This window comes from Crocodylus porosus, unplaced genomic scaffold (assembly GCF_001723895.1).
Source record: "Crocodylus porosus isolate Cpor-Errol unplaced genomic scaffold, CroPor_comp1, whole genome shotgun sequence".
Taxonomy (NCBI): Eukaryota; Metazoa; Chordata; order Crocodylia; family Crocodylidae; genus Crocodylus; species Crocodylus porosus.
In genome coordinates, this window is record NW_017728913.1 from 27,168,092 (window position 1) to 27,237,209 (window position 69,118).

At 41.2% G+C, this 69,118-nt stretch overlaps 1 protein-coding gene across 1 annotated transcript; it reads right to left on the reverse strand.

The window, feature by feature from the left end:
* Nucleotides 1-1,559: 1,559 nt before the first annotated feature.
* Nucleotides 1,560-39,211, reverse strand: HPGD (hydroxyprostaglandin dehydrogenase 15-(NAD)). Its single transcript, XM_019534629.1, has 7 exons — nucleotides 39,014-39,211; nucleotides 38,579-38,702; nucleotides 35,411-35,517; nucleotides 14,428-14,524; nucleotides 5,301-5,377; nucleotides 3,354-3,517; nucleotides 1,560-2,490 (listed from the first exon to the last, which is right to left on the reverse strand). Exons 1-7 carry the CDS (start codon nucleotides 39,104-39,106, stop codon nucleotides 2,355-2,357), a joined length of 798 nt encoding a protein of 265 aa, XP_019390174.1. The 5' UTR covers nucleotides 39,107-39,211; the 3' UTR covers nucleotides 1,560-2,354.
* Between the last annotated feature and the right edge of the window lie 29,907 nt (nucleotides 39,212-69,118).

Genomic DNA, 69,118 nt, shown 5'->3' on the forward strand with positions numbered 1-69,118 from the left:
AAGTTTTCTCTGTATATATCTTATTCTGTTAATCTATAAGGTACAAATGTATCCTGCCTTCTGCCTTACTTGAGACTAACTTGACTGACTCCCTCTCTGTGCTCATGAACAGATGTATATTTGTAACTCTCCAAGTGCTGCAGCACTTTGAAGAATTGCAAAAATGTAATGCTAGAGGTGTGGAAAGACTCAAGCCCCCTATCTGGAGCACTACAAAGTCACCATGAAGGCATTCAGTAGCATGGTTTCCAGCCAGGAGGTGCAAAGGATGAATTTGCAGCCCTGCAGCACTGCTGGAAGAGAGTGGAGCATTGTAGGATGCTGGGGAACTGAGACCTCCCCAACACACACACACTTTGTAGTGCTATGGGATGTAATATGTAAAGATGTAATATGTAGCAGTATAAAATGTATTTTTTTTTGTTATATATATACAATATGTTTGTGTGTATATTGCAGCACTAAAGAGAAACTGCTGTTTCATACAGCAACATTTCTGTAGCACTCCTGCCATTTTTAAGGTGCTCTAGGTAGCATATGTGGTTGTCCACTTAAGTTATGCAGAGCTACATTCATAGATTCATAGATTGTAAGGCCAGAAGGGACCTCAGAACATCATTGGGTCCAGCCCCCTGCACCAAGCAGGAAAGATTACTGGGGGTCAGGTGACCCCAGCAAGGTGATTGTCTAGTCTCCTCTTGAAGATTTCCAGAGTAGGTGATACAACCCCTCTGGAGGAAGCTTATCCCTGACTGTGAGGAAGTTTTTCCTAATGTTGAGCCTGAATCCATCTTCCAGGAGTTTGTGGCCATTACTCCTGGTTTTCCCCTTGGGTGCCCTGGTGAACAGTTGTTCAGCGAGCCCCTGATGTACTCCCCTAGTGTATTGGTAAGCTGCTACAAGGTCCCCTCTCAGCCTTCTTTTCCTCAGGCTGAAGAGTCCCAGATCCCTCAGCCTTTCCTTGTATGCCTTGCCTTTTAAGACTCTGATCATAAGGGGACTATTCTTTGGATTCTCTCAAGCTTTTCCACATCCTTGTTAAAGTGCGGTGCCCAGAACTGGATGCAGTACTCCAGCTGTGGTCTCACCAATGCTGAGTAAAGCAGAAGAATCACCTCCTTGGTTTTGCTGGAGATGCATCGATTGATGCATGCCAGAGTATTATTTGCCCTACAGATGTAACAACTGTCCATGATCTCTGTTTTATTTACTTCTCTTTCACTTTCAGAGTGAAAGTAAAAGGTAGGTACTGGTACTACTATTAGGTAATCAGTGGGCTAGGGTATTATCTCATTTCCATTGTTTTTAACTCACCTATACTGTGATCATAAAATACTGTACTCACCACATGAAAAATTTCCCTTGATCAGGGACTTAGCAATTGATGAGAGCCATATGGGTATAAAAGAGGATTGGTTTGACCCAGTAAATTGAAGTTTTTTAAAATATATAAAACTGATTTTAAAAGTTATGAATTTCATTTGGAATGATATGAAAGCATATACTCAAGAATCATATTAAGATGTTTGCATGGCAGGTTTAAAAAAAACACAAACAACTGAGGTTTTAATTGAGGCTTTAATTAAGAATGGAGAGTAACATTATACAAATTAGAGATGACCTAAGAGAAAATTCAAATATTTCCAGCACTCTTTGGTAACAAAGTAAGAAAATATTCATTCATATATGTACAGATACTGTTTACATATATATAAAACAAAATGCCTTTTAGACTGTTTTATGTATAACTGGAATCCAAAGAGCAAAACCCATGTTGCTTTAAACCAAGTGCAATAACACGGGTGCATGGGGAAAACTCGAGCAAAATTTGTCCTCTTGAGACTTGTTGTTTGTTCAAACAAGGAAGAAAGCATTGCTTCCTTATGACTATATTTGTGTCCTATAGTAAAACAATCCCTGAAATTAAGTGTGCTGCTACAAAAACAGTGACAAAGTATGACAATAGCTACACATATATTACAATAAAGGAGAGTATACTGATTACCTCAAGCATCTCTAAATAAACTTAACATTCATGTGCAATATGCAGGTTGGAGATAATTACATACAAGTACAAATGGACAGAATTTGTCTCCCCATTACTGAATCAACAAAAATGTTTTATACAATGAGCTTATTTTATCAAAGACACAATAACCATCAGCAGCACTTTGAATCAAAGTAAGAGGTTAACATGTTACAATACAACATTTTCTCCTAATTGCATTATTATTTGCATGGGGGTGTTCAAATCATATCACTGGTTGGATATGAACTACATTCATATTTTTTCAAAGAAACAGTTTTAGTCTTTAAATCATATTTACATTAAAGCAAAGATCAGAGAATTAGATCTATTGTGTTGATGTAAGAGGAAGTGTGTTGTATTTTTGAAAATGAATCCCCTGGGAAACTGTAATCTTCATCACCTCTCCATTTAAAGTTTCATCTTCAATAAGCATTATCAGTCCCTTGGCAATTAGCGATGGGCTAAACGAAAAGAAATATAATGTTTTTTTCAGATCTGAAAACCCAACATGGCACAATATACTTTTACTAATTTCTAATAATATAAATATGTGGAAAAGCTATGTAAAATACCATATGTAAATTCAGCCAGAAAAAATCTGACAAATGAAATACACCATGTTATTGCTATTAACTGTTAATATTAATCTTGATTTATATGCTGATAATTTGAAATGGCTTTTTAACATTATAATGAATAACTAGCCTTGCATAAACGCTTGAAAACGAAACTCTGTTTTATTTGCACAGATCTATTTTCAACTGAAGCAAAAGCACAACGAATTTAATGATGGCTATGAAATTCCAATAACTTAGCCACCCAAACTTTGTAAATTATCCCTTACTTGGTTTAGTAACTGGTAAGTACTTGAATAGATTCTGTTACTATTTATTTTCTTATCAAAGTTATCTCTATTAAGTTAGGGTCAGAATCCTCTACTCCACTACCCTCCTAGATCTATTTTGCTGTTTTTTTCTGTACTTGTTTTGCAAACACGTTTCCACTGACATCAGTAACAGGATTGCAGTGCAAATTGCTGAGGAGAGTTTTGCCTTGTGTAATCTGCCTCCGGTAATTTAAACTTCGGTAGACATGACCTCTGAAAAAAGAGCAATTTGACTAATATAATAATACTGCCTTTTTTGTGTGGCTAGGTCTGATTTCTTCACTTTTGTTACTTTCTGTTATGTCTTGCTCATAGTTTGTACAGAAATACATCACAGGTGCTATTTAACTCTGCTTGCTGTGGTTCAGTTACCTGTGGTATTCTGTTTGGTTTCCTGTCCTTTAGAAGACAAAGCATGCTACCTGTAACTTTACTTACTCCATCACACCGTAGAATTTCATCATGTCTTTGATCTCATCTTTGTATGCATAATATTGTCCCATATTCTCTTCTTTATCAATTGACTGAAGAATTGGTGTGTTAACAAAACCTGGACAAATCGTATTTAGACGCACTCCATAATTTTTCATTTCAGCAGCCAGCTAAAAGAATAAGGCATGTTAGCTAGTTGTTGTTGACTTTTTGCAAACTTTTACCTTATAAAAGAAAGTAGTAAAACTGTGACTTGCTTAAAATCAACAAAACATAACAATATCACATTAGCTCTATATTATCAATGGTTAATACTGTAAACAGCATTGCATAAAAGGTCTTTAAGGGTGTTATACTATATGTTACTCCAGGTGTTATTTGTGTCCTTCATAATTCAAAAAAATAAAAATAGGAGAAAAATTGCATACACTGATTTCTTTTTACCTAATTTTGAGAAATTCTGCACTTAATAGGTGGTTGAAAGTTGTTAGTCTGAAGAAGGAATGTCCATTCAAGACACTGTGCTTATATCAGTACAGAAGTCTTGTGCCACGTACAGACATTCCTGAAATATGATCTACAATGACACAGCTTGCTTTAAGTGGCATGATTGTAGTTTGTATGCCAGTTATATTGACATTCACTGGTGCAGAGAGCCTAATCTAGGTAAGTCAGGATGGGGAGAGGGGTAGGCAAGATTGGCGGGGAGTGGGACTAGCAGGTCCTTAGTAGCCTTGGTGGAGTTCATAAGGATCTTTGTGAGGGTTGGCAGGATCAGGGGAGTTGGTGGTGGGGTCTAGGGAGAAGGGGTTGGCAAAACCTGTGCAGGGGCTGTTGGTGGGCCTGTGGTGGGGAGGTTTGTCTGTCTGGCAGAAAGGGGTTTGGATAGCCCTATCAGGGTAGGTGGAGAGGAAAGGAAAAACACATCCCTGGGGCTGGAGCAAGGCACTGGGTTTTTCTGTCCCTGGGGATGCACTGTGAATGTGTACACATGTTCCCAGGACCCAATTTACAGTCAGATGGCTCACTTTAAGCCATATGATCATAGATCCAGTCCCACATGTACACACAATCACCAGTGCTGGGAGTTAGGCCAGAAATCTGATCTACGTAAAGTCTAGGTGAGTCGGGGGAGTTAGTGGATCTGCAGAGGTGGAGGAAGCAGTTAGCAGGTCAGGCAAGAGGGGGCTGGTGAGGCCATGGGGAGGGCTGGTGGGTCTGAGGTGAAGGGGAAGAAGGTTTGTCCATTCTGTACACATGTTCAGATTAGATCAGGCACGGGTTAGACCGATATACATAGTTCACCTCTTAGGTGAACAAAAGTTAGATCAGGCTGGCCATTTTTTGCCAAAGGTAACCTTCCCAAGTGTCTGTACTTTTTGGCACTTAGCTTGCCCTGAACCCTCGTTAGGTTGATCGAAGTATAAGAGCCACACGTGAGTGAATTAAGTTAGATGAGGTACATAGTCTATGAAATCAATTGCACAATTTTCATATATTCAAATCACTCCTGGCACAGTTACCAGTTTTAAACTGTGGCACCTACTTGCTATATGAGTATTATTAACCCCTATTTACATATAGAGAAAAAAGAGACTGAGGTATTACAGGACTGATCTAGGAACAGAGGAAATAGAAGCCAGAGCTAGGATGAGAATTCAGGAGTTTCAGACTTCTACCACTGTCATTAAACTATTTGATTCCATCTTTCTCAAAGTATCCCTGTACACCCACTTTGCCCAAACCTGGTATTGATCACAATCCCACATATATGCCTCAGTTATCTTCTCTGGATTCCCTTTCCAAAAGGAGGAAGTCTCCTGCTATCACTTCAGAAGCTTTGTTTTGTTTTGAAGGAGAAATAATTTCACTGTTACGATTATAGAGAAGAAACATGAAAGTAAGCAGGCTTGCAAGGATCTGCTGTTGGTGTTTCTCAACACAAGTACTTACTGCCATTGACCGAGTGAATCCAATTATGCCATGCTTTGTAGCGCAGTACACTGGTTGGTGTGTAGCAGGCATGAGTCCTTCAACAAGGGAAAACAAGTAGGTTATACACTTTAACTATCTACATTATGTAGCTTTATTATAATATATAATCAAATTTGACAACCTAAACTAATTGAAATTTGCCAAGTCTAGTTGGAATTTTTAGGGAAAAAGGGAATAAAAAAACAGACAAAAAACCCAAGACAGGAATAAGGGAACACATGGGAAAAGGCATGATTTGAAGTCAGAAGAACTTTTATTGCTAGGAGCTGGGCCTGTAGGAGATGAATTAAACAAAAAAGTAAATGACTGGAGGAAAAAAAAGACAATGAAGGGAAAGATTTTCAGAGCAGGGATTCTATTGTTTCTTGTTAAGTTAATCTCCATATTCATGTACATGAGTATAGTACCCTGTTGTTATGTAATAAGTTCAATTATCAGTATTGAATACATTAACAGGGATTATGAAAATTGATTTTCTGAAGAAGAACATTTAGAACACGAGGGGCATCAGAGTCTCTTCCAGTTATTGTACGTGAGAATGCACCTAACTGTATCCCTGTAATACATCACTAAGAATGAGTGCCTAAATTGGCTCTCTGGTTTAGTGACAGAATTCTGCCTCAGATAAGCAGCTTTTTTCCCCTTAGGGCAAAAGTAAGATATGAGGAATGGTATGCTGCATCGGAATATGAAGCACAGCCAGATCATAAGTGTCTCTAAGCACTACAATTATTGCTTTATTATTAAAGTGCTTGGCAGCATGCTTACGACAGCACAAAAATACAGAGACAGACTTCATCTCTGCTCCAAACTCTTACGATTTATGTAGGCAAAACAACTCAGCATTGGTGTTCCATTGGAGGGCATTGTGAGAATATATTTAGTGATCCTGTTTCATAGTTTCGTAGTTGGTAGAGTCAGAAGGGACCTAGGCAGATTATCTAGTCTGACCACCTGCCATGGGCAGGAAAGGATGCTGGGGTCAAATGACACCAGCTAGGTGGCTGTCTAGCCTCCTTTTGAAGACCCCAAGGGTAGGGGCAAGCACCACTTCCCTTGAAAGGTGGCTCCAGCTCCTAGCTGCCCTGACAGTGAAGTAGTGCCTCCTAATATCTAGCCTGAATCGACTCTCAGTCAACTTATGGCTGTTGTTCCTTGTTACCCCTGGTAGTGCTGGGGGGAACAGGGACTCTCCCATTGCCTGCTGGTGCCCCTTGGCCAGTTTGTAGGCAGCCACCAGATCCCCTCTCAGCCTTCTTTTATGGAGGTTGAATAGGTTCAGGTCCCATAGCCTCTTCTCGTAGGGCCTGCTCTGATGCCCCCTAATCATGTGAGTGGCCCTCCTCTGGACCCTTTTGATGCTGCCCACATTCCTCCTGAAGTGCGGTGCCCAGAACTGGACACAGTACTCCAACTGTGGCATGACCAATGTTGCATAGAGGTCCTCCTTGGACCTGCTCATGATGCATTTGTGAATGCATGACAAAGTGCGGTTAGCCTTCCTGACTGCAGCCCAACGTTGGTGGCCCATGTTCATCTTGGAATCAATAATGATTCCAAGATCCTTCTCTCCCTCTGTGCTGATGAGAAGGGAGTTTCCCAGCCTGTAGGTATGCTGCTGGTTCTTCCTCCCCAGGTGCAACACCTTGCACTTGTCCGTATTGAAACCCATCCTATTCTCATCTGCCCACCCCTGTAACCTGTTGAGATCTAGTTGTAGCCTGTCCCTCTCTTCTAGCGTGCTCACTTCTCCCTTCATCTTAGAGTCATCTGCAAACTTGAACAGGGTGCTTTTCACTCCCTCATCCAAATCACTAAGGAAGATATTGAACAGTGCGGGCCCGAGGACCGAGCCCTGGGGAACCCCACTGTCTACATCTCTCCAGGTTGAAAATGACCCGTCCACCACCACTCTCTGGGTGTGGCCTTCCAGCCAATTTGCGACCCATCTGACTGTGTAGGTGTTGACACCACAGATGCCTAATTTTTTAATGAGGGTGGGGTAAGAGACAATGTCGAAGGCCTTCCTAAAGTCCAGGAAGACTACGTCCACTGTGACACCTGCGTCCAAGTCTTTTGTGACCTGGTCGCCTGGTCACACTGTTGAGACACCATTTCTTAAATGGGTGATTTAACAGTGATAGAAGAAGTACAAATTTTAAGGAACAATTTAAAGGAAACAGATTTATAGATTCATAGACATTAGGGGCTGAAAGGGACCTCATGAGATCATTGGGTCCAGCCTCCCCTCCGTAGCAGGAAGTCAGCTGGGATCAAATGACCCCAGCAAGAAATAAATCCAGCTGTTTTTTGAAGGAGTCCAGAGTAGGTGCTTGCACCACCTCCGGGGGGAGTCTGTTCCAGACCCTGGACACATGCATTGTAAAGAACGTCTTTGTTATCCCTTGGGGAGCTCTGGTGAACAGGTGTTCTCCCAGCTCCTGATGTACCCCTCTTATGAAGTGGTAGGCTGCCACCATGTCCCCCCGAGACTTCTCTTCTCCAGATTGAAGAGTCCCAAGTCCCTCAGCCTCTCCTCATACGGCCTTCCCTCCAGGCCTTGGATCATATGAGTGGCTCTCTTCCGGACTCTCTCAAGCTTCTCCACATCCTTCCTGAAGTGGGGGGCCCAATACTGGATGCAGTACTCCAGCTGTGGTCTCACCAGGGCTGAGTATAGCAGGAGGATGAGTTCCCTGGTTTTGCGTGAGATGCACAGAGAAGTGACTTTGTACATCAATCATAAAAGCAGCACTGACAAAGGCATGCAGGACCTAAACTAAGAAAACATAATAAAAACAAAAGTAAAAGAAGTGTATAAAGGGCCCAGTGGAGAGAAATTCTGAAGAGAGGCAGCAAAAAAAAAAGGACAGTAGAAATGCCTGCAGCGGAGAACTTTGAATTTTTCTATGGAAGATTAAATAAATGTGTTGCAGAAGGTATCTTTGTACGATACCTAGCACTGGCCTGTTACAATTTGCTGGAAAATAATTTGGCAGTGAAAAGGTTTTAAATTTGAATTTTAGATGTGAATTCTAGAAAGCAATCTAAGTAGATAATTTTAGTCATTAAATTTTATGTTCTTGGGTAGGGAGTGAGTGTGTAATAGGGAGTCAAAAATAGAGGGGACTCAGTAAGCAAACCATGAGCATAAGTTTTAACTGGATAGAGAGGGAGGAATTTTTTTTTTTTGAGAAATTGCAGGGAAAAGAACCAATGTGATTTGGCAACAACCTGGACAGAATGGGAAAATGAGGAAAAAGAATATGATGTTCAGGTTGAAATGCTGTGATATATACTGGTTAGAGGAGGGTTTGATTTATAGACTTGGAAGAAAGATTAGGAGATCAGGTTTTGACAGACTGAGAGCAGGAGAATCAAGATGAGATGACTGACACAGTATGAATCTATGTATTTCCATGTTTATGCTAGCAGCTTTAGTCAGAAGGGTGTTGGCGGGTACTGTAATTTCCAAGTAACACACAGTATTGTAAACTCCAGGTATAAATTATGTGACTAATAAGTAGCAAAGCACAGCTTGTCCTAAAATTAGAGATAAGATTTGGAGGTGATGTCATGAAACTTGAAGGCTTATATTAAAACCTGGATGTTCTTTAGCTCCTATAGAACTAGTCCAGTTTGAGTACAAGAAGTCTTATTTGTTTTTTCCTTTTATAATTCTAAGTGGTATAATCCCCAAAAGCAGTGACTCACTGAAGTGGAGAACACACATACAGTACCCAAATACTAACATGGGATTTCAGTAAGAATTAATTGGTGTCCAGGGCCTTATTTGTACCCTCTGTCCTGGAGGTAAGTTCCCTCAAAGGAAACAACTTCCTGAATGGACCCAGTTATAATTGTAATCCTGGTACAAAAAAAGCGACGTTTCAGCTTAAAGTATACCTTTGTCTTTGCTATTTAATGCTATATGTAGTGACAAAGCACTTTTATTAGCATTGCTCAGTTTAGGGAAATAAATAACATGTTACAATAATAGGTAGCTTTCTTTAATTTTTATTTAACTTCTTGTCCTACACTAATGGAATTGCATTTGAGGTTTGGGAAGTTGTTAAAATGGATGCCTTTACCCCTAGGGTTAGACAGCTTACTTTATGGACCTCCATCTGTCATCCCTGGCATCTTCTGGGAAAGAATCTCAGATCCTTCTGTCTTTATGACAGAAACTATGCAGTAATTTAAACTATGCAGTAATACTTAGATGTTTTTATCTTGAATTTTTATTCTTGATCTGTTGAGGAGTCAGCACTAGCACTAGCTGACTCTTCAATCCAATGGTAATGCACATGCAATAAGGAAAAGATGATCCTTGTGGGCTTACAATTGAAAAGACATAAGGTGTATTTGGAAACCCAGATTTTATTGGATTGTTCGGCATTTACTTGACATGAAAGATATATCAAGAAACACACTGAAGAAAAGCATGACTAAGGGTGGATCAAGTGTAATATGGCACAAAACCTCACCTAGATGTCCAAAGATGGTTCTGATAAGTGATTTCCTTTTATTCAATGCTTGAACAGGTAAAACAAATCAATCCAAATTTAAATATGTATTTTTGGTTTGTTTGTTTGGGGTTTTTTTTGCTGGGAAGAAGAAAAACCCTGAAAAAAAAATGCTATCTCGAACTAGCATTTGTTGAGGCCATCCCTTTACTTCCATCTATTGAAGAGGTCTGATGAAAACAGAAATTCCTAATAGGTACTGTAGGACACACATTACCTGAAGGGGATTTGAAAATGCCTGTCTTTCAGAAAAAAAATCTATTAGCATTTAGGTGGCTTTTCCACCCCACTTTTTCTTCTTCATGACTGCAGTTAGTCAGTCTAAGATAAAATGTAACTCCCTTTACTCATAATCTTAAAGTTGTTCTAATTCTATAATACAAGTATGTGGATGATCATGGCTTAGCATGTTGCTAAGGATAAGAGCCAAATTCTTTTGTTTGACATAGCTTATGTTGATTTAATGGGAGCTTTGAGCTCAGCAGAAGGCAGCACTTAGTAATACTAAGAATGTACTTTGATAGAGGTCTGTCACCACTCAATAGTAAAAGTAGCACAGAAAGCACACTGCTAGATACATATTTAAGTTGTTAATATATTCATTTTAGTGGGTATATATATAAGTTTATTTATCTTGACTATCATACACTGTCTTCTGTTTTGCTACATTTGTACAGATCATAAAATAGCTTATGTATAAATAAGATAAACCAAGGACTGTTAAACTGATGGAATTTATTTAGAAACACACTATTAACTGGTTCTGTAATTTCCTGGAAAAAAACGGCAGTATGGCTTTCCATCATTTGAATTTTTTTATATTTTATAAAACATACTTGGCAAAGCCTCTTGGCACAATATTGATGGTCAAAAATAATATTAATATGATGAATTGTTGTGAAATAAAGAATTAAACATTTCCAGAAAACAAAAGTGCCTCTTATCTCCCAAAGACAAAAAGCTGGGAAAGCAAAATGGCCCTGCCATATGTTCTGCAGGTCAAAATAACCCTTCTGACCACCAAAAAAAATCTAACTAGAGAAACAAATCCAAGAGATGATGACCTCATGGCATTGCCAGGGGCTGGATGTTATAAAAGAGTCCATCAAAGGCTCAGGTTTAAACATACCCCACTGTATTTTGTTCCCCACTGTGTAGATTATATTGTAAGGAGGTCTTGTTTCATCTAAATAGGCATCAACTTCACAGGACTTTCAGCTGCCAGTCTTCCAGGAAACTTTATGACAATAAACCCCAAATCCCAAATGCATATACTTTGGACTCTGTCTCTCCCAATGCTGTTTCCTCTGGTTTCCAATCAGCACATCTTCCTTTTACCTTTCTTCTCTGTCTGTAAGAGTTCTTTAAGTTGCAAATCTATTCTAATCCCATAATCATTTATACATCATTTTTGCTCTTGACATATGCTACCAATGCATGGCTGCAAAGTGAAGCAAGTGTGTAAGCAATTACAGATACCTGATTCATTATGCTTGTCTTATGAAATAGTATATGTATTGTCTTCGGGAGAAGCAATCTGCAGAAAAATCACTGCTTTGGAAAATGGTGTAACTTGATGGCATGCTTGAAATCAATTAGAGGCAAACTAATTTTAAAGCTGCATACCAGAAGTTTATAAAAACATTAAATACTGAGATCACAGTTCTATTTTACCTACTGGTTGACTAAAGTGCAGCTTGTAATGAACTCTACCTGATGAGAGTGTAGGAGTGATTCCATTACCTCCCCTGGGTAAAAAAGTGCCTGTGCTTTAGGAATAGGATCTGCATCTCTCTGGTGGGCAATCTACTGCTTTAAAGGGGTCTCCCTCTGTCTCTCTAGCCACACATAACATTTTCATAATGTATACAAACCAACTGATCACTGAGGTAAAATCAGTGGATAAACTTAGCATCGTGGTTATTTTCTATAGGTAGGCATATAATCAATTTCTGTTCAAATTACAAACGGCAAAACTATATAGCAATAGTTTCCAACATGAGGGTTTAAAATATCTTACTCTTTCAATTTAAATTTATTATAAAACATTGCTTAAAAAGCCTACAGCCACTGGCAAGCTGTCTTTTTATGGTGCTACTTCTGCAGTTGCACAGACAAAGCACCCATTATTTCAGAGATTTAGTGGTATTACTTCCTCTTGATATGAAAGCATAAATCTCATGAAAGTTTGCATAATTTTTAGAACTTTGAGAAGGCAGTATAATCTAAAATAATAAGGAGAGTGTTAGGAGTCAGGTGCTTTTAAATTCTAATCTCTTTTTTGCCAGCAACTTTGTGATATTTGAGTCAGTTTTGCAATCCCTGTCTGCCTCTATTTCCTGACTTACTCCTACCTCACAGAAGTGCTGTACAGAATAAAGGCTTGATGCTGTAATTGGCTGGCACCAGTCCAGCAAAATACTTAAGCGTGTGCTTAGCATGGCACATGGCAGTAGACCCAGGCACGCACTTTTCAGAATCAAGCTCCAGGGGACGATCCCTTGCTAACTCAAATCATTGGCATAACTCCAGCATGGTGAATTGAATCCTGATTATTCAATCAGGGTTTGAATACAGAGTGTTATACAAGTACTAAATATTTCTGGTTTTACTGCAAACAGGAGATAAGAACAACAGCTACATGTGGAGCTTGTCTAATGACAATTTCCAGGTGAATGAAAAAAAAGAAAATGAGAGAAAAAAGCTTAATGATCAACAGAAGCTAACTCTGTTGAGAAAAGAAAACATTCACCAGTGAACATCAAACAATAAATTAATGGGAGTTTTAAGTTTTACATATGAATTGGCTGCAGGCTTAGATTCTTTGATAGCAAAAGCAAACACAGAAGTTGGTGGGGGGGAACCTGTATCAGCTTCTACAATGTGGATTTTTGATGACATTGAGCACAATTGCTAAGCAAATGCTAGGCAAAAGCACACAAAACAAAGTATGCTTTGTTTTTTGAAAGAAAAAGGCATAACAATTAGAGCACAATGATCACATTTTTTAAAAAGTTGAAAGTAAATAAGTAACACATTAACCGATTCATTAAAAAGATACTTGTAGACTCTTCTTAAACCCAGATAGTAAAAGTAAGATTTAAAGAGTTAAGATCCTACAGGCCTGGTGTAGTTAAACTGTCACGTACTGTTGCATCAGCATACTGGAGCCTTTTGCCTTCCTTTTCTTCTTTTCCCAAGTACCAGTGTTTAACTGAAATTGTTTAATTTTTCACTAGTGCTGATGAGCCCTTGTGTTACAGGAGCAAGTTCCTTCCTTGTTGATGATTTTGAACTTAATCCAACACACATTGAATTCAGTGGAGAGAATCCTATTGACTTCAATAAGTCTTGGACCAGATTGCTTAACCAATATTGATTTAGGGCTACATGAAGGCAGTTAATAGGGGGGGAAAGATATATAGGGCATGTGTGTGTTTTGTAAAACTTGGTAACTTTAAACACAAAGAGACCCAGATTAATTATGTAATTAAAGATAACTCATTTCCTAACCTCACAGTTGCCCTGGTCTATAGTAGGAACCTGTGAAATTCAGGGTATCCAACAGGCATCTATCCAATCCATTCCACCCTGCTCCCCATCCTGAAGTCAGGACTGTATTGCCAATATGTCGTGTTTTTTTGTTACTATCATTATGATCATTCTTGTGTAGGAGCCGTAGTCATGTTTGTTGTGCTACATGCTGCAAAATCACAGAACAAAATGGCTCTACCAAAAAGATGACAATTGTAGTACAAAGCAAGATTATATTTTAATCCCAATCTGCTTTGAGTAATACGGAATAAGCTATAATCACTGTTGACAGGACTAACTCCTTCAAGTATTTTCCTAAACATTTGCTGAAGGATGAAGTCAAGAGGAACAATTCTCTACCACTTCTCACAGCTGCCACAATGTAGTGCACCCACAGAGGGGTTTCCACAGAGTTAGATGAAGGACTGAAGTGCTGCATTTGCTTTAGCTTCTTCCCCTTTTTGACCTTTTGCAGAGGATTATGTGGCACTTCCCAACCCCCTATATTTAGTGGCCAATGGCTTTTTCATCTATCAAAAATGTGACGATTTTTGCAAAATAACCTAGGATTAGTCCTTTGGGACTATACGTATTGAAGGACATTCTTTTTACGCACAACATCATTCAAATTTATTTTTGTTGTCTTTCCAAGATAAAGTGTTAGTAAAGAAGCATGACTAATTAAGAGTATTTAATTGTTATTCAATGTGTAACATTTATGAAATCTAAAGGGAAGTGTATCTGATTGCATGGTTACTCCATGCTTATTATTAGGGCATCTGAAACTAACTGTACAAGAAATTACCAAGCTCATAATTACATGGTCCAGTTCTGAGAAATTGTACATTTGAGATTTGGAGGTCCTTGCTATCCAAATAAATATTGTTACAGGTTTGAAGACTCCCCCCCCCCCCAAAAAAAAAAAAGGCTTTAAGAAAGAGAAAAAAGAATAAATAGTAATTATAGATTTATTTATTTTTAAAGTACCAAAAAAGAACAAATGTTTAGCTAGAAGAATCTCTTACCTGCCATAGATGATATATTAATAATTACACCTCCATCACCTCCATTTCCTTTTGTCATGTACTCCAGGCCAATGTACGTTCCTCTAATCACGGAAGTCTGATATATGAAATACAAAGAGGAAGAATTCTAAACATTTCCTTTCTTTGCTTTACTAATTTGGGAACTGAAGATTTTTTTTACTGTTGGTGTGCAAAGTAGTGAGGCTCTTCTGTTATTTATAATTTGAAGATACAATATACATGAAGAAACCCATATTGAACAGCATTAGTGCTGCTACTGAGATTATTAGTATCACGAGTTTTTTTTTCAGTAGTAAATAATCAATCTAAATAGCAAATACACTGAAGCAAATGCTTTATGAAGTACACAATATACAAGTAAGTACTTAATATGCTATACCACTTTTCGGCCTGAGGATGAAAACAATCAACAAATTAACCTTTTCTCTGGACTTAATCCTCATTATTAATATTGATTAAGCACTGATAATGCGTTTTGCCCTGTACAGCATATAAATAATTGAGTGAATCCTGAGAGGTCTTAAGCATCTGCAACTCCTATTGGCTTCAGTGGAAATAATTAGGTGGTGAAAGCTGGCTGTAATGGGGTCCTTGGGATAATGCCTTGGAAATCCAAAATGGGGGAACCCAAGCATGGGGGCTTCAGGGGCCCAATCCTGTGCAGCCCAAAAATGGGAATTCCAAGGGCATGCAGGATCAGGCCCCTGAAGCCCCAGGAGCAGCTGCTGGGGTGGCTGGAAGCACAGGCAGCTGCAGACTATCCACACTTTCCCTTCTTAAACCAGATGTCAGCTGCAAATTAGTGGCACAAAAATCATGCTACCTGTGTTATGGACACAAATATTGGTCATTTGTGGCATGACCAGGTGTTTGGGTATCTGTGTGCTTGGTCTTTGGGCTGCCATACAAATGTTTATGGCAGCACAAAGTCAAAGTCTCTTTATACCCTCAGTGATGTTCCTGGCTCAAGGAGTATGCAATTTCAAATCCTCATTCTTTACCTGTTAAAATGAAAGAAAGCATTGTCTTTTGCTTCAATACGAGTAACAATAGTCCCAGTAGACAGACACTGGGAGACCAAAAACAGCTTTAATATAAAACTTTAGAATGCATGAAGAAAAAATGAATAAAATGATGACAACAGTATAATAGGGAAGCAGTACTGATGTGCTTAGTTGCAGGACAAATGAGAGAATGTGTGTGCATTTGTGTTTTAACAGGAAGGTTTGAGGGAATACAACTGGCACACTCAAGCCTTGCATATTTTTCTTCACTAAGATTAATTCTTGCACCCCTCCAGCAGTCAGAACTCCCACAGAGTTCAGTGAGAGGTAATGTCATAAAGTAGTCATATGGTAGTATAGGATAAGGTCCAAACTGAAGAGCTGCCAATACTAAAATTTCACTAGTACTAAGTTTAGTAGCTACTTTCTTTCAATTAAGTGTTAGTAAAGTGTTGCCTTTTGCCTAGGTTTTGCCATAAGCATCCCACCTTTGGCTTTCTATTTTTTCTGAAATCTGTATGTCAGGTGATTTTTATAGTCTTAATTTAATTAGCTAGTGTGAAATCATACTGAAGTATGTTATTCTAGCCAGGGAAATGATTTCACTTCTTAAAAGAGAACCTTATATATATCATATAAGCAGCTAGCTCTGTTTGCAGAGGTTCCCATTCAAATGAAGAAATTTAAATGCCTAAGTGGCCAAGTCTTTCACACACATAACTCCTTCATGGAGAGTATTGAACAGGGAAGGCTTGCAGAACTGCCTGCAAATCAGGAGGATCAAAATCTTCCAAAGTAATAAAAATGTAAAAGTCAAAAATAGTCTTTCTGTGACTAAAGCCTTGTTGTAAGGAATGGCCAGTTAAAACAAAAAAAAGGCCCCTTAAAAAATCAGAACATGAAGTACTTTGTCCTACTGCAGTAATGTTATCTATACTGCAAATACCAAACTTGGAACATTTTTGGAAGCGAGATCTTTTTCTACATTTCATATTTCAGTTATAGATTATTTTAACAGCAGGTCTACTTGATTCATTTTCATGCAGAAATGATTAAATATTAACACATTCATGTTAAATAATTAAATCATGCATTTCAAGGAAATGTAGGTAACTGAAAACAAAGAATAGGCCCAATTCCAAATGGTCTAAATCACTGTTTGGTTCTGAACTCATAGCTCAATTATATCTTAAGAATGGGATGAATACAGACATCAGATTGGAAAGCCCCTAATCCCTGTATCCAGATATTCAAGACAAAAGTTCGGAAGTGTATGTTCCAAGGGTTAGGGTTTATTTCTACTTTAAATAAACACGTGTAGAACCTGGAAGGTCTACTGTCATCATTGTCCCCAAAAACAGTATATAACGGCTATTTGGACAATGGTATCAGTAAGTTGCATTTTAGGAAACTGATTTCCATACTCTAATATTGAAAAGACTTGACTGAAATGGTCTGTTGAATCCTCATAAGTAAAATGAAGGCCTTGTCTGCCCTCAACACCCTCTATGTATGGCCAAGGGGTGACTCCACAGGTAATTTGTAATCATATCCAATTCAATCTGGGAAAAGCAATTTTGTATACCACTGCAACAGCCAAAACACTATATAAACTTTCATTCACATCTGGAACAAGTGAAAACCCTCTTGCCTGCTTTTCTGTTAGGACCCAGCCTCGTGAAATACTCTTAACTTCAACTCTCACTGACATTTCTGAGAGTTGAAGATACTTGGTGCAAGAGTGAACAAAACTTGGAATTTACATATCACAAGGAATTTTGACATTTCAAAATTAGTTTTAATTTCAAATCATAACAAAAAAAAATGGTTCTGAAAGTGCTCATGAAATGGAGATTTAATAATTGGCGGTGCTGCTTTCACATCTTGCTTTAAAGACATGCTTATTCGGGAGATAAATATAAAAGGTGACTGGAGTTAAAAGGCTAATGGATCCATTGGTAGGGAATTTAGATGTTTGTGATTTGATAGTAAAAAGCCCATCATAAATCAAATTATAACTGCCTTTAGAGGTGGAGGTTCCTCTCTGTCCTAGAGAAGTTACTTGCTCACTGGACAGAAAGGGAATACCCTACTTGGCATCTTCGGAAGAAATAAATCAATAGAACAGGGAAATAAATTTGGGATCTCATAGCATCTGATGAAGCTTTCCCTCTTTCTCTATCCTTCCAATTCATGGAGATAACAGCTAGGGTACTACCAGGCCAAATCTTGACCACAAGGGCTTATCTTTACTGCAGAATTAGCATGAACTTTTACTTGGGCACTACCATTTCACTCAGATCTCAAACATATACTGGCAACTTTCACCCAAATATGGCAGGGCTTAAAAGCCCAGCTAGGTAGTGTTTTACAGAGGTTGAATCCAGAGTCTTCTTATACTTGGACAAACCAGTGAGATAACAGGTTAAAATACTCAAATGCTGATAGACCTGCAGCACTATCTTTCAATTCTCACTATATACCTGAAAGGAGAGAGAAGTTCTCTTCATGGTTTGCTAAGAAAGACTCAAAGTGTAGTTCAGCTTATTATACCATAAAGAACCATCAAATATGTCCCTAGAAAGCCTAGCAGCTCATTTATAAATTCAGGATTCTCAAATGTGGATAAAATCAAGAATGGGAATGTAGATTCTTATACCTGGGTACCAATCATCCAAGTTTAACTCCACAATAAATATATAACCTCTAAATGTGGTTCAGTAGAGAGAGGACTCACACAAAAGCACTCACATTAAAAAAAAAAGCAAACTATTTTCTCCTTTTTCTTATTCTGCCTACTTTTGCTAGTACATGACACTTCAGTCATAAGCGTCCATCTTTTGGTATAAGTGAGAAATATGTTGCCTGAATTTTGTAAAAAAAATCTTACCATAAAATATGTGCTAGAAAGCCAGACTGCCAAAAATAAGGGCATTCAATATAATACAATAAAACCTACCTTTCTGTTTTGGAATATCATGAAAATTGACATCTATGGAGCTATTCTCCAAACAGATGAGTATAAAATTTTACTTCAGTACAACTTTAGTGAACTGATGGAGGTCAAATGGGCAATGGTTCTGTGAGAGGGGGATGGTGGGAAATACTGCTTAGTTTGATAAATTCTTATGACATATTTCAAGAGAGAAAGTGGAGAAAGTAGATTCATGCTATTAAGTAAAGATAGTTCTTAAAATAATGTATCTATCATTATTTTTCTTATTCAATTTGAAATTCTGTAAAATTAATCCAATTTATAGATATGTTCTTTTAAAAAAGTATTCATGTGCATCAGCTAATTCATCATATGCAGCAGGAATACTTCCATACAAGATAGCACATTTTCCTTTAAGAAGTTATTTTTCCCTTTAAATCCATTTACAGTTGTTTAGCAGCCTGGATGTTCTAAATCTAAAAATGTCAAGAACAAAGAACAGGAAACACCACAAATTTAAAAATGAGCATTTACTAAATACTGATAAAGTGAAAATTATCATAGCTGAAATTATACTCAGTGGATGTGTCTACACATGACCAGTGCTCCCTCTAAGCTGTGTGTGTGCATGGCTGTACACAACAAAAAATCATGCAACACAACAATGGAGGACCCGCGTGCGCCTATCTGCCGGCTGCGGGGGGAAGGGAGAACAAATTGTGGGATGAACCAAAGTGGCACATGCTGAAAGGGAGAGGCGGGACCAATTTAGGAATGGACTGAAGCAATGCGTTCATGGACTGAAGCGGCATGCTCACAGACTGCTACACCTTAGAGGGAACATTGCACATGATGATACTTCGCCATAGCAATGCACTACAGAGATGCAGCACTGGTGGGCAAAAACTGTGATGCTGCAGCTATGTTGCCACAGCTACGCACTCCCTTGGTATACTGCATTGCTACAGTGACATAGGGCTAAAAATACTACGCACCGTGAAGATGGCGGAGTATGGGCTGTTACCGCACCGTCATTTAGTACAGTAACAACGGCACCATAGGGGCATGTGTAGACACAACCAATGCTAGCAAACCTAGCAGTGCTTGCAAATAATCCATGTTATCAAAACTTATACTGATTTTTGGTGCCTACCACGCCTAGCTACCAAACCCCACAATCACCACACCGCTAATATTTTCTTACTGAAATACAAATATTGAGCTATAGTGAACAATGAAGACGTCCACTATCATGCTGTGTTGTAGGTCTATGTATGGTCCCAATGAAAGCAACTGCATTCTTTCAACTGCCAATAAAATAGCATGATATTGTTCAGCATTGTTATCATCAAGAGCACAGGAAGTTTTCCTTACCTAATATTAACTTCTGCAATCCCTGTTACAGAGTTTGATCAGAATAGATCATGCATTCTAAAGAGCCATGCTAACAATAATAATAAACCCTGTAATACTTGATAGCACTTTGTTACTACTTTTCAGAGTAAATAATTATACATGGAGGCAAAACTCTTCAACACTGAAAACCCAAATCTATGCCATCTTTTTGACTAATGATCCTAATTAGCAAGCTGATTAGTCATTTATTTAAAAATGACAAACTCAGAGACAAAAGCTAAACACTCGGTCTTTTCTTGTAATCTTCTTGCTCTTTATGTTTAAACAGAAAATGTGCTGACACATTATGTTTCTACAAAAAATCTTAACACGTTTCTTTTACCTTCAATAATATCTACTCAGTGCTGTCCAGTGCTTACATATGATGATATATTTATCACTTCTTATTCCAATTTCCATACTATTTCTATATCATTATAAAATTGCTAGTGTGATTCCACAAAACAAATTAAATTACTTTTATTCAGAAAACAGGTAGATCTACAACACAATTCTGCTAATTCATTATATAATGCTTTTCTAATGACCCAGGATTCAACCCTATTATCCTCACTTTCCGGTGCAATAAACCCCCCACCTTTCTATATAGGTAAACTACATAGATATCCTGCATTTTGGTAATTTTGGAGATGATATTGGTACAAAGAGAACAAGGCATCATACACATGTTTGGAAGCAAACTTCATTTGAAATTTTACAAATGTGTTTAGGGTACTTCTACCCCTATGTTTATATTATATTAAGAGAAAAATTGATGTGGGCAAGTACATAAAGCAAGTCAGTGGGGAGCTGTAATGTGAACATAAGGTACTCGATGCTCATATTGTGTTTTTGTAGTTTGCTCACCATCCAAAAGACAATATTTCAAAATACTTTGTGAGCTATGCATAAGCTACATGAGCTATATATAATAATCTAATGTGTTTGTAAACTAAACATTGCTGGTAAAATCTTTGGGGAAAAAATATCACTCTGTATTGTCCAGGTGGGTGGAGCTGACGGATTCTATCCCTCTGCCAAGATTCCTTCAGAAATCCCCACTGTGATTTGTGGTTTTAAAAAGTGTTTTTTATTAACAAGGAGTCCAAGACATTGTTATTTGTTTAGTTTTCATAAGGAGAGAGAAAGCTTGCAACTTGAAATATCAGTTCATTGCAGCTTGCACTCATAGTTTTTTCTGAATGCTGGGCTACAAGTGGTGTGCCAAAACTTAGGCTGTTTAGCAGTAACCAAGAAAGAGCAGATCTATTAACCCTCCTATATTTTTCCTGGGTGTCTGAATTTCATAGGAAAATCAGGAAAGAATAATAATAAATGATAAAAATAGAATAAAGATGTATATAGTTAGTTTATTTAAAGGTCTCAATCTTTTGTTGTATGCTTTCAGAATAAAGTTTCGGTGGGTTCTGCAAAACTCATAGTCCTACTTTACTTGCCATGTATCCTTAAAGATAGTGGAAACAGTGCTACATCCTGATGAATTTAACTTGAAGATTTTATCACTGCAGAGTCAAATTGGCTTTTATTACATTAATAATCATGTACTGAGAGTCTGTAAACCAATAAAATCACTTTATGCATAAGCAGAGGTAAATCTGCATGTCATCTTCTTATGTGTTGGTTCAGAATGAAATATAAGTATTAGATACAGTGAGGAGTACTGGACAAGTTTTGGGGGCTGTGTTAGAAGAGAAACTAGCGGATTTGCAGACAAGTGGTAAATACAATAACAAAAATTGGAAAGCAAATGGTATAAGACTGAAGGAGCAACATATGTTTTGGCAAGAAAAGAGATAAAGAGTGAGAGTGTGATAGTTTTCAAATATTTGAAAGGCTTCCATAAAGAAAATGGAGTACCACCACTCTCTTTCCACAGCAGGCAAGACAGCTGCCAACAGATTAAAACTTCAGCAAAGCAGATTTAGATCAAATCTCAGGAAAAGCTGCCTATATCTAAGATCAGTAAGATAATGAAGCAACTGCTTAAGGAGCATGAATAATCTTCCTTACTGGAGGTTTTCAAGGAGAGGTTGGATGGGCATCTGTCTGGCATGGTTTATGGATAACTTAGCCAGCATTTATGCAGGGGATTGAAACAGATCATCCTTGAGGTCCCTTCCAAACCTGTAATTCTATATGATTATATTTAGACCTTGCAGAATGCTTTGTGCACACATGCTATTGACTTCAAGATGAGTGACACCTGTGACTACACCAGTAGTTTCCTCTCCAGGTGCCTGATCCTCTCTGTAGCATTGAAATAATGTGAAGGAATGTACTAGTGAGCCAATGACTTACAAGGTCTAGCAGAATGCTGGTTTGATTTCTGAAAGGGCTACTTAATTCTTTTCTAAAGATATTAAAAGATAAGGGTCCACTTTCAGAGTCTCACAGGCCCTGAGTAACAGCATGAGTAAAGTAATCAGCTTTCTCTGATACTGAGGTAAGGGGAAGAAATAATAAAGATCTACTAATTAATCTGATAGGAAATGGAAAATATGTGGCTGTGTCCTGTGGCTGTGTCCTTATTTGCCTTTATCTTGCCAGCATAATAGCATTATACTCGCTCAGAGAGTTTATAAGGGAGAAAGACACTTGTACTGCACTACAAAAACATGGATAAAGGACTGCTGGCACAGGGAAACTGATGTGTGACAGCTGAATATATATATCTGCCAAAATCTGCGTGGAAGTCTGGCCTTCTTTTGATGTAACCATCATTTTGAAATTTTCACATTTATCTTGATTGTGTGTGTCCTTGGATCTGGGAGTGTCACGATACATCAAAGGCAAACTAAATCATTTTCTGGAAAACCTAACACTTATCAATATTGTCTATAGAGCACGTGATTGACTAGAGGAACCTGTTTCTCTTGGACTTCAAGCAGGACCTGAATAGTGATTGCTAATGGGCCAAAGAAGACACATAACAGAGGGAAAAGAAAGTTTATTTAAGGACAAGATTTGCCTACCTCTCTCTTGTGCTCTCTTTTACATGTTCACAAGTGCCTGAGCATTTAGCTTGCCTGCCTACCTGAGCTGCCCGGGGGCCTGGTGCTTCCCCCTGTGGTTGTGGTGCCCCCTGGGACTGCCCAAGTTGGGTGCCTGTAGGCAGGTGCCACTGGGGGGTAGGGGGCGGACGAGTGCTGCTACCACACAGGTTCCAGGGGGGCTGGGGAGGGCGGGCAAGATCAGGCTCACTGCCTTTTTTGAGCGGAGTCTGCTTTCCTGGGCTGCTGTCAGGCTGCCTGCAGGGCTTCCTGCAGAGCTGCATGGAGCCCGATGCTGTGCTTCACGGCTGTAGGGGCAGTAAACTAAAACTCTTCAAGGGGTTTTAGTTTGCTGCACCCCAAGTCATTTAAAGCATATTACGCCAGTGAATTTCCTACAGCGGCTGGAATTAATGCACAATATGCCACTGAGACATGGAAACACTGACACCATTAAAGCGGTGCAAAAGCATTTAGCCGGCTTTAATGTGTCGTGCACACATGCCTCTCATTTCAGCTACACACAGCCGGAGATACTCATTCCCAGTCAATACTGGGAGCTAGTTTGTGGCCCCCAAAGACATGAATTACAGGGCTTTCTTACACATTGTACTTTGAGTTGTTCAAATGTTGACAGGTATTAGTGCTAGCTTGAATTTGGGGAAGTCATAAATTCAAGCCAGCAGGGTCCTTGAGGACTGAAAGGTAAGAATACTCCCTCCCCTCCAACCATTCCAGGCTGACCCGCTATCCCCAGGGGCTCTTCCCAGCCCTTGCCACTGCTGCCACTGGGCTGCCACTTTTCTCCAGTCTAAGCCCAGCTCAGAGAACGGTAGCGGCCATGGCAGCCAGGTAGATGGATTCTCCTTCCCTGCCTCCTCCCTTAGGACAGTGCCAGCAGCCAAAAGCTGGGGGAGGGATCTGGGGTGTTAAGGGGGGCAGGGAATAGTGGCCTCTATCTGAGGAGGCGGGGAGACAGCAGGCTGACGTGGGCTGGAGGGGGACAGAAGTGGGGGGGGCAGTGGGCCTGATCTGGGCTGGGAGGAGAGGGGGGTGGGGGATTGCAGCCTGAACAGAGGTGGGGGAGCAGTTGGCCTGATCCAAGCCAGTGGGGGAGGGTGAGTACATGCGGTGTTTACACTAATGTGTAGCCTAAAGTGCTCATTCACATGTTAGTGTAACATGAGCTGGGTAACACAGATTGGAGATAAACCTAGACTGGAGTGGTATAACTTTAAGCTTCCTAAAGGGTGCTTAAAACTAATTTCATGTGTTGATGTATGGACAATCCATGAGTTAAAAGCTCCAGGGGCTGCCTAAAATTAATATGTAACAAAGTCTAAATTCTTCAGTCCACAGGAGATGTTTACTGCACAGTTAACTAATTAGCTATGCAGTAAATGTCTCAGCATCTACATGTGCCCCTATTAAGCCAGAGTAGATTAATTTACTCTGTGTAGACAGTATGTCAGCTGGCTCAGGCATGACAGTGCTTCAGTAAGGGTGCTGCCTGCCAGCTAATCCTGCACTGAAGCACCCTCATGCTCCAGCCAGCCTCTTCACAGCTCATTGAGCTTGGGTGAGCCCCTGGGACCAACCTGGCTCAATGTGTTGCACTTGTTGGCACGCATGCAGATGGGTGCCTGGCAGCAATAAACTCTGGAGCAATAAGCTCTAGAGTTTACTGTTGTACATTAGTAGGTACATGTAGATGTTGCCCTCGGTGTGACTTCAAACAAGCTACTTAATTTCAGATGCTCAGAGGTATTTAGGTGCCTAACACACATTTAAATACCCTAACTCTCATTGTGCCAGCATATTCAGACTGTTGAGTGTCATGTCTATGGATTGGCTTCTTCGTCTGTTGTTCTACATAATGTTTCCCTATGTGATGCTCTTATTTTCTTTTTTTAGTGGTGTCCACAGAATTATAGATAGGGACCTACCTAAACTGCAGTGGAAGTTCCTGATGCCTTTAATCTTACTATTTTCACTGCTCCCACCTTTCTCCCCTGCTGCTGAGTGACTGAGAGGCAATTAACACTGCTGTTTTTGCCTCCCAGCCACTCAGCAGTGGGGGGAGAGGGGGTCATGTGGCAAAAAGAGGCAGATTAATGGTGCTGCTGTACCATGAATTTCCACTGTGATTTAGGTAGGTCCCTAACTATAGAAAATAGCATTAGATGGAACGTAGGGATTTATCTCCCTTGGGCAGGATAACTGATACTTAAAACTACTGTACTACTTAAGCCAGAAAACTTTTAGGCAGCATTCTTAAAGCATGTCCTAATTATGTCTGTCCTTATTCTCTTGCTATGTCTGATACTTTCAGCTGCTTCATTACACTTAGAATTCCTGATATTGTAAGATACTCTTTCCAGTGGGCTCTGTTGATTTTTATGAAGGCATTTGCTTTGGAATTTGTTGGTCATCTTGTCAATTAGTCTTGTGGATTTCTATGGATCTGTTCCATAAAAGAGGATAGACATGATGCTAGTCTTGAACACGTTTATTTTTGTATCAGTTGATCATGCTGCTTTGCCATATCTTTTCAATTTTTGTGATTTATTTTTATAGTTTAAATGTTCATTATTTGGCATCTAGCACAGTGTGCCATCACTGCAAGTCTTACTTCCTATATATAGGTAAAATTACTTATTCCTTCTAATGTTTTTCAGTTACTTCTGATAGTGTCTTTTAAGACATTGATAACCATGTATATTATTTCCCTCATACTGATTAACAAGCCAGCTTGTTTTGCTATATCTACTGACAGCTATCTCTTTTCTTCCATTGAGATGAACTAAGCATGCATCCTCATCAGCAAATTCACGCTTATGCAAATGTGTTTTATCATTTGTACATAAAATTCCCTGGTTACCTTCCGTATGGATCAATTTGAGCAACTGTGAGCACATAATACATTCTTGCCTTACACTTATTACCACAAACTCTTGGTAAGTCATAACTTTCCTAGAATTGTTCCTGTATATGTTAATAAAGATCTTCTGGTTTACTGGGCTTTGTATATTTAAGACCATCTTAAAAAGTTGTTCACATCATTTTCTTTACTTTTCTTCTGTACTAAGAATTTTTCCTTTTGCTTACTTAAAAGGTCTCCAGTACTGCTAAATAAATCCTCAGCTATTTGTCTTATACAAAGTTTTAAGGTCACATTTTGACATGAATGTAAAAGTACTCTTTTAAAAAGATCAGTGAAATATCAGAATTAGTTTACATGTCACTAGTATAAAATTTTCTGATTTCAAGCATTCTTCCTTAGTACATGTAGAGGGACCACTGAGATGTCTCTGGAAACAACATCCAAAAGGTGCAAGTTGTTTTTTTCCTCCTTGAAACTGCCTGACTGCCAAATAAAGGACAGCATTTATTGCTAAACAAATATGGTAACAGAATGTAAACAGTTTCAGGGAAATGCTTAAGGCTATGCCTAGATTGTGTCAAATATTCTGCCTATGCTTATTAGTACCATTGCTTTCTGCTGCAAAATCAAAGTTGTTAGCAAAATGGAAAACAACCTTGATAATACTAATTTGAGCTAGTGGAGCTAGTTAAGCTGAAGATGTGATTGCCTTCAGGAGCCTGTGTTTATGAACTCAAGACAAGCAAGATTTAGTTCAGTATTATTTGGTTATGTTCCATGCAGGACTGAATTATGAAATACTTTGCAGGATGATACGTTTGGCAAGTTTGGCATTAGCCAGGTTTCATTTGGGAAACACAAAATTTCGCCTTTGAAAACAGAGGCAGTTTTACCTTCACACTTTGTATAAATAGTGGAATAAATAATATGATGTATATATAAAGCTATCAAACTGATGGGGAGGTAAAAAAGATGAAACTGCAAATGTCCATTTAATACTGTTATGTTCTGCTGAATAATAATGAGCCTCTTCTGTGCTTGAGCAAAGTCTCTATATATGCATATTAATTACAAGTGTATTATAGATGGATATTTATCTTCTGACTATTGCTATTTTTTGCTGATAGGCACCTGTTTTCCCATTTTCTAAGGCTGCCATTGAGGTGTTCAGTGAAAAATTAAAACATGAAATCCTTTATATATTTTATTCAAGAATCCAGACTTGATTACTAAGGTTAAGTATAGACATGCAAAAAGCCCCTGGCAGACATGCTCTAACTATTGCACTTCAAGTGAATGAATCAAACAGACATTCACCATTCAATGGTGGGGCTTGGTGCCTGCCTGCACTGGCCAAGGCCAGCAGGTAGTGGGTATGCCCACATGCCTCCCAGGAGCCTGCTGGAGCCAACCCTGCTCTCCCACCAGCTGGCAACTGTCAATAGCGGCTGGGAGAGAGAAGGGGAAGGGAGCACCCCTGCTGTGAAGGCCCCCTCACAGCCTGCTGGCTGGGGGTCTCAGGGAGGGGTGAGGGCTGGACTACGTCTGCAAGGGAGGTCCCTCCCTGCTGCAGGGGCTGCAGCGTGGGGCTTCCCAGCTGGATTTTTGCTACACTGGAAACTGGGGCTGGGGGAGAAGGGAGTCCCCTCTTGCTGCGAGGGCCCCTTTCCACAGTTTTCTGGCTGGGATCTCAAGGTGGGGGTGGAGCAGGCCAAGTCTGCATGGCACAGGGGTTCCCTTCTCTTCCTGCCCCACCTTCCCAGTTCCCAGAGCAGTGAAAAGCTGGTTGTGCAACCCCATGCTGCAGCTTTTGGCTGCCCTTGTCAGGAGGCTCAGGTGGGAAAGAGGGAAGGGAGCATGCCTGCCACATGGACCCATCTCCTCCTACCTGTCTGCATAAGGAGGACACAGAGCCTTTTCTGTCTCCTATATGTGATAACCCAGAGGTGGGGCTGGGCTAGTGCTCACCTGGAGCAGACAAGCACCAGCAGAGCCTAGCAATGTTTCCAGTGAGGGGCCCCTAGTATGGTGGCAGAAAGCAACCTAAATTGAAGAGCGATAATTATGGTACATATTCATAAAAACCACTGTAACCTGAAGTGCTTAGGGGGGTACAGCAAGAAATAGGGGGTACAATGTTTACCAGGGCACCTGCTGGGGTAACTAGAAATAATGGCCACAAACTGGAAGAGAACAAATTTAAACTGGACATCAGGAAAACATTCTTAACAGTGAGGGTTGCCAAAATATGGAATAAGTTTCCAAGGGAGGTGGTACCTTCCTTGGAGGTATTTAAAAGGAGATTGGACAGACACGTGGCTGGGGTCATCTGACCCCAGCACTCATTTGTGTCCAGGGCAGGGGGTCGGACTCAATGATCTAATAGGTCCTTTCTGATCCCAACTTCTATGAAACTATGACTATAGCTTTACATGTATAATGTAATTTTTTAAAATGTGTCTTTAAAGGGTGGTGTAATTATGCATCAAAAAGTTAAATGAAGGTCCAAAAATTTCATGTCACTGAAAAACCCAATTTACCATTCCTCCATTTTAAGCACTGAAGCATGATTAGACTCATCACATTAGTACCCAGGGAACAAAGGCTCAATTTCCTATTTCACTTCTAAGGTACCTAAATGCAATCCTGTTCCACCCTGAAAAAGTCCCTGAAAAACCACCCATGTAAAAACTGGGCAGCTTAATGCAAAAGGTAAGTGCCTCTTCTTTCTCCTCATTTTTCTGTTGCTTTGTTTTTAGGTTGGAATGAAGGTGCATTGTAAAAGACACAAGAACATTTTAAGTGATTTGAGTAGCACTGAATGGTACAGTACTGCACCTAGGCACCCACATACCACTTAGGGAGTCTTAAAGATGGAATAGGTGTTGGGAGTTTTTCTGTAAGGAAACATGAGGCTTAATCCTACCGCAAATTAAATCAATGTAGGTATTTCTGTTGGCTTCAGTCATAGATGCTCTTTCAGCCTTTAGGCACTGCTCCACTTTGAGCCTAAGTCTCATTTTCAAAAGTGTCTTAGGGCTTGTGTATAGAAAGGAAAGGACTGAGCATATTTAACGAACTGGAATCTGCTGATGCTGTCCTGAACCAGAGGGTCATCCAGGAACTCGAAGCTCCAGGCTCATCCTCAGAACCTGCTTGCAGATCCAATGGAGGCCAAGGGCCTGAGATTAGACACTGGATATAAGTCTGGGGTGACTTTATGTGTGAACCTCTGGTTTTGGAATGCATCAGCAGACTTGGACAGGTGGGTCATGCTCAGTCCTACCTAGCTAGAATCTATCACTGACATGGTCTATACAAGCCCTCAGGCATAAATTTTGTAGAAGTAGTAAAATTGGATTTAAACAGAATTTAGGAACCTAAACCCAACAGAATGAGTCACAGAAACTGCATGGCCTGGTCAGGTACTCAGCACCCCCTAAGCACCTATGTTTTCAGGAAAAACATGCCTTGGTGCTTTGTGCATGTTCTGAGGTGACATGACTTGGGCTGAGCTGAGTATCTAAGCTGCCATCTCTTTCCTAAATGTGTTTGGGATTCTCAAACCAGCTGTCTCCATACCTAATTAGTAGGGGTCTAATCAGTAGACATGCTCAGACCTAGACATGCCTGACAGCATTGAGTTCAGTGGTTAAGTATCATGGTGATAATGATGCCACATTCCACATAGCTTAGAGGTTACAGCACTTGCCCAGGAAGTGAGATATCTCAGCTCTAGGCCATTTTCAGCCTGAGAGGTTCAAGCTCATATACTTTTCTGTTTTCTAAGGGAGTGCACTGACCACCAGGCTACAGAATGGTTTGGACCCAAGACACTGATTGCCCCTTCTGCTGAAGTGAGGAAGGGCAAGAGTCATGGGACCAGGAAGAGAATGGTTAAGAGGAAGCCTGCCCGTACTCCACTGAAGGAGATACTTCACTGAGTGGCTGAATCCTCAGGTTTTTTTCTCTTATGGTCTGATCAGCCTTCTCTTGACTGTTCTCTTGGTCTACTTCTATCCTTGACTGCTTTCTTTCATGTCCTCTAAATTAGTGTTCACCAAGCAGTTTCCTGTATGCTTTTAAAAGTTCCTGAAGACCAACCGGTTCTGTGAAATATTCTGGCTGTAAAGACCACACCCCATTATGTGTTTGTTCTGATTTATGTTGTTCGGAACAGTATTGACTATTGCCTTTGTACTTTGTACTTTAACCTGGGGCAGAGAATATTTGCTATACCCTGTGTACGTAATGTCATTGAGACAAATAGCAACATTTATGTATGTACATATCTATCTAATTTTAAGTACCAAAAATAATTTTCTATAACCTATTAACCTATGTAGTTATACAAACTAGAATAAATTAAACCTCATACTTCCACGGGACATTCAAAATAAAATATTTTATACATATGTTTTAGCTGTTTTATAAGTCCAAAAGTATTTTATTTAATTAAGCCACACCACACTTTAGATGCATCAAACACATCCATTTTATGGCTGAGTAAAACTAACCAGAGATTACATCCTGATGTTCACAAAATTTGTTTATTGATTGTTCCAGAAATACCCCACAGTACATATGTAAGTGACTTGCCCAGTGTCATACACCAAAATTTTATTAAAATTGAAAAGATAAAACAAGTTGGTTTCCATCTGATCATTAGGAATCACTCTTATTTCTGTTTCTCTTCTATAGAGTATTCTACAATTGCCTACAGATATTACGTTTTATGCTGTTTTTAGTTTTGTATTATGCTCTGGCTATCATTTGAGGAAAAATGTCTACTGGTCTGATTCACAACGGAAATTCTTTTTTCCCAATGTTGTTTTCTACAGCTTAATAAAAATGAAATAGATTTTTAGATGTTGGCTGTTTAAACTATTAACAATGTTACAGAAAACTAAAAGTATATATTTCTAGGTTTGTAATAAACTAGCGTAGCCAGAATACACAGCTTTCAAAAACTGACTTTCATTTAAAAATATGTATTTTGTGGATGAATATATTGGGTCTGTAAGGTCAGCTGGATCTAGGCAAAATGTATACTGGTGCTGAAGTGTGCTTATAGAACTACTTTAATATTGGTCTACAACAAAGAAAGTCTTCAAGGACTTCTTTTGAACTGAATCTGAAAACTGTAATAAAATTTGCCCAGTATGTGGTGTTTTATGGGGTATTTTTGTGGCCAGATATCCACAGGTTACTGGTTAGCTTTCCTCTTTACTTTCTGCCTGATGCTGAGAGACACCTAGCAGGATGTGAAAACTGGCTTTGTAGCAAAAAAAGGAAATATTCTAGTAATCCATTTTTCTGCCTAATCCTGTATATCTTTTTAGTAAGGAAAGACTAGGGTGCTCACTGGGGACTTCAGTTTCAGATTTCGTATGTGAACCTGGGCAAGTAACTTAGGAACAGATCCACAAAAAGACTTAGGCACCAAATTCCAGGTGACAATTTCTTGAAGAAAGCTTTAGTTAGTAGTACCTGAATTCTATAATGTGTATCAAAAAACAACACGCTACAAGACACCATCAAGGCCTGAACAGTGAGGGGCATTCGTGTTATGTAGTCTCTTCGTTTCTTGTTCTGAGTAAGAACAGCTGTAGAATGTCTTGGTGACATTTGCTCATTAGGAAAAAAAAACTTCTTTAGAACCAGAACCTTTTACTGAGTGATGTTAATTATCTGTTCAGATAAAAAAAATGGCAAGGTCTTGGGTCAGCTTTAACTTGGGTGGAAAATTTAACCAATGTTTTAATTACCCATAGAATGCCCTACTTATGATGATAGACAAATTAGTTGTATAAGACTAATTAATGGGTACAAATAATTATATTTACATGCGTAGACTACCTGATTGCATATGTAAATATAGGTGGGTAAGTATAGTCATGTATACTCTGAACTGTCTGTATTATAATCAAAATAAAAAAAATCGTGCGTCATGTCCTGACATAATTAGAACCCTCTTACAAACTCAGACCATTTGACTTGGCACTGCACCTGTGTCACTCATTTCTTCTTGTGAATCACACTCTTCACAGTGCAAAATATCCTAGAGGTGAATTAGCAAGCAGGGATGAAGTAATGCTTAGAAGAAAGGCACGTGGTACAGTAGTAAGGGGTAATATGCATGGAGATCCCTTGTGTTGAATAAGATGTAGACTATAGCCCTATTCATGGGGGGCAGCCTGGTGTTTCCCAAGAGTGCCCAGCCCAATGAAACTCTCTTAGGACTTTAAGAAATCAAAAAGAATAAGAATGTACTCTAAGTTGTAGGAGTGCTGATTTTCAAAATAATCATTAAAAAAAAAAAATCAATCCTTGCCTGTAAAAATAGTATCATCCTCATAATTATTATGAGTTTTCTTTAACCTGTCACATATATAGATGTTGTCATTTAGAAGTCCATTTGTTTTTCTGTTTTTTTTTGTTTTGTTTTTTTCAGGAGTAGCACTGAGATTACCCTGAAAAACTTTAAAACTTCTGTGGGATAATGAGACTCCTCAGTGGAACGGACTGCATATTTCTTATATTAATTATGAAGGGAATTGGATGACTAATTATAGAAATATTTCAAGTAAGACACTGTTTTTAATTTCTGAGATACAAATATTTATATACAGCTGCAGAAAACTAGTTTCAGAATTGACAAGCTACCATGTCTTACCAAACGCTATCACAAGTAGATCCATATTTTGATAATCTTTGAGAGAAGTGGCATTTAAGACTGCATTTTACAATAAGTAGTGAAAACATTGGCAATTAGTAAAAAGTCCTAAGTTACAAAAAAGGTCTGTTTCCTCTGTACTTGAACTTGATACTAAGGAACCCAGATCCTTGACCTAACCATATGAAATGAAATAAGGAAAGAGGTGCAATGAGTTGGGTAGTGATACTTTTCCCCATCCACTCTAACCAAAGAAGCATTCCCTGAAGCATATACCATATTTACTCAAGTGAGCCCCCACCCTGCTCCCACCCCATCAGCATGGGAAAAAAGCTCTATGTCTTATATTCACATACAAAGCAGAGGGGAGAGCAGATAACTGAAGTGGCTCTGACTCTGGCCCTGAGCCCAGGTTGGGACCAGTCAGCCCCGGGGGCAGCTGCCCCTTCTGCTTCCCCTCTGAAGCTTCTGCCCCTCCACCCATCCCATTCCCTACCCCTTACTGTCAGGCACAGCTCAGGCTTGGGTCTCTCCTAGGCACTGTGCACATGACAACTCCTTCTCTTGCCCAGCTGATCGGCTGTGCTGACACTGCTGTATGGATAGGCCAGGGCTGAGCTTTCAAGTGCTGTGCTCCAGGACAGAGGAGTCCAAGCAATGTCTGACAGTATGGGGGGCAGTGGGAGGGGAAGGGACAGAGAAGAGGCAGAGACTGGGGGGAGCAGGGGAGGAAAAGACAGAATCTCTGGAATGGGGAAGTCTGTAGGGACGAGGCAGAGACTGGGGGAGATTAGGGGAAGGGGCAGAGGTTATGGGGAGCTGGGGGGGAGTGCAGGTGCTGGTGGGTGTGGTAGGAAGGCTGCAGGAGGATGAAGTGGGAGGGGCAGAGGGCAGGGGGGCTGCCTGACCTCCCCACCCCAGCCACTGCTTTTCCTGTTGTAGGCTATGAGAGGATTCAAGACAACCCTTCAATACTTAGCTTCTATACCTAAAAAAATAATAATTTATAACAAATTTATAGATTTTATATACATAGAATCTAATTATTGGAAGGGATCACTTATGTTCAGGATCATCTTATATTCAAGTAAATATGAATATTTTCATATTCAAGAAAATATGAATATTCCCACAATTCGAAGATAAATTTGCAATTCACCCCACTGAGACTTCTGCCTTAGAACAACCACCAGTGTACAGCAGTATAATCAGAGAATAGACAGCTGATACAAACTTTTACATGGTGTAAGTGCCTTGAAATTTTAATCTGGAAAAAAATCTGTAATAAAAATATACTGGTGGAAGTGTTATCCACCCACTTCAATTACAGAGTACCCATTTGGTATACACAGCTAGGCTATTCTATGGGATGGAATTGGAATGACAGCCCTATACAAACAAGTGGTGACATACAGGCTCAGATAACAGTCAAACAAGTGGTGACATACATTCTCTCATACAAGGACTTAGGTGCAAAAGACATTTCTTTTACAAACTCACTGAATATACAGTGTCTTATTAGGTGAGTGCTCATGGACAGCAAGTGCTTCAACTCAGTGGAAAGGGTAAAAAGGTGTATATGAAGATCTTAAACACATTTCCTTTTTATACAAGTACAGAACATTTTATTCTTCAAATATGGGCTGGATAAACCTTCATAATAACTGATGAGTCTTAATTAGTGCTATAATAAACACTCTGGTAACGGGTGTTAGTGCAAACTTGAGGCCATGCTACTGTTTACATTTTAATGTTATAAATGGCATGACAAGTGTTTCTCTCTAGTACACTCTTTTACGTAGCTCTTGTTTATAAGAACGTTTCATTCTCAGACTATGGCCTCAGGCACACTTTCATTCAGTGCCGCAATGGGATCTGATAGCTGATCCTAAGAACTGTGCCTCCTGGCATGGCACATATGAATAGACGGAGGTGTGTTTCTGGGATCAGAGATCCCAGATGTGCCATTACTACTTGCCTGTGCAGGGGGAGCCTGGGATCACAATCCTAACCATAATTATGGGCTCCTCCTGCACAGGCAAGTTGAAAGATGAGTGCCTGCAGGTCCAGCCAGGCTGGCAATCAGCTGATTGTTGACTCTGGCTTGAAGACCATACCAAGGAGTCCAGTCAGCCCTCGCGCAGTCTGGCACAGCATGTCAGCAACTTCCAGCAGTGGGAGCTGAAGGGCTTCCCTGTTGGAGCTTGAAAGCCTCCTGGGAACTTCTGATCCCCAGAAGCCTGGCCAGAACTGTGAGGCACAGGCTTTATGGTCCGCAGCTGGGGAAGACTTCTAGCCCCACTCCCCAGCTTGCAGCCTGGGGCCAGGGTTGACCATCAACTGACAGCCAGCCCCTGCCATGTGTTAAATTTAAGGCATTATACAAATGAGCCATAAAAATGTTCTACATTACATGTGGAACATTTTTATGGCTCATTTGCCATTTAATGGCACATTACATCAAGTGTACGTGTAGCACCCTTGCCCACCCTGTGACAGGGATTTACACGGGAAGTGGGAAGCATCCTGGGATGCTGGGGGACTATGAGTTAACTTGAATCTGGAGAGGATCTGGGACAGAAGTTCAGTAAACCAATTTAACCTAAATCAGTTAAGTCTGAATCGATTATCCTAAACTGGTTTTGGCTATTTTGAAGGTTTATACGCACTGAATTTCTGTTGTGATATGGATTTGAACTGGTTGTTGATCATTTGTACTGGTTTGTGTGTAATTTCTGTCCTAACCTTGGTGTATAAATACTACCTAACACACTTCTCAAGCTGTAATTTCTGTTCTTAATGTTCTCCCACTCAATATAGACATTAGGTCAAAGAAAAAATATAAAAAATTTACACACTCAGATCTACTGCACGTAGTCTCCTTATGAACTTTACATTAGTTTTTGCCAAGAACAATAAACTGTGGTTTTAAGATGAGCCTGAAGAAAATTAAGTAAAATTTTGGTGCCTAACTCCTTTAGGCCAGTTAGAAAAATTCAGCTCTAATTTCTAAATTCAGCATGGAAGTATGAAGATTTTAAAACAGAGAATGCTTACCAAATTAATGTGTATGGTGCTTTCCCAGTCCTTTTCATTATTCACTCCAGCATTATTAACCAAAATGTCCAGCCTTCCAAAATGTTCAACTGCTTTATTGAAAGCTCCTACAGTAAAATCCGAGGGAAAAAATTCCTTAGCTCTCTTGTTTTCCATCATTTAAAATATTACAAATGGGATGTAATAAAGTATATTTACTTCTCTGCTTAGTGTGTTAAAAATCTTCTGTTTTAGCAGGTAATGTTTCACAAATGCTTACAGCAATGATCTAACCATTCCCCAAGTATAGTATATTGACAGCAAATAACAATATTTAGGTAGGTTAAATGAACTAGAATAGCATCTCCCCCACCACACACTCTTATAAGGCTGATATATGAAGTAGTGAACATTTCCCATTGTCCTTAGAGGGCCATTCTACAAGCCAGAGATTTCCAAATGTATAATGGCATCATTGCCATGCTCTTGTGTTGGTGTATGGATAAAAACTGCTATCGGCTTTATGTCACATAGGGTATATTATATTATATTATGCTAGTCAGCTTTATGTTCTGAAGTATTCTCCCATGTTAGGGCAATCATTGGGTAGCTGACTAATATATTGCATGGCATTTTCAGGCTGGGCATCACTATAGGGGCCCACCCAGTCTTGGTTTTTAAACATGTGAACATCATATCACTTTAAAAAAAGAAGTGAAAGCAAAGGTTTCATTAAGCTAACTTCTCCTGCTATCTATCACTAAAATGTTTTGACATTTTTGGACTCTATTTTTAGCTTTATGTTTTTTTCTGTTTTCTGTTAACTTTGTTACCAATTTTTTGTTCAGTCTCTGAACCTAGCATTGTCCAATTATGTTTCCTCAGGGACCCAATATTTCACTCTCAAAGTCAACTGAAGTCCTTTAGCTACAACAAAAGTACTACTGGTTCATTTAGTTGGGATCCACCATGCAGAATCAAGGCAGTTTTGGAAAGCTATTTAGAGGCCTTGATTAAATCCCAGAATTTTAAAACTTGGCTTTATGGTTCACTTGTTTTTTAGTAGGCTCTCTATACAGTCCCAGAAATACTATCCCTGATACTTACTGCTGAAAATCTTCTTCCTTAACAATAAGCTAGTAATAAACCTTTTGCTAAATTCACACTCTTAATGATTGGTGTATTATTCATAAAACCATGCAAGTGAATTAGACCAACTTTAATTTTCTAGTTCATACATTGGGAACAGAACTGAATATTTTTCAACTATTTGTACTGCTCTGTTGAAATAAAAGTTGATTAGATTATACAGTGTATTCCTGGCAACAGGTTGTCTGGCTGCAGTGATCACATCTGTTTAGCGTCCACAGAAAAGAAAAATGACATTCTGAACCAGCATTGTCACCAGAATTTCAAAATGCAAATTGGCTTGGTGTATTTTTTTCTGAAAGTAGTACAATAATACTTAGCATTAATTTGTAATCATTGTAGCATATTGTGTTCTTAGTTCTGTGGCCAATGCCCATGGCATTGTACAAAAGAATGAAAACAAATTTAGTAACATGCAATGTCATCCTTTGAAAGTCCAAAGCCATTCAAACAAATCAGAAGATCCTTTATAAAAAGGAGAGGAAGACAGGTACAAATACAGGCCAGTGATCATTCCAAAATTCCTTAGAAGGGAAAAATGGTTGAAAGTGACTTTGCAAAAGTAGGATGGGACAAAGCAGACCAGATTTTGGTGGGAAGGCAGTTTCATGAGCATGGCAGGGTTGCAGCTGTGATAACAGGACCCTGAAAGCATTGCAGTATGTGAATGCAGATACTGGCCCTAATACTTGCAACTTGTTTTAGAAGGGTAGATGCATGCCCCCATTTAGACTACCAGGAAGTCAGTCAGATTCTCTTTGCCAAGGTTATAGGATTAGGGCTATTGTCTGTAAAAGATTCAAGGACCAGAGATTGTAGGCTCTAAAGCTAGCAGCATTAATTTAAATTCATTGATTGATCATTCATGAATCTATTTTGTTAGGCAACCTAACTGTGGAGTAGGTATAATATAATTATGCTAACTCAAAGCAGTGAGCCATCAAGCTACTGCATCCTAGACAAGCTCCAAATAACAGGAGTTAAAATAAGTTATCATTACTGTTGAGAAGGGTGTCCCACACTAAGGCAGCAGCTGATAGAATTTATGAAGCCAAAGTAAAGTGAAATGTTCCATTTAAAGCCCGATACATACTTCTCCATGGAAAGCACCTCAGCAAATGTGATACCAACTTGTTTTTTCTTTTCAAATCTGACACAACCTCTGAATGAAACCACCAAAATGGACACAACCCAACCCTGACTTTCTGTGGGTCTTATGAAATATTTGGGGGTTGTCTGTTGCATCATGCCACACACACACAAAAGTGAACTATATTATAATGAGGTGTATTTCTTGAATGAGGGTATATACATGATGGACACATGCTTGTAGAGCCTCACGATGGCCTTTATTTTCAAAACATTATGCTGTTTTCTCTCTCTTTTTAAAGCAATGCCCCCTCTTCAGCATCGAGGGTCAGGTGAGGAGCTGCAGAAATCTAGATGGGCTCTGTTGACTAAGATGTATCTACTGGCAAACAGCATAATTGCGAGCGGAATTAACAATTTGGTGAGGTGAAAAAACACAACCGAGCCTGCTCTGAAACCTCATTAAAATGGCAGGATCTCAGCTTGAGCGTTTGAATTTCTTCGTCAGAAAAATAGTGGCTACTATCTTACAGAGAGACTTGTGTGCAACTGTGGCTGGCTGCACACCTTTGTGGAGTTATTTGACCCCAGCGGTCTTTGCTGCCCAGAGCAGGGGGGCTGGACCCGATGATCCCACAAGGTCCTTTCCAGCCCTAAACTTCACACAATACTGGGCGACTCCTTTACCTTCGCTTTACCATGTGCCAAGTAACCCAGTCAAAGGCAGACAGGGTGGGAATAACATGCTGCAGTTTGCCGGCAGAGAAACAAATCCTCCTTGAGTCACTCCTATAAGCCTTCAGGAGGTGGCTGCGCTCCACACACCTTCACTGCACAGTTATTGGTTCAGCAGCCGGAGCTTTATTATTATTAATTTTGTTTTTCTGGTTTGGTTTTCAGGTCGCTGCATGTTAAGAGAGTGCCTAGTGCTGACAGGTTCGCTCTTTTTACCTTTCAGTTGCTCCTGATCTGCCACATCGCACTGAATGAACAGAGTCCTCTGAGGCTCAAACTGCTCGTCTAGGGCGGCTTTGCTCTCCTCACCTGCCTCTCCGTTGCGATCCACCAGCGCTACCTGTGCGGGGAGGACAGAAGAGGTGGCGGTGGGACGGCAGGGATGGAAGGCTAGTCGGGGGCCGGGGGCAGCTGATGGAGGGGGAGGCGGGGAGGAGAAGGGCAGCCTTCACGGGGAGGGCAGCACTTGCTCGGGGCACCAGCGCAACAGGTAGCTGCAAGGGAGAGGGGCTGGGCGCAGGGGAGCGGCTCCCTCCCCCTCCTCGCCCAGCACGGGAGAGCATGGAGCCGGGGCTGGCGATCCAAGCAAGCACCCCCTGCTTGGGTGCAGCCCCGCTGCGGGCGCACCCTCCCCCTGGGTGCCGGACTGACCTTGGCGCCCTTCTCCAGCAGGTCCTGCACGAAGGCTCTGCCGATGCCCTGCGCCGCCCCGGTCACCAGCGCCACTTTGCCATTGACATGCATGCTTGCGGCCGCCCCCGCCCCCCGGCGCTGTGCGAGCTCGGCGCGACTCTGGGCGCTTCCCCGCCGGCCCGCGGGGTTTATAGCGGGCGGCCCCTTGCTCTCCCCCGCGGGGCAGGAAGCGGCGCCGGGCCCCGTGTCACCTGCCCCGCAGTGCACTCGCTCCCGCCCCTCCCTCCCGCCCGCGCCTCACGCCCGGCTCCTCAGGGGAGGTCGCTGCCTGGCCCGGCCTCTGCCCCGCCGCCCGCAGGAGCCCCGCGCACCCCGGGGCCAACGCGGCGCCCCGCCTCTGCCCGAGCCAGCACCCGGCCCTGAGGAGAGGGCCCGGCCGCCCGCCCCCCCGCATTCTGGCCTGAGAACGAGCGCCGGCCTTTGATAAGGGTCTGGGCAGCTCCCGCGGCTGCGCTTGGCCTCGGGCACATCGACAGCTGGGGAAAGGAGTATGGGAACCAGGGTCAGAGCTGGCGGGGCAACAACGAAAGAAAGAGGAAAAAAGCAAAGAAAGGAAAGGAAGGAGAAAAAAAGAAAGGGAAAAGGGGAAGAAAGGAAAGACAAAAGAAAGATTTAAAAAGGCAAAAAAAATGAAAGAATAGAAAAAAAATGAAGAGAGTCTCCCCTCAGATCTAGCAGTCTGGGCCCCAGCTTCTCCCACTGAAGGGGAGTCCTGCTTGCCTGAGTGCACAGCCCCTCTTCTGTGCAGATAGGAGCCCTGTCAGCTCCAGGAGCAATGCTGAAGCCATCAGGTGGGCTACTAACTTTTTAATGCTGAACTGAAGTTTTAAAAAGCATGGCCCAACTGCTTCTAGAGACTCACTGCACCAGGTCTTATTAAGAACGTTACTTAGAAGAAAAGATTTCCCCCCCACCCTCATGCCACACTCAGAAGTGGAAAGAAACCTAACGCCATTAAAAATGCTGTTTTTGCAATATGAACGAGAACAGCTGCAGTGCCCAAAGACAGAGAGTCTGCAGTGACTATTAATCATTTATTACAGTCCACAGCCACACAGAACCAGGTCCCTTAACCCCCTAAAGTCCAGAAGTAGGACATAGATTTCATAGGCTAGAAGGGACCTGCTAAGATCATTGGGTCCAGCCCCCTGCCTGAGGGGCAGGAAGTCAGCTGGGGTCAAAGGATTCCAGGAAGATAAGCATCCAAATGTTTCTTAAGTGTCCAGAGTAGGTGCCTGCACCACCTCTGGGGGGAGTCTGTTTCAGGCCTTGGGGGCTGTAAAAGAGCATTGATGCACATAAAAGGTGTCAAATCCAAGTCCAAATACTGTTGCAAAAATGGTTTTCTTTTGTCAGGCATTCTAGCCTGGTCAATGCTCTCCCCCTTTTATAAAAGTTTGGCTCCTACTCCCTCTTGTCCTGTGTGAGCTGTGCAAGTGATTTGCTCTTGCATTGTCTGCATGTATGGATTGCATTTCTTCCGTGAGTCCTAGAAAAAATGTTAGGTTGCCCTAACAAATAGTGACAGAACCATTAAAGTAACTCTGTTATCTAATTGAGTTACCATATGATCTTGTTATTGTAACCTTTGTCCTTGAAACTGTGAACTAATTTAATCCAGCTGGTAGGCTGGAAAGTCTTCACTGAATTTTCCTAAAGATCATGATTCAAAGGACTTCATAAAACCAGCCAGAGTTGGCTTTGGGGAACTGTGTAAATCCAGTATATATTTGCTGTGTTTCTGGGAGGGCTCCAGAGCAGTTTGGAGTTGTGGAAATATGCCACCTACGCTGTCATAGATAGTAAGTACCTTCCCAGCCAGCTCAGTCAGCTTCTAGGATGTGCTAAGAAGCCAGAGTGACCTCTCCAAAAAGAGGAGGCATGATCTAGTGAACTAAACTCTGGCTTCAGGGTAAGGAATTCCTGCATTTTACCCAGATTTGACAACAACTCCATTCTTGCCTTTAGTTAAATCAAACTTTCTCCCTTGATTTGTTTTAAAGCTGTGTAATTGGGATGGTGTAGTAATTTGTTAACATTTAATGTTGTTTAAGTGGGATCCACCAAAATTCTACAAGCAGCCAGGATCTAAGCCACCCTCTGGTTTATTTGAACAACCCACCCATGTGATAATTTTTATTTTTGGATAGCTATACAGATGATTCTACTTCTTCCTATGGAGTGCTGGAGTGTCTTAAGAATCTATTGCATGTGCTTTTTGTATAAAATGAATGAGTTAAATCTGGCTGAGTCCCAAAGAATCACCTTACTTTGCACAAGATTGATGAGAAGCTTGCTAGCAAATTAAACCAAAGATACAAAACCTGGTTTAGGATGGTAATGGAGAATCTCTCTTTAACAGAGAGATTTTGCTCATATTTGCTACAGTGGAGGGAGTAAAAAGACGACATTAGAAGGCTCCACATATACACAGAAATGGACGGGTGCAAACACATAGCCTTGCATGGAAATGAGGAACAATATGCTTAGTGCGGGGTGGGAAAAACTGGATTTGTGACTCACTGCTCTAGCTGATAGTTAACTCTGCATCAAGGTCCAATATTTGCTCATGATTTCAAATGATACAAATTATCAAGAGAAGGTAGGGCAGGGTGGCACTTTACTCTTACAGATTAGCTGGTTCAGAGAGACATGAGCTTTATTAGGCAACAACCTACTTTATCAGCTAGGATTTGCATCTAGTAGAGTAGGCTGTTGCCTACAAAAGCTCGTGCCTCTCTGAACCAGTTGCTAAAGTGTCACCCTGCCCTGCTTTTTGCCTGACTTCAGACTAAGATAGCCACACACTTCTGATTCAGATGATAATGGAATTCCAGCTATAGCACATGTTAGCTAGCTGCAAGTACTTCTGGAGCCTTTGTCACAACATGGTCCTTTGTCACTAACTCTCAATCTAGCCAATTTCATGAGAGACAAACTATTGCCCCAAAGCTGCATCTCACTTGAAACTAAATAGTTCATCATTAAACATGTCTAACATTCTGGTTAGCATGTATGTGTTTTTTCCTGCATTTAATCTTATCCCTGGAAATCCAATAGGTAAACATCCATGTTCCTTTTCCCAGCCTTATAAAATGGCAACGTTTATAACTCCACATGCAGTTTTAATGGACCAAATATAGAAAATACCACATTTAATCAGACTAGTGGTTCATTTTATCTGATAATCTACATCCAACAATAGCAAGCATACCCAGCTCTTTCCAGAAAGGTGAAAGACAGTTCTTTATAGATTACATTGCATTACAGAGTCCTCTTTCTAGTGATTGGATTATATTACATCATATAATTAATTTAAATTTACTTTACTTTTTCTAAGAATACAGTTAACAAGTTCATACATAGTATTATCTTCTGATGTGCACTCCAATATTTGGTTTGCAAGTTCATTATGTATTATATCTCAGCTACCACAGGGAGCTATTATCTGAAATCATAGGTATGAAAGGATATTAAGCTTTTCCTACAATGTTTTGATAATTAAATGTTTTGGCTGGTTATTTTGAGGGACAGATCATCCCATACAGTTAATCCTCATTTTTCATTTAAATGCTTGAAAATTGCATGATTAAAATTAACAATAGTCATGAGGAATGTTTTTAGAGGTTGATATTTCTTAGATTACTCCCAAATTAAGAGTGCAGTGCAATATAGAACCATCCACAACAGTTTCTCTTTATTGCCTTAAAATATGCCCACTTGAGCCTGTCAATTAGCAGTAAACATCTCATTTACCCGTCTCCTCCAATTACCCTAGTGTCTCCTTTTTTCCTTCTTCCTTCTAGTTTCCCTGTGTTCCCCTATGCCACTTGTCATGTCTTACAGTGCCCTATGGCTTTGTGTTCCACCTTTCACTTTCTGTAAGCTGCTAAGAAGATGTCAGGGGTTAAGACACAAGAGGGATTTAGGTATTGTGATTCTCAGCAGCCACATCTTATTTTTAGGTGCTTAGCTCTAGGTGTTGGGGTCAGAAATTCAAGTTGGGTACTGAAGTTCTCTATACAGTAAAGAAAGGGTTGAACAGTTAGAAAGGGATTTGCAAAAGACAGGACAGGATGCTGAGTGGGAAGATGCCTAAACAAGCTACTAGGAAACACTGAAGAGATGAATGTGTTTCAAACCCTGTCTTTCTCCCAGATTTAGGCACTTACCTGCAGCCCTGTGTTAGGCACCTATTGAGACTTTTTTAAATTACTTCTAGGTACAAAACTCATCCATTTAAGTATAGGGGCATTTCTTGTTCTTTTAAGACTTGGAAGAATGCCTTTTACATAATAGCCTCATGGTTAGAGCACTTGCTTTGGGAAGCAGGAGACTGGGGATAACCATTCTTCAGCCCAGGGGGATTCAAAACCTCATATCCCACCTCCTATAAAAGGATCCTAATCCCCGAACTATGTACTAGGCTGGAATTGGTAGTAATTAACCCTCCTGTTTAACCTGGCCTGCTATGCAGCTATGACTGAAAGATTTATGAAGCCACAAAGAGAGAGAGTAAGCAGGAAGTGTTCCGATTCTGTACCTCAGTTATGAGGGCACTCTCCTAGTACACCAGCATCATGTGTTGTGGTTATTACATAAAAGGTGACTGACATTGCCACCTCATCCCACTAGGCTTTTGAACAGAAGTAGCCATGGTTGTTGTGATTGGTGTTGAACAGAATTACCTCAATCAGGTTAGGCAAGCTCAGACTACAGACAGGCTCATGCCCCTCAGGGGACTGAAGCATGGTAATGTCTTATTTAAGAATGCAAAATGGACTTGTGTGGTATATATGCTGAGATAGTTCCACTCTGGAAATATGCAGAGGCAGTACTTTAATGCCTTTAAGCCACAGGAAACATGTAAGTGCTGACACACCTCCACCACAGTGTGGGGTGTGGAGTAGAGCACAGCTGGGCACCACTGCCACCCCTGCTGCTGACGGGTGTTGGGTCTGGCTGGGCTGCAGCCCCATGCCCAGCTGTCAGGGCAGAAATCAAATTGTCACTGCCACCTGCACTGCTGCCAGGCCCTGGCTCCAGCCAGGATGTAGCCCCATGCCTTGCAGCCCACTGCCAGCACAGCAGTCAGAGAGGACACATGCCCCCATGCTTTCTGACACATCTCCAATGCTTTAAGTGACTTCTTCAGCATCTAAGCAGTTGTGTCAGGTTTTCATCCATTGCTCATTTGGACTTAGCTGTTTAAATGCCACCTCAGTTGTGCTGTCTGCGTCCTTTTTTGGCATCTAGCCCAGGGGGTTAGGAAATTTTCTTTCCCAAAGGCCCCTGACCATCTCGCTCGGTGACACCTTTCAAAAACAATCTAAATTCCATTCTGCTATCACCTTGCAGAATGCAACACATTCTGGTAGCTGCTATTCAAGCTAAAGTAGATATAATCTAATAATCACTGACATTTCAAGCAATGTTTTCAAGGATGGACTGAAATACAACTGCCATGCAGTGTGTTTGTAGCTACTGACTTAAGTTAAATCTAGCACTGTTTACACCACAACTAACCAACTGACCTTATTAAAATCACGGAGGTTGCATAGGCATAAATCACAGCAAACTTTGTACTTTCTAGCAGACTTTATAACATGATGTAGTCTATTAGTAAAGAAAGAAGGTGAACAAATCTAGAAAGCTGGCCAAAAAAAATTGTGGGAAGTTTATTTCAGGTTTTATGCTGGCTGTGTCACTGGCACGTTTTCTTTAACAGTCATTTGATTGAGTATTGACTTACAGTCAGTAAGGAATAATAAGTTGAGCCCTGACAGTCTGAAGTTCTTTAATAACATGGAATTTGTATCTTTGTTATGCATAAACTAAGAAAGTCAGCAGTTTTCATATCGCAAGACTTAAATACTGCAATTGTGTTTTATTCCAAATGATACTATGGTATTAACTTTGCAAACCAAACACTAACCTCTGTCTCCTGTTTTAGCCTGGTTGGCAGAATGTCAGACACACCCAAATATGGGGCTGCACAAAGACATTTTAAAGAGGTACTATGACCCCATTGCATGATAAAAACCTATTACTGACCCGACACTGGCCTGAGAACTGAAGGAAGTTTGGGGTATTGGTGTGATTGTTCAAATCTGTTGCAAGGGAGCCAGTAAAGGGGTGCAGAGGGATGGGTCCAAGGTGATGATCCAGAGAAAGATCTTTGCAGCAGGGTTTTGAATGTATGCAGGTGGGGTAGTCTGGCATTTATCAAAGCCTGAGAAGGGGTAGTTCTGGTAATTGAAAGACAAGGTGATGGGATTGAGAGTATGTTTTAGGTGTGACCTAGGAAGTAATGCTGAATCTTACAGATAATCAGCAAAAAAAAGGTAAGGTTTATATACCACTTGGAGTTATGTGATTTTGAGAGAGCTGTATTAAAGTCAGGGCCTAGATTTTGCATCTGAAAGGTGGGAAAGATGATGGAAATGCCATGAGAATGTACTCTGAATGTAGGTTTTTGAGGGAAAGATTAGGGGAACATTAACAGCTTTGTTTTAAATTAACTTTGAGTTCAGAATGACAGCTGGATGCCCACAGGTCAGAAAGACTAACCAAAATTTAATTGGACTAAAGAATAGAGGTCCAGTGTACAGAAGCAGTCATCTTAAAGTTAGTTGAAGATATGTTTATGACCAAAATCACCTCGACATATAGGGAGAACTGCATGGACCTAAGTAGAGTTACTATACATCCAGGTTTTCCTAAATATATCCTCTTTTTGGGCCGTCCTATCTCTGTTAATGTGGTTTTTTGAAATATGGACAAATGCCCAGATTTTGCTCTGCTAGTCCTTTTTCAGCATTGAAGCAGGTAGAACTGCATTTCCCAGCTTGCCATAGCAGTGTGCATGTTTACCAGAGATCTGGCTTTCTGTTTGCTGCAGAAAATCATGGACTTTCCTGTTTAAAGGAGGAAACTGTGGGTTTCCCCTTGCAGGCTAGCAGCCTTTAGCGTGCAAGGAGCTGGTTGGGGTGATTGGAGGTAGGGGGTGCTATGTGCATCTGTGCATGCATGCGCATGTGGCCAGTATACAGCCAGGTAGGGTGGTGGGAGCAACTGCAGTAGCTGGATACAGGTAAGTCTAGGGGGAGCAGGGGTTAGAGGGCCAGGGTGTGGGGACTGTTTGGTACGCCAGTGTCAGGGGTGAGGATGGTGCCTGCTGGTGCTGGGGGAAGGTGTCTGGGTGATGGAGCTGCTACAGGGTGGGAAGGGGGTTGTGGGGAAGGCACCTGCCCCTCTGGTGGGGGTAGGGGGGGAACTCTTTGGGGGCAGCAGGAAGTTCTGTGACTGAGCCAGTGGCACTGTGAGAAAGAAAACCTGATTTTTTGTGGTCTGTCACAGCAGCACCACATATAATACATTTCAGGCACTACATCAGGCTCTTTTTCACCTGGATAATTCTTGCCTTCCTTTTCCATGATAGAGAAGAAGCCTAAGATACTTTTGCTTCAGTGATCTAGACACATCACCACATAGTAGTATTTCTGCTTTCTGATGCTTCAAATGTGGTCCTTTTCCAGAAGAAAGGTCAACTCTACAAGTTACTCACTGATGTCACCCTGTTCATGGAACTGAATCTTCCTGCATCTCAGCTCTCTTTCCATCACACACAGAAGGGGAATTACTTACTTGTTTCCTACATCATGCTTGCTAACCAAATGCGTCTCCTTATTAAAATACTGTATGATGCCCATTTATTTTATTTTTTTATGAGCATCCCTAAGCAGGTATAGTTTGGAGGATGGCATCTAATTGCTCATGATTTCATGAGCTCATAGAGGTAGAATAAGGAAACTGCAGGTCTATGATGATTATATAGATGTTCCAGCATGTAAAGGAATTACTTCCATTTGATCACCACTTCCTCACACTCCTGTTGGCATAACAGGTAGTCCTATAGTCCTTGAACTCTTTAAATATGCAATACACTTCACAGAAGCAGCTGCGGTGGCTGCTGGTTCTCCTGGCTGTTGGCAGAATTGCCCACACCTCTGCATCCCAGTACAGAAATTCTCACAGAACTGAGACAGTATTGTGCACCACTTTTTCAACATATGCTCAGTTGTCTGTTGCCACAAGCATTGCAGAGTTTAGAAATGACATAACAGTTTGTTTAAAACTCAGTGGAGGAAGCCTGCTTTTCATATCCAGTCTTCCAAAAGCATGGTAAGTTGTCAATAGAAGGGTGTACATATTTTAACAGGAATTTCTGTTGCTGGCCTTTCTGCTGCTGATCCAATGGGTCAGTTCCCTGACCACTGGTCCACTTGTAAGTAGCTAGGTGTAATTTCCTGAGTTTTCAGCTTACACAAATCATACTGTCCTGCCCTCCTTAGAACAGCATAGAAATCTAGCACTACCAGATTTTTTTAAACAAACTAAGAATAGCAAGGCATCTGCTACATGCATGGCTGAAGCTTTAAGGCATATGAAGACTTCACCCTTCATGTGAGAGTAGGGAAGCATGTTCATAGCCACCTTTACGCATCCTGTGGTGAGTTTCATGGCTACTAGAGGCAGCCAGTCAATATTTTCACCTACATCAAGAAGGCTTCCCTGAGGTTAGTTTAGCTACACCACGGCGTGAGCCAATGCATGAACTTTTCTTTTTCCTTCCTTCTCCACTAAGATCAATGAAAATACCCGACTGTTTCTGAGGGTCCTCTTCAGAAGAGCTGTCTGACTCTAGATTTTTTGGGTCCTGGAGTTTGCTCTGCAGAACTTCCACAACAGATTCTATGCTAACCAATATTGCAAAAGAAGTTGACTTCTTTCATTGTCCCACTCAAAGGCTCTCCATAGAAGAATACTGTCTTTCAGTAATAGTCACCTGCTGTGGCCTCCTGGGTGCATTAATACTGTTTTCATATTTGGGGTTGGAAGCCTAAAGTGGCAGCAACTTGAGAAACATTTTTTTCCGGTTTTTGTAACAAAGATAACTGCTTCTTTCCCATCCTAAATGCCCAATCTTCCCAGTATGCTGGCAAAACTGCTGCTGCTGCTTCTTGCATCAAAGATGCAATATGCTTTACATCAGCTCCCAGGCACAGCATCAAACAAAGCAACCTTAGGTTGCAAGGAGAGGCTGGCTCGAGATGCAGCTTTAACGGGCTACACGAGATGTAAGTGGAATTTTCCAATATCAAGCCAAAATAAAATGGCAAAGAAAAAAGAAAGATTGATACATTTCTCAAGTTGCTTCATTTGTTTCTATGAAAGAGCCAGCAAATTCAATATAGGTCTGCAAAAGTATTTGGCTTCAGTGATTCATTTTGGCAAAAAACAGATTAGTGAAAAAATTCTTACCTACTTTACTAAGCAATGAGTACCTCTCAATAGTTAGCATCTTGCTGGATAGAATACTCAGTGCTAAAGTCTAGGTGTGGACTGAAAAAATAACTTTGGTTCACTTGTAATAGAAACATAAGATAGTATTTTATTTTATTTTATTTTTAAATGAGTGAGTACTCAATTTTAAATCTCTGGTACAGCAGAGAACCTATATAGTAACTGGTGACATATAGAGTACCCACCGCTGTGAGCAGCAAGTGAACTGTTACTAATGAACCATTTAAATAAACTGAAATGACTAGCAACTTAAAATGTGCCAGAGGCAAGAAGCATTTAAAAAAAAAAAAAAACCTTCTGTCTTCCAAGTACAAATGTAACATCTTCTTGGAATCATTCTTAGCTAATCATTCAATTCATACTGTGCAACTCTAAACTTCTTGGCGTGTCAGGCAAAATATTTAAATTATTTTAATCATCTCACATTATTATGTTGACAGAATTACTTTAGCTTGAGTAGTACAAGGTGAAGAAACATTGAGATTCATTTCAAATGATTTCACAATGGATTAAGAATTACGTGAATGTGATCTCATACATTTTTTACTATCTTGCCCTAATTCAGGGGCGGGCAATTATTTTGGAGAGAGGGTCACTTACTGAGTTTTGGCAAGCCACCAAGGGCCAGGGGCAGATAAATATTAATTTTGTAAATTTTTTAGAGGCCTCACAGGCCAGATAGAATGGCCTGGCAGGCCGCATCTGGCCCCCAGGTTGCATTTTGCTCACCCCTGTAATTGATTCCCAGTAGTCAGTGTCAATCTGTGTGAATGCCATGTATGACACACACTCACTAAATGTATGCTTGATTATCAGTGCTCGTAAAAGAAACGAGTATAAGTGGTTCACACAACTCATCACTTTGACATTAGCTTGGGGCCAATTTAGACCCCAAAGGCTAGGGACAGAAATTACACAAACTTTTATAAGTGATCAAAAACCAATTCAAATGTGTAACACAGCAGAAATTCAGTGCGCATAAACCACTTTCAAAATGACCAAAATGAGTTTAAGACAAACCTGAGCAGATGTAGTATCAGACTTAATGGATTTTAGGTTAAGTTTATTGAACTTTTGTCCCAGATCCTCTCCAGATTCAAGTTAACTCACAGCCCCTCACCATCCCAGGATGCTTTGCATTTCCCTGCACCCCTTACAGGGTGGGCTAACCTTGGCCCAGTCATCTGTTCCAGCTGAGCAGGAAAGTGTGCTCTAGCATCCCCAGCTTCTGGCCTGGGCCATTGCAGGCATATGGCTGCATTTCTGGAATCAAAAGTGAATGTCTGTTCACTTGCTTATCGTTTCAATCTACACAGTTTAGACAAACCTGCAAAGACTGATTTAATTCAGCCTTGGGCTTTTTGACTGTCTGTACTTAGTCAAAGTGTACTAGTGCTGTTCTATCCTGAATCAGCTGAAACATCCCCTTAGGCCTATTGTCTTAGCCCAAAAGAGCCTGTCTAGCTAACCATGCTCCTTCTCATATGACATAATAACCAAAGATCAGGAGCAGACAGCATAAAAAACATCTATACAATACACATACATTTACTTACTCAATGGGAATCCCCAGATATTATCTTACAATAATTTTGTCCGATTTTGCCACTGGCCTGGTATGTACAAGGGATGAAGTGGGGAGTAAAGAATCTGGATTGACTCCTCTGAATTCTGAATGGTAAGGTGGTGGTTCTCAAAAGTGAAAGAAAACTCCAAACTAAACCAATAACTGTTCAGAATTCAAGTTAATGAGCCATTTTATAACAGACCACTGTAACTCAGGTCACAAAAGAACATAAATCCAAGTAATATTTTTATTGTCCACAAACTAAAGGGGGAAAAAAACAACCCAAAATAGAATTTAACAGGGGAATGAACACTTTTATTGAATCTCTCACATTTGGTGGTCATGATACCCAAGATCTTGCAGAAATATACAAACTATGCTATCATGCCTTGGCTGTGAGGTTGGCTCCTTTCCTGATTTAAGTTGGATAGTTCTATTTCTCAAATATTTGGGCATGGGATGCAAGATACTCCGTTTTCTCTTAGGAATTTGAAAGAAACAATGAGCCAGTTGTAACTTGAATGTCAGACTTTTCTCCATCTGGATTTTGATTTTATAGGTTATTAGAATATGGTTACCATATACTGTGTGTGTTTTCTTCACTCATTTTCTCTCCGCCTCTTTCTGCTTCTGCAAAATGCACTGGCTTTCGTATTCCACATTACTTCTGACTTCTACTTTTTATAATTACAGGATTGACAGCTCAAATAGATTCAATGACAAAAATTATCTGATGCCAGACAAATGAAATAGGCAACAGAAGGTATTTCAAAGTGTGCTTCTGATACATTTGACTTAGAACTTTAGTTAATGGTGGAGATAGAAATTCAGGGCAGTCCTTCCCACCAGTGCCAGCCATGCTTAACAACATGGTGCTAAACCCATCAGCTAAAAGTCCATACTAGATCTTGTACAGGAACCTATAGTGGTCCACGTTACCTTGAACATATAAAGGTAGTTGTCAATACTTGAAGAAAATAAACACACCATTCATGGGACCACAGTTCCAAAGAAATAACCCCAACACACCTGCCAAAAAAAGAAGCTGGAAACTGCGACTTATTTGTACAATTTGTTCCTATTAGCCATCTCCGAGCAACAGAAATGTATTTTGTCTCAGTACATTAGAATTTGGAAGCTCCCACAAAACTTGCTTCAAGAGAATAGACTTCTCTGCAGAAACTGGACTTTTCCCCCCCATTTAATATGAAATGCAGAAGAGCAATTTAAAAATGCAGTGTGGAACAAATAGATGTGCTCAAGAATTAATTATTCTGTAGGAAATAAACTGTAGCTACTCAAATCAGTGGAGCCAGACTCAGAGCTGTCTCCAACTTTTTATAATGCCAACTGTATAACAAGGACAAAAGAATCCTTTTGGTTGTCACTTACAGTCCCCAGCTCAAACATCATAGTATTCATTAATTACTTTTAACCTCTCCTGTAACATTATGAGCATCTGAAGTTAGACTTGGTGGACAAGCCAGACCTGGCTTATAGGCAGCTGCCCACCTCAAATGACATCTCCATTAATGGGTTTCTCAACTCCAGTTCTCACCAAATCACATGACCTTGCTATAGCCCAGGTGCAAGTTGCGTTTCCTCATCAGCAAAAAAACACATCGATGAACCAAGCAACATGAATGATGACATCTAGGATTTCACCAGTGTCACATAGACCTGCTTACAGCCTGTTATAATTAAGCTTGACACTGGAAGACCAGATTGTGGTTGTACCTCTACTGTCTACATTGACTGGATTAGGACATTAACTACAATAAATGAATAAACGGACATGGAGTCAACATTAATTCTAGAAACACAAAGAAGTCTGGCAGAACACTTGAACCTTCCTGGACATTTTGTCACAGACCTCAAAATAGCTATTCGTAAACAATAAAACTTTAAAAAACAGCTGGACCACAAATTTGCAAAAATCATCCATAAACTAGATTCTATTCACTATCGTCTCAACAGGAATTATGGTTCCTTATTACATTACCTGGATTAGATCATAACCCCTCAAGAGACACTGGACATTAATTGTCTTGTTCACCTCACTTGAACTCAAACACTCTGGCCCCTCACTCTGACTCTTCTTTTAATCCGCCAGTCCATTTGGAGTCACAGAGCACCTGATGAAGTGGACTGTTATCTATGAAAGCTGATGCTTCTCTGAACCAGTTCGTTTCTAAGGTGCAGTCCTGCCCTACCTTCTGTCTGTACAAATAAGCAGAGTGCTGACATGCTCCTGCAGCTCTGTGTTAAGAGTACAATTTGTTGTCTAATCCAAGTAGGCTAGTAGAGATGACAGATGATTCTTTTTTTTTCACTCATTTATATTTAATGACTTGTAACCTTATAATTGCATATATAGCTTGTCTACAAAACTCCATTTCCAGAAAAATTAACCTTTGTTCTCTTTCCCACATCTTCTTCCAGTTGTTTGTTGCAAGCTACCTTAAACTATGCTATAAGCTCTTCTGAGCAGAGACGCTCTCACTATGCCATGAAGACAGTGGCATCTGGAACACTATTGAGATTTCACAGTAACAACCACAAGAAACATTTACTGCCTGCAACTTCTTTTAAAATAAGAAAAAGAGTTGGAGCTACTCAGCATTTCTCAGAAACTAGCCTTATCAGCCACAGCCTGCCTTCATTTCTCATTTATTTCAAGAGTAGGACTGAATAAATTGTTAGTAAGTACTACGTGCAGACAAACCATATACTAGGGTTTCTTCTTTGTTTACATGGATTCAAGTGATTTCTCAGAGGTACATAATTAAATAAAACCATTTAAAACAGATTTATGCTACTTACAGATCATATCTTGGCACTGAATTCTGTCAGCCCTACCTAATTAAGTTAAAGGTATATGGTAATCGAATCTCATTCAAGCTAGATTGCTTTTGCTGACTTAGGCCACTAAAACCTATGAAAGTGCTGTTAAGGCATTTCTGGAACCAAACTGGAGATTACCTATTTCAGTCTAAATAAGAAACAGATATTTTCTTAAATTTTGTTAAAAATATGTACATTTTACTAACAGGTTCTTTTCTTTCTCAATGTGTAGCGAGTTGCATCTCACTTCTTTGTTGCTAACCAAGCCACAGAGCAATAGGCTGTATGACTCTAGTATAGAGTAAGTCAGAACTGGGAAATGTGAGACATAGTGGGTGTGGCAAAGTGGGACTCCCCAACTAGCCACAGTGCTAGTTTCACCATTTGCCTTTGGGCACAACACCCACCCATTTTTCCTGCCATGCCTTGTTGTTAATTAATTAAGATCTTAATTAAGGTGTGAGGCTGCCCATGCTTGCCCTAATGCCAGGGGGTGCTATCTGTGGCTCCATTCCTCCCCTACACTGCACCCCTAGCCTCACAGATGGCATACAGATGACACAGTGCTTCTGGCCTACAGCTGGACCAAACTTGGGCCTCATTGTCAGACCTCAGTCACACACATATTCATACTGCCCTCCTCTCACTAGGGCCTCACACACTCTGCCCTCTCTCACAAGGTTGCTTTCATACTTATCCTGCCTTGCTTCCTTTTGGAGAGGGGCCCTTAGGCCATGGGCTTTACCTAGTTTGTACCTTGGGTGGCAGACATACTGTCTTTTGGGCCTTTCCTGCGACCCTCACCAGGGTATTGGCCAGACAATTACCTGGCCAGGTCTAAGCTTGCCCTGGCCCCTTTCTGGGGCAACTCTGTACACTCAGACATACTGGGCTTCCAGCCCTCTGGTTCTTCTCCCCCACTGGGGTCCCTCCTCTCACCAGGGCATTCTTAACTCACACCACAACTGGTATTCCATGGTCTCACAGGGACTCTCACTCCCTCCTTGGAGCAGCAGGTCATTCTGCTCAACTATAGGTCTTGATTTCAACCCACACTCAGCCTCCCAGCAGTGGAGGACTTACCAGGGTCAGGACTCATTCCTGTCTCTTGGACTGATCCCTCTTACTTGGCCCCTGGCCCAAACTACAGTCTCAGGCATCCAGAGACATACCTAGGCCTACTCCCCTTCTGGGGCGCCACACCGCCCCTATTACTGGGGCCACAGGGCTTCCCTCCATGGTGGGCCATAGCCTTGCCTGGCCCCAACTCTCACTCATCAGGGTCTTGCACCATGCAGTGTGCAGGTGGCCACAGCCATGCCTGGCCCCAGCTACCTCCAATGTTGCATGATCCACCTAAAGGTGAGGGCTGGGGTTAAGGCACCCCTACTCACCTTTTACCAGGGTGGTAACTGGCCTGGCATTTCCTGGGGTCTCCCATGTCACTGACAGCCCCACCAGGCCACCCACTCCCAGAAGGCTGCAGTTTTAGGTCATGCCCAGGACCAGGAGCATCCAAGCCATCCCCTACAGCTCCTCCCTTACCTCCAAGGTGATACCAGCAGCCTTGCAACAAGGAAACGTTATTGGCTTCCCTTCCAGCAGCAACCTGCCCTGTTTATATGGGCAGCCAGAGATCTAAAATGGCCACTGCAATGAAGCACCTGCTGGCTGCTTGGCTCCGTTCTTAAAGTGGCAGGTACCAACAGTGCCCTGCCACACACTTTCTCCCTTAAAATAGTTCCTGGGGTAGGTTTCCCCTGCTGTTCCTCCAAAGAAGGCTCACCTCCAAGCCTGTGAGAGCCCTCAAATAGCGAGCACCCCCAAAGGTGCTCCACCACATACCTCCCCTCTTAGAATGACATTTGGGAGCTTCGCTTGGCTGCCTTCCCTGCTGGCTTTGTTCCAGCCTACTGCAGCCCCTGCCAAGTGGCAAGCACCCCAAACGTGCTCCACCACAGGGGTGTTATCTTCTTACACTGGGCAATCTATTGGTTATATAGCAGGACCCAGCCCCCAGGGGCAGCCATGATACCCTCCAGTGGCCTCATGACTCCAGTCCCCACCCAGGTCCTTAGGGTACCCTCCATTTTTAGCTTTCCTGCCATTCCTCTAGGGCCTCAGAATAAACCAAGTTGACCTCAGCCTTAACCCTTGGTCACTAGGGCTGTGCAAATGTTCACCCGGCATTTCATCTCAAAACTGCTTCAATGCATTTTGAGCTCAAAACAGTGAAATTGAAATGAAACAAAAGCCTTTGAAAGAGCTTTAAAATGAAACAAGGGAATTCGAAACATTTCATAGATTCACAGACATTAGGGTTGGAAGACACCTCAGAAAATCATTGGGTCCAGCCCCCTACCCCAGGGGCAGGAAGTCAGCAAGGGTCAAAGGATCCCAGAATGTTTTGAAAAAAAATGAGCACTCAGGCTTTTAGCAGCTTAAAAAGCTACAATGCCACTGAATGACATGTCAGAGTAGTAAAATGTTAAATAATATTGCCCTTAAACTAAAGATCTTAAGGCCTTTCTCAAGTACTAATGAATCAGGACCTACCAAAATTGCAATGTTGTGATTGTTGCAGAAACTGCAAAATCAGTAAATGCCCTGGAAAAAGCCTGGTCCCTGCAAAAAAGGTAGTAGCTGTGATGATTCAGGGAACATGTGCAACCGTTTGGTAATATGTGCAACCGTTTGGTAATATCTTTTTTACTTTTTTACTAAACCAAGTTTATAGTTGGGAGAGATGTTAGACAAGCTTTTGGGCATAGAGTGCCATTTCTCATGTCTGTACAGTTTAAGCTAAGTAAATAGCAGGTAAAGCAATGGATTTTATTTAAACCCATTATGTAACTGAAAGTAATTACTTAAAGAATTTGTCTACACAAGCACTGTTACTGCACAGTAACCAAAATTACTGCGCTGTATGGGTGTGTGTCTACACATATGCATCTGTACTGCACAGTAATTGTGGTGACTTATTCCAACTCAGGAGTAAATTTGCTACCTGCATGATGGAGATAGCAAATTTCATAGACATTTAGGCTGGGACCTCGAAAGATCATTGAGTCCAGCCCCCAGCAGCTGGGGTCATAGGGTCCCAGCAAGATAAGCATCCAATTTACTCTTGAAGGTGTTCAATGTCGCTGCTTGAACCACCTCGGATGGCAGGCTGTTCCAGACCTTGGGGGCTCAGACAGTAAAGAAATTCTTCCTTATATCCAGCCTGAAATGGTCTTGCGGTAGTTTATAACCATTTGACCTCATCATCCCCTTGGGTGCTCTGGTGAACAAATGTTCCCCCAGATACTGGTGGTCACCCCGATAAAGTTATAGGTGGCCATCAGATCACCCCTGGGCCTGCGCTTTTCCAGGCTAAAGAGCCCCATGGCTCTCAGCCTGTCATCGTAAGTTCTGTTTTCCTGACCTCTGATCATGCACGTGGCTCTTCTCTGGACTCTCTCAAGCTTCTCCACATCCTTTTGAATTGTGGAGCCCAAAACTGGACACAGTACTCCTGAGTAGTTGCTGAACCGTAAGGCACATGGAGATACCTTACTGTGTAGTAGCCATGTTTGTCTGTACTGACTTGGGAGTAAAATTACTGCACTGTAATCCCTACAGGTGTAGACACTGATCTAAAAAAAGCTTATTGTCAGTGTGCAGCAAATGCATGTACAGCCTGAGAGAGAGCTATAAACCTGTGGAGCAAAAAGAAATGATCAGAAGTGGGTAAAAGCAAGTAAAGAGCAGTTGAAATAAATAAATCTAATTATTTAAAAGAACAAGAAAGAGATACATTACTGACCAGCAGAGTACTGAGAGAATATTAACAGGAGTAGGTTAATTGCAGGGCTGTGCAAAATTTCGCTGGCTGTTTTATTTTAACACTGTTTCAGCCAATTATGAGGTCAAAACAGCAAAATCAGAATGAAACAAAGGCTGTCAAAATAGCATCGAAACAAAATGAGGCTGGCCGAAGCATTTTGAAATTCAAAACATTTAGACTATAGGCTGGGGATAGGAAGTCAGTCCGGCTAGGCTGACTTCCCATCCCCAGTACAAGATCTTGTAGGGGGTGGCGAGGAAGCCCAGCTGGGCTGCTACCTGGTCCTGCACACTAGATTGCACCAAGGGCAGGACACAGCAATCTATCATGGGGGACCAGGTAGCAGCCCAGCTGAGCTGCCTTCTACCCCAGTGCAATCTAGCACTGGGGATGGGAAGTTAGCCCAGCGCTGACTTCCCATCTCCAGCAAAACGTCAAAGCAGCATTAAAACAGCCTTTCTGTTTTGATGGAATGGAACAGAACAGCGGTTTTGACTCAAAATGAAATTCAATCCAAATCACTGTTCTGTCGAACTGTGGAAACTGAAGGTGAAATGGAACGGTGCCATTTCGCATAGCCCTAGTAAATTGTAATGAACGATTTCCTGTTAAGACCATGGCTTTTAGTAGCTACTTATGTTACGAATTTTTGCTTCTAGGCCCATCTTCTGAAGCTATCTTGTAGGTTTTCCTTGAGAACAAGAAAAATTAGGTCAGAGATGGAGTGGCTATTCCACGAAAAATGTTTTTCCACTTGTGGCTGATGTTTTTTCTGGAAATATTTTTCCAGATGTTTTTGTCCACAACACAGACTGAGTTTAGTAATAGTTTTACAAGTTACCTTCTACTAAAGTAACATGGTTATAAGGTAAGTAAGAAAATAGCAAGGAAATAGGTTTAACTGACCAGAAACGGTATGAATTTAATACACATAACTTTTTGTAGGAATGTACTTCTCTGTTTATACTTTTTGACCCCAGGGCAATCATTATCTTGAGCCAGTATGTTGATTGATTTCATATTCAAACCCAAATGCAGTCAAAGCATACACCGAATAACACTGTCATTACCCCTTCATTTATTTTATAAAAAATGAATTCACTTTTCATCTTACGTCTTAATCTTTAATACTTTTATAATCTTCTAAAGAAATCATATATCAGCAGTTTTCTAAAGCTGAATATAAATTGCACAACATGCTAGTTTTATAAAGCTATATAAAACAAAAGACAAGACATGTTTTAATCCTGATTACATCATACAATTTAAGTCAAAAAGTAGTATGTGCTGATCTGTTATTCTTGTTGTTTTAAATGAGAAAGCCAGCATTCAAAAAAGGCTAAGATTGTGAACTCATCAAAGCTAGTGAAATAGAATGGCAACACCCAAACATGTTCTTATTAGTTCTGAGGACTGAATCCAGATTCCAGAGTTTTGATTCAGTAGAATGTTAGAACCCATTGAAATTTCTCAATGCTGCAGTAAAATAGTAGAAATACATAAACAATTAGAATTGCAAGAGACCTCAAAATACCTAGCACTACTTATTAAGAAATTATAAGACTTATTCATGAAAGTTTCCAAATTCTATTAATAATCATAAAAGGCATCATGGTATGATGAAGCAATAGTCTAAAACATAAAAATGCTCCAGCTGATATACTTGGATAAGGTAAATTACAAATTACCCTTTAGAGACAACAGCTTTGATGGCTGCTGTTTTCAGGGTCATTTCATAATATTGTTTTTCTACTAGCTGCTATACTGTTGTATTTGTAAAAGCAGCATAAAACAATGTTATGACTGCAAGTCAGGCACTTAAGTTAGGAAATGCCTGTACAACCCATGTACATAGGCGTTATGAAACACTGCTTAACTTAAGTACATGATAACGTACTATTTTTTTTCAGGCCCACTGCCTTATTTAGAGCACTGGTTGGAGGATAATATTTTAATGGCTATCTTTCCAATGTTCTTTTATATCCTTATCATTCAATTTGTGGCTCAGAGCCTTACTAACCATATGATACAAACCCTGAACTGAAAATAACATGTATTAGAGTTTCTTTATGGGATTTTCTACAGCAGCCATCACTGCAGTACATGTTTTCCAGAAAATTAATGAATTTTTGTCCACAACATCCTTGTTTAGTCAGATGGTAGTATTACTCATATTTTACACATAAGGAACAGATGCCAGAATTGTCAGCTTTCCACCAATTGAAGGTGCCTAGGGCCTACATTTTCAGAGTACTTGACATCATGTAGAATTAACTTTTAACTTTAGTAATAGAAAATAAACATACAGTGGACACGTCTACATGAGATGCAGACTACACAGTAGCTAAATAATACCGTGTAATAATATGTCACAGCACCAACTGTGCTAATATGGTACTGCTCAATATTATTAGGCTATGTGGCAGGGCACTGCTTGTGCCTGCCACTTTAAGAGCAAAGCCAAGCAGCCAGCAGGTGCTTCACTGCTGGCCATTTTAGATCTCTGGCTGCCCATATAAACAGGGCAGTTCACTGCTGGCAGTGGAACCAGTAACGTCGCCTGGGTGCAAGGCTGCCGGTATCATCTTGGAGGTAAGGGAGGAGCTGTAGGGGATGGCTTGGATGCTCCTGGTCCTGGGCATGACCTAAAACTGCAGCCTGCTGGGAGTGGGTGGCCTGGTGGGGCTGTCAGTGACATGGGAGACCCCAGGAAATGCCAGGCCAGTTACCACCCCAGTGAAAGGTGGGTTGGGGTGCTTTAATAAACCTAGCTCCCACAACTGGGTGCATTACCCCATAGAAGGGTTGGGAAGGCAGACCCAAGAGACAGAGGACTCAGAAGCCTGACTTGAAATCCCTCGACTAGCCAATGCTGGGGCCAGGACTGGAAGGGTCAAAGGACCAGGGGCCCACCGCAAGGGATACCTAGAACTGATCACCTGGGGTTCCAACTGGCTTGGAGGTGATGCCAGGGCCAGTGTAGCCAAAGGTCCCAGTGGGATCACACCCATAAGGGGGAACAGATCAGGGAGCTGGCAGCCCTGAATGAAGGTAGAGTATGCTGCCTGAGGAGAAGAAACTAGATGGGGTCTGATTGGGAGAATTCTGGGGCCCAGAGTGGGGCCAGTGATGTTAACAACTATGGATGCCATCTGCGAGGCATGGGCTACAGTGTAGGGGAGGTATGGAGCTGCAGATAGCACCCCCTGGCATCAGGGCAAGAAATGGGCAGCCTCCCACCTAATTAAGGTAATTAATTAACAACAAGGTGTGGTAGGCAAGAAGTCAGGTGGTTGGCCCAGAAACAGCTGGGTGGACCAAAGGCAAATTGGCCCTGAGAAGGCCCCCTGTTACAGGCTATCACTTAGTAGTGTCAGTTAAAAGGTTTGCCAGTGTTACTGTGCTGTAACTCTGGTTACTACACATTTATTTAGTACTTGATTATGTAAGTATTAAATAAATGTGTAGTAACCACTTTGCAGGTGCATCTACACATGCACTTAAAGTAGCTTATTTTAATGCACATTAAAGCGTCACAAAAAAGTGCTGTTTAACAAATGAACATTAAAATAGGTTAATGCACATTTTTGTAGTATCTCACAATGGAGGTACTAGATTTAATGAATGTTACCTAAAGTGCATTGATGAATGTGTAAATGTACCCAGTAGTGTACCAAAAAACTTATTTGAGTGAGATGTCCAGCATCATATAGGAACTCCATAGCAGAATGAAAGATCTAATTCTCCAGGTTACCACTCAGCTGCCTTAACCAAAAGACCAACTGTTTCCTAATTTCATTCTTGGTTCCTGTTGAACTGTGCTGGTGAAATTTACCAAAGCAGCTATTTGCTTTATTCACTGGAATTTGGCTGCCCAGTCCAACTGCTCCTGTAGTTTCTATGAAAACATTCATCTATATACATTCATTACTCCTTGAACTATCCAACCATACGCTGACACATGTACACACTGCTAAGTAGTACTTCTATCTCTCGAATTTTAGTGCATTGCCAGTTTAATCTATTTTCTGCATTCCTTTATCAGCCTCCAACTCAAGCAGGAAAATACACCCTGACTGACCAGATACTCAGTTGAGGGAGGTTGGGACAGTATTCATTAATCAATTGTCAGCTAAAATTGAGTCTTAGACAATTCCTGGTCCTCCTAGGTTGCCAGTTTTGTTCTTATTACATTTCAGGGTGCATTTTTGAGCATTCAACCAGCTATACTTTTTTGGGAACTTAATGCACTGACCCTGAGCTTCCAGCTCCACGAAGAAAAATATTGCCAGAATAAGAATGCTTATATTGGTACAGATTACTCTCCTTTCTACAAAGGAGTTTCACACACATTTTTTCCATAATCCTAAAAGTGTCTTTCTGAGCACAAGCCATGATTAGCTTGAGAATTTGTATTAGACATTCAAATAACATTAGTCACAATTTAGTCATAATTTATTCTCTAGTTTTATATGTCTCAAACATATAAAACAGAAAGAGCACAGTGAGCAACTGAAAATTGTTAACAGTTGATGTAAACAGTTCACAAACAACATAGTCTGAACCTTGTACTTATTTGGCTATGATCTTATTTTTCATATAAAATAATTTTGGGTTTCTCAGTTCATGACACTTTATTATAATCATCAACACATCATAGATGTTCTTACACTTTGGCTATGTTTTATTGTTACAGGTTTGTACTATAGATATTAGTCTCCCTAAAGTTAGAAGTTATACTTCTTTAAGAAACGTAGATCTTAATTAATCCATGGTGTCGTATAAATTTGTTGGTGTTTAATTACTGATTAAACTATATTTACTCCATAATGGCATACATGGAAAAACTACTTCAGGGAATTAACTCTTTAAAAATGTAACTTGAATCATAAAGATGCAGACTATGACTTGTAATGCTGACATTACCAATTTCCAAATCAGTTACTAATTTCTTCTTAATACTTGGGTGCCTATATTGATGGTAATCTATGATGAACCATTCACTGTAGACCTTTAATCTTTAAGATTGTATTGGATGTCTTCATTTTTAATTATTTATAAGTAGCATTAATATTTTGGAAATGTTATGCTTACTATGCAGTTTTTATATGTATTCTTGTTCCAATATTATGGTATGTTCTCTTCAGCCAGTGTATACATTATTAGAATGATATATTATTATTATTATTCTGTTAATCACTTACCTGTAGAGATATTCTACAATGACACTTTTGTGCATATCCACAAAATTTGTGTTTTGACTTGGAAGAGCTTACATTGAAGATTTTTAATGTAATTTAATTCATCCTCGTGGTTCTCAGCAGCTTTCTCTATTCTTGGAAGAAGTAGTAAAAAAAAGTCTTGAACTATATCAGTACGAGTCTGTGATAATTAAGTGTATAGATAGATATTTTGGAGTATTTCAGGTCTTGCTCCAATATGAAGCACTTCAAACTTGGAGTCCTTTAGCATCATATGTACCCCTCCCAGCTAAAATGCTTCAAAGTAGCTCTGAGTCCATGCTGTGGCAGTGCTGTGCTGCAGTGTATTGGAAGTCCATAGTGTTGCAGTATATTGGCTGGCTCTCCCTGGTGTATCCCAATGCTGGATTCTCTGCTGTTGAGGTGATGGGAGGTAGTGGTAGTCTGCTCCCTGGTCAGGACCTGAGACTCAAATTCACCGGTGCAATCACAGTACTGAAGTACTGAAATTTACCAGGTGGTTGGATAAACTGCTCCTCATAGCAGGCACAAATCATACTCCAAGCAACCAATATCCAGTTCATGTCACGGGCCAACTTACACCACACCTGTAGACCTTATACCACAATGGGTGACAGTTGTAGTTCTACTCTTAAGCAGGTATTTTGGAAGCAATGCATTCACAGATGGCCTAGTTACAATGACTTGTCCTCACTGAGCTCTTGGTGTTCTCATTGCCCCAGATGGTAAGGAGGTCTATTACCTCTGCCTTCTTCTAGTTACTTGACCATCTCATAGACATTCCCTCTACAGTCCATTTTTGAAGACCAACACTGTTCCGGTATGTGAAATGCCTAGTTTTTAAGGTCGAGGTCCAGCAAAACGAGCATATAGTTAAAGTTATATTTATTTTTGCTTTGTTCTTAAACTGAACAATATAGCGCCAGGCTCAAAGCTTTTAGTTTCTCTTTATCTGGAGAAAAATGTGTATCCTGTTACACATAAGGATGCACCATATTACCTGCACCCCACATATATCTGTTGCCCCACTTTCTGAAGGATTTTTAAAGCATTTGGAACACTTCAGATGTTACATCTGTCTATATCCTAAGTTATCTTTAAGACTGGATTTTCACACTTAACTTGAAAATACTAGACCTAGGCTTCTTCTGTTTTTCATTGAGTTTTTAAATTGTGTCCAACCTCTCTACATGCTTGTAACAACAGAGTTCACATTCTCACTACTGTATTGTCTAGAACCTAAGTGGCAACACCTTCCTGTATCTGAGGGTAAGTGGCTCCACTGGGGCAGCCTGTAATCTATATTGATTCTTTGGTCTGTCAAAGAATTGTTATTACTCCTCTGAAGAGCTGTAAGCACACACAAGTTATTGGTGCAATTTATAACTTCTCCCAAAACACTTGCTGTCTATGATAAGACCACAATATGTGCTTACTGCAGTGTACTAATCTGTACGTTCTTCTGCCTCACTCAGAATCTGCCCCTCACATTTCGGTTGTACTTCCTTTTGCTTTTTATTTTTGGGACTTGGCTCACCTAACTCAAGGCCTCCTAATAAGCCTTCAGCTGGCCTTGGCAAGCCTGGTTTTACTTTGTTTCTTCTGACTGGTAAAACAGGAATTGTAAGTCATTAGTATACAAATAGCCGGAGAATTTTGAGTTTAATATTGGTCAAGTTTTCAAGCAAGAGATAAGTATGGGAGTTCTCTGCTTCCCTAAAACACATTCATAATGCTAATTTTGCAAAATGAAAGCTTACTATTCAAAAGCGCTGCAACAATTAGTTCTGGTTGTCAAATTGTACATTCATTGTTTCCTTTCTGTAAAAGAAATACAAAGGATTGAATGTCATTGAATTCATTCATAACTTTGCATTATATTTAATTTATAATATTATGCAAAAGTAAGGCTGGAAGGGACCTCAAGAACTTAAATAATCCAACCTGCTACTCAACACAGGATTATCTCTATCCAAACCACCCCACATGTATGTCTGCCCAACCTGCACATATTAAATTCTAAATAATATAAATCCTATTTCAAGTGCATTGGTGATACAAAATCAGAATAATTTTATAGCTGTCATATGCAGTTGTAACTGGAGGCTTGCTTGCTTGGTTATTTATATTAGCTGATCTACGTACAGTCTCCTCCTCCTTAGTCTGAACTCCATTATTTTTCGCATCTCGAGCAAGACCCAGGATGTCATCCTCCCACTGTATTGGCCTTGGTGAGGCTGCAGCTGGAGTATTGCATCCAATTTTGGGCTCCACAATTTAGGAAGGATGTAGTGAAGCTTTCCAACTTTCACCAAAACTACGCAGTGGATGCATCTACATTTAAGGCAAAGCAATAAATTGTGGTGTGAGTTTGTTACTCCCAGGCACCACATTTACACATATACCCGGAACCAGCAGCCCTCAACTTTAGGAAAGGGGATTTTCATAAGCTCAGGAGGCATGTTCTTGAGGTCCTGAGAGGCTATGATTTCACAGGGAGAGGAGTTCATGATGAGTGGTTGCTCCTTAAGGAAGCAATCCTAGAAGCACAAGGGGAGTACATCCCAACCTGTAGGAAAGGTGGTAAAAGGGCTCAACAACCCCCTTGGCTCAATAGGGAACACATGGACCTCCTATGTCTAAAAAGAGAGATTTATAAAGGATTGAAGACAGGAAACACCACTAAGGAGGAGTATTCTGCACTGATCCACACCTGCAGGGAGTGAAGTAGGAAAGCCAAGGCTGAAACTGAATTCCAACTGGCTACACGAATCAAGGACAATAAAAAGTACTTCTTCAGATATGTTGGGAATCAAAAGAAAAACAAGGGCAACACTGGACCCCTGCTAAACCAGCTGGGGCAGCTGACTACTGACACCCAGAAAAAAGCCAGTTTGCTTAATGATTACTTTGCATCAGTTTTTCACCAGCCCAAAGGGACCACCCTGCCTAACATGATGTGGGATGACCAGGGTGAGGATAAATATATTCCCACCATTGGCATGGATCTTGTGAGGGAGCATCTTGAGAGTCTAGACCTCCACAAATCAGCTGGTCCAGATAGATTGTACCCAAGAGTGCTAAAGGAACTGGTCAACATCATAGCACAGCCACTGGCAAGGATATTCGAGAACTCGTGGCACTCAGGTGAAGTACCTGAAGATTGGAAGAGGGCCAGTATGGTGCCCATCTTCAAGAAAGGGAGGAAAGAAGACCCAGGAAACTACAGGCCAATTGGTTTGACCTCAATCCCTGGAAAGGTTTTGGAAAAAATTATCAAAGAAACAATTCTTGGCAGGCTAACAGAAGGCAACATTCTGAGTAAACATGGGTTTGTTGCGGGTAGGTCTTGTTTGACCAATCTCATTTCCTTCTGTGACCAGGTGGTGCGTCACCTAGACAATGAGGAATAGGTTGATATAATATATTTGGACTTTTAAAAAGCATTTGACCTGGTGTCCCATTATGTCCTCATGGAAAAATTGGGCAACTGTAACCTCAACTACTCTACAGTCCAATGGCTGGGGAACCGGCTCCGAGGCCAGACCCAAAGAGTAGCTGATAGAACTGAATCAACATGGGACTCAGTGACTAGCGGTGTCCCCCAGGGCTCTGTTCTTAGACCTGTACTCTAATGTCTTTATAAAGTATCTGGACTCTGTCATCAGAAGTGGACTGGCTAAGTTCTCTGACAACATCAAACTTTGAGGAAGAATGTCCACACTTGAGGATAGGCTGGTGATCCACGCCAACCATGATAGACTTGCAAGGTGGGCAGATGAAAACCTGATGGCATTCAATATGGAGAAATGCAAGGTGCTCCACCTCAGGAACAAAAACCCACATCACACTTATTGGCTCACCAGTGATTCACTCACTAGCACCATGACCGAAAGAGACTTAAGGGTCATGATTGACCACAAGATGAACATGAGCCACCAATGTGATACTGCAGCCGGCAAAGCAAACAAAACTCTGACTTACACCTAGTGACGCATCTCGAGCAAGACCCAGGATATCATCCTCCCACTGTATTGGCCTTGGTGAGGCTGCAGCTGGAGTATTGCATCCAATTTTGGGCTCCACAATTTAGGAAGGATGTAGAGAAGCTTGAAAGAGTCCAGAGGAGAGCCATGCGCATGATCAGAGGGCAAGAGAACACCTGTTCACCAGAGCATCCCAGGGGATGACAAGGTCTAATGGTAACAAACTCCTGCAAGACAGTTTTAGGCAGGACATAAGGAAAAAGTTCTTTACTGTTCAAACCCTCAAGGCCTGGAACAGACTCCCCCCAGATGGGGTGCAAGCACCTACTCTGGACACTTGCAAGAAACATTTGGACACTTATTTTGCTAGGACCCTTTGACCCTAGCTGACTTCTTGCCCCTTGGGCAGGGGGCTGGACCAATGATCTTATGAGGTCCCTTCCAGACCTAATGTCTATGAAATCTGTGAAACCACAGCACACTGAGCTGGATTGGAGAGCCACAGCTGGCAGGAGTCTAGGGGGTCAGCCTGCCAACCCAGAGCTGCTCTGACCCAACCCAATGTGCTGTGGAGGGTCTGGCTTGGGCACAAGTGTGCTGTAGTGAAGGGGTAGCCAACAGGCAGCCCCCACATTGAAGCACCCTTCTGCCCCAGCCAGTTGCATCAGCATCTACATGTCCAATGCTGCAGAGTAAAAAATTCTGTAGCAGGTTAATATTTGTATTTACAAGTACTGCCTTGCAACAGAGTTAGTTAGTTTTCAATAGGACTGCATGTGTAGAAGTGAGATGTTCAATGTTAGCTAGTTAGCCTACTCTGCAATAAACATTCCGGCTAGGAGAGAAGTTATGCATAGCCCTGTTTAGGTGAGCAGAAACTGGTTTAAACCTGTAACAGAACAAGTTCAGTGCACATAAGCTAGTTTCAAAATGCGAGAAACCAGTTTGAGATAAACCTGGTTGAATGTAGTATCGGACTTAACTGATTGAGCTCAAGCTGGTTTAGGAAACTTCTGTCCCAGACCCCTTCCTGGTTTAAATTATACCAGAGTCCCCCACCATCCCAGCATGCTCTGCAGCCCTGGTCTGGGCTGTCGGCTACAATGGAGCAGGGTTGCCTCCCCCTCCTCCCTAGCGAGAGTGGGGAGAGGCAGGAGCAGGGGCATGGCCAAACGCTGGCTTTTCTAAGGCAAAGGGGGCAGGGAATAAGTTTATGCCCCACTCCCTCCCATGTTCCACTAGCACAGACCTGCCAGGCATTGCTCGCTGTGGCAGCAGCAGGGGCGTGGCCCCACCAGCAGCCTGAAATGAACTGGCCAGAAAAGGGGGTTTAATTCCCTGCTTCCTGTCCCATGGACCTGAGCTGGGATCTGTCTGGCACTGCCCCCTTACTGCAGCAATGGGTGTGGCCAGACACAGGCCAGAATGGCCCCCTGAGGCAGAGTGGGCAGGGTGGGGTTTATTCCCATGCTCCTATCCCTGCTGCTGGAGTAGTGAGGTAGTATGACTGTAATGGGGTTGCAACCCCTCTCATCATTTCCTGGAGTGAAAGCCTCTTAGTGGTAGGTGGAGCTGCACTGCAGGTGGGGCGGTCAGAGCTGCCACAGAGTGTACAGGGTGAGCATGGAGTGAGCGTGATATCAGGGCTCAGAGGAGAGACCATAGTCTCCTAATCCCCCCAAGTACTGCTGCTGCTAACCCTGCACAGACTGCAGCAGCTCTGCCCACCCCACAGCACAGCCCCCCAGCTGGGAAAAGCCTTGCACCCTGGGAAACCATGAGAGGAGGCAGAGGTGGGGGCACAGCCAGAGGCTGGCCAGCATACCCCCTTAGATGAGGGGGTAGGAAGGGGAGTTATTTCCCCCTTCCCTCCAGAGTCTGGTGGAAGGGGCAGAGAAGGGGCTTATTCTGCCACCTGCCCTGCACAGGGAGTGATCGGTGGCAGTGGCAACTGGGGCTGGCAGACCCTGGGTGTGGTCCCCCAGGACAGAATGGCTAGAGGTGAGAATAAACTCCCCTCCCTGCCCTGACATCTCAGGTGTCCATGCCAACTACTGTCTAGCTGTGCCCCCATGCCCACTGCTGTGAAAATGAGGGAGAAGCAGTAGGAGGACCCTGGCTCGGGCCATGGGACAGGGAGGGGGAATTAAACCCCCTCCCTGGCCAGTTCACTTCAGGCTACTGCCAGGGCTTGTCACATTCCTGACAGCACAGCCTCCCTGCAGCCGAAGGTGTGCTCTAGTGCTCCCAGCTCCTGGCCTGAGTGACTGCAGGCATGTGCCTGCATTTCCTCAGTCCAGAAGGAATGTCTGTTCACTTGCAAATTGGTTCAATCTAGGCAGATTAGATTTACCCACAAAGATTGAACCAATTCAGGTTCAGGCTTTTTGAATGTCTGTCCCTAGCCCATGTGTAGACACGCCCAGTGAGGACCAAAAGAACCTGGCTAGGAGAGGTAAAACCAGCGTGTGGAAAAATGGCCCAGGTAAGGTGTGGCAGACCCTCCCCTGACAGTGAAATTAGAAGAGGCTGTCTGGTACCCTAACTCCTAACCTAAATCCTAATCCTGTGCTCACCACATCAGTCATTTATTATAAGTAATAAAATATTGATTTTCAAAGGCAGCAACAGACAGACAGACAGTTACCTTCAAGTTAATTGTAGGGCTCTTTTTTTTTTTTTTGGCCAGTTGTACATTTTAGGAACTATAGTCTAATTGTATTTCATTCTTTGTCTTTTTTTTAAAAGAAGTTAATATAATAGCGCTATTCCCAATCATTAAGATAATGGGTGTTATAGTGCAATCAATATTTACAAGTCACTGCATATGTTCAAAGGGCACTGTATATGCTAGAGATTGTACAACTAGCTCTGTAAAATATATCTAATAGCAGATTTAAAAAAAATCACTGTATCTTATGCAATTAATAAGGTGTTCACTTGGACCCTCACTAGTACAGGTCTTTGGATTCATTGCAAGGCCTGTACAAGTGAGGGTCCAATCCTAGAAATTGCTGCTCAGTCCCTAAATCCTGGGAAAAGGTTCTGAATTAGTAGAGAAGCATTTTCAGCAATAGCAATTGAGTATTGGTATTGATGTTAGAAATATTATTAAAAATGCATTATCAATAGCTGTTAGCTCCCATCAATAGTGTTGTCCTCTGAATAAGCACGGCTGCCAGCCCTCCTTGTCTCCTTAATGAGAGAGGGAAGGGGGGGGTTGGAAACTGAAGGAAAAACTCCAAGAGC

Coding starts and splice junctions, on each gene's coding strand:
- HPGD (XM_019534629.1), bottom strand. CDS start 39,106: ATGCATGTCAATGGCAAAGTGGCGCTGGTGACCGGGGCGGCGCAGGGC. Junction 38,703..39,013: donor TGCTGGAGAAGGGCGCCAAG/GTCAGTCCGGCA, acceptor CTCCCCGCACAG/GTAGCGCTGGTGGATCGCAA. Junction 14,525..35,410: donor GCACCATACACATTAATTTG/GTAAGCATTCTC, acceptor TTCATATATCAG/ACTTCCGTGATTAGAGGAAC.